Source organism: Erythrolamprus reginae, chromosome 1 (assembly GCF_031021105.1).
Source record: "Erythrolamprus reginae isolate rEryReg1 chromosome 1, rEryReg1.hap1, whole genome shotgun sequence".
Taxonomy (NCBI): domain Eukaryota; kingdom Metazoa; phylum Chordata; class Lepidosauria; order Squamata; family Dipsadidae; genus Erythrolamprus; species Erythrolamprus reginae.
This window is the reverse complement of record NC_091950.1, coordinates 368699138-368771226: the sequence shown is the minus strand read 5'-3', so window position 1 is coordinate 368771226 and position 72089 is coordinate 368699138. Positions and strand designations below refer to the sequence as shown.

Here is a 72089-nt window from a genome sequence, read left to right as displayed (position 1 = left end):
CTCCTTTCCCCGTGGGAGCACCGCACCTCTTGTCTGCCCGGCCTGAGAGGCACGAAACCGGTGCTCATGCCGGGCGGCCCGCCTGGAACGCCAGCAATGCCGCCGGGCTGATTGCCGAGTGGGGGCGGGGTGCAGAAGGAGGCAGAGGCGGCGCCACACCAGCCCCCTCAGGCCACTCCGTCCGGGATGGGGCTCCTCTGGAAGGACGCACGGGGGCTCCAGAGGAGCCCCATCCTGGGCGGAGCGGCCTGAGGGGGCCGGTGCGGCGGTGCCTTCGCCTCCTCCCGCACCCCGCCCCCGCTCGGCAATCGGCCCGGCAGCATTGCTGGCATTCCAGGCGGGCCACCCGGCATGAGCACCGGTTTCGTGCCTCTCAGGCCGGGCAGACAAGAGGTGTGGCGCTCCCATGGGGAAAGGAGAAGGCGGCGGCTCAAGCCCTTCCCTGTGCGCCCCTCCGGAGGAGCCCCTCTGGAGGTTGTCCGGGCGGGTGAAGGTGGCTGGGCTGCTGACAGGGACAGGCGGTGAGCGCTCGGAGGGGGCACAGCCTGGAGCGAGACTTGGCCCCCGCTGCGGCTGTTGCCCATCTGCTTCTCTCTCCCTGCTTCCCCGTGGTGCTTGGCGAATGGAGAGGCGGTCGCCTCGCCTGCCGCCCCGCTCTGCTTCCCTCCCTCCCTCCGCAGCCTTTGTGTTTTTGGCTGGGGGGGGAGCAGGATGACCTTCCTGACTGCATGGCATGCTGCATGCAGGATGACATGCATGGCAAAGGGGCGGGGAAGATCGGGAGGCTCAAGCCTCCTTCGGTGGTGGCGGCCAGTTTCTGATTTTTGGGCTTGCACGCATTAATCGCTTTTCCATTGATTCCTATGGGAAACAATGTTTCGTCATACGGGCTTTTCGACTTACGAGCCTCCTTACCGCACCAATTAAATTCGTAAGTCGAGGTACTACTGTATAAAGCATCTGGTTTGCCTTTAGCTTGCTTTGACCAGTATTTCTTCCTTCTAGCAGTTCTCTGGAAACTATCAAAACATATGGCCTGGTTACAAAACTACCATCTTAAAATTTATTTTATTTTATTTAATTATGGATTTGTCAAACAATTATAGGATGGTTATTTGTACAAATAAAACATTAGATAAGTGATGGTAAAAAGTAATGATAGAAAACAATAGAACAGTAGGACAGGGATAGTAGGCACAATGGTTCACTTATGCACGCCCCTTACAGACCTCTTAGAAAGGGGGAGAGGTCAATTGTAGATAGTCTAAGGTTAAAGGTTTTGGGGTTAGGAGTAGAAACCACAGAGTCACTCCATGTGTTGATTGCGCTATTGCTAAAGTTGTATTTTTTGCAATCTAGTTTGGAGTGGTTGACATTTAGTTTAAATCTATTTCGTGTTTGTGTGTTGTTGCGGTTGAAGGTGAAGTAGTCGCTAACAGGTAGGACATTTTGGTATATGATTTTATGAACTATAGTTAAGTTGGAACGGAGATGATGAATTTGTAAGCTGTCTAATCAAAGAATATCAAGTCTGGAGGTGTAAGGTATTTTGTTGTGAGAAGAGGAGTGAAGGACTCTCCTTGTGAAATATTTCTGGACTCTCAATTGTGTTTATGTCAGGTATGCAATGTGGTTTCCATACAGGTGAGCTGTATTCTCAGATTGGCCTGACAAATGTTTTGTAATCTCTGTTTAGCAGATCAATATTACCAGAGAAGAAGCACCTCCATAAAGTTTTGTTTTTATCACTCCCGAATCAGCTCTGTACACATTTGGTCTCACCCATTGTTCGCATTTGGCAAGTAAGTCCATTTATCACCAGCTCTGGAGTACTGTACTAGAAGCTATTTTGAATCATTATCTTGTAGTGCTGTGGAATTTGTGGGCAAGCTGTTTCCCAATTGGTAGAAACTCTTACCTCCTGGGTCCTAATTTTCAGCTGTCTAGCAGGTCTTCCAAAGGAAAGGATAGCCTGATGGTTTTTCACCTTCATGTTATGAGAACTGCTTAATTTAATCTAATAAATCTAGTCAACTGTAGATTAATGTCAGATGCAAAGGATCAGAACATTAAATTACATCTCAAAAGATTTATTGCTCAAGCCCATAAACAAAAATGTAGCTGACTAAAATTCAGGACTAAATTCATGTCAGATAAGGGTCAATGGAATTCAAGATGGGTTGAATTTGGATCATTTGTGGGAACATAAAGACTGTAAACTGTTGATGCAGTTAACTCCACTCACCAGCTCTGCTTGCTCTTCCCTTACAGATACTTTGTAAAAAAGAAAAGAAAAGAAAAAAAACATGAGGAACATACTATCAAAATGGCGAACATTTCAGAAGCCTTGGGATAGACTATCAAAGATTTTCATAGGATTGCAGCAGACAAAAACAACAGTTTAGATGATGAGACTAATAAAACAACAAATGACAGTATAAATATCTACTACCGGTATTTGCAAAATGGTAACTTTGTTAAGAATATAATTCAGCTTTCTGTTTCTTTCTGATTTTCTTTTTTATAATAAGAGTATAACCTTCCTAAAATAAGAATAATTGTCTCTCAAGTTATATTGTTATGGACTATGTATATTCATGAGAGAATTATATGTATTATCCTTGTAATGAAATTCAGATCTAAACCCTAGCTTCCATGGTCAGTTGCTATCTCAAAAGCAGAGATTGGTCAACATTGACTGAGATTATGTTGAATTGACATGAACACAAGTCACTTCAACTACCAGTCTATCTGGACAAGGTGTGAATCAGCTGAAACTTTATTTAAAAAAAGCTTTGCTTTTCCTGACATCCTTTTGAATCATCCAGTTTAAAATGTTAGATGTCATATGGCCCCATTGACACTTATATAAAGTGCTATTCCCATCTGACCCATGAGATCTAACTTTAATCCTGTAGATATGGGATCCAAACTGGGCTTCAGGCTTAATTCAGAGAAGATAAAGCATATCTCAGTCTGATTAAAATCGATGGAATTTCTGCACAGATTCTTTGGATACCAGCCATCATGTTATAACTATGATGCAACTTTTTTTAAAAAAAAATGTTCGGAGATGGATTTCTTGATTTTGGTGATATGAAGTTGAACTGGAATTTTTTTTCAGTGTTTTTTGTTTGCTTGCTGGCTTCCCTGAAACTCCTTTTCAAAGCAGTGTTAGAAGCCTTCTTGTTTTGCCTAGTGAACTTTGGCTAACTGAGCCACCATTTGCTCTGGCAATGCCAAAAAGACATTCTGATCCAGTTATCCAATCTTTTGCTTGATTGTAGGATAGCTATAAAAATGCCAGTCACCTTTTTGTGACTGGCATTTGGGTCTCCTGGGAGTCAGGTAACTATGTCTCCACCATCTGAGGCCTTTCAAAACTCAATGGACAGCTTGGGGATAAAAACAAAGCCTTTGTTCCAATTGAGTGTCAGCCAATTTACATGGCATGCACACAATAAATATTCTTACATTTGTAGCTCATGTTTTAACCCTTCACAATTAGAACAGCATTTATTTGGTTTTATTTTCACGATAGTATAGCAGGATAGGCTGACATATTTTAAAGAATAAGGAAGATTATCTTGATGGACAATACTCAAGAATCATTACCTAAGAAAAGGGGGATGAAACATTTTTAAGTCCCAAAAAATATTCAGAAGCAGCTTTGGCAGATATTTCCATATTTCATAGTTCTATAGTGCAGAGGGAGGAACGCTCACAATCACATTTGCAAACTTCTGTTATTATAGCCAATACGAGTAAAAGTAGTTCTAGGCTTCCTGTGGAGTTGATTTCTTAGTCTGAACACTTAGTGGAGTTGGCAATGAAATTGTCTGGCAGTCAATCAGTACAAATTCCACGGTACTTTCCTGATGATCACATACAACATGACTCCCTTTCTCTTCCCTCTTTCACATGGCATTTGCCATCAATTATATTCATTTGTGTCCTTTTCATGGCACAGAATTATTTAGGCACTTGCTACAGACCTTCATATAGACAAATAATGTGATACCTCATCTTACAAACCCCTCGTCATACAAACTTTTCGAGACACAAACCCGGGGTTTAAGATTTTTTTGCCTCTTCTTCCAAAATATTTCCACCTTACAAACCCAAGCCACCGCCACTGGGATGCCCCACCTCTGGACTTCTGTTGCCAGCGAAGTGCCCGTTTTTGCGCTGCTGGGATTCCCCTGAGGCTCCCCTCCATAGGAAACACCACCTCCGGACTTCCGTATTTTTGTGATGCTGCAGGGGAATCCCAGCAGCACAAAAACGGGCGATTCGCTGGCAATGGAAGTCCGTAGGTGGGGTTTCCCACCAAGGGAAGCCTCAGCTAAATCGCAGCATCACAAAAACATGGAGGTGGGGTTTTGAGGACTTCCGTGTTTGTGCGATGTGGCAATTTGGCTGAGGCTCCCCTCGCTGGGAAATCCCACCTCCGGACATCCGTTGCCAGCAAAGCACCCGTTTTTGTGCTGCTGGGATTCCCCTGCAGCATTACAAAAACACGGCAGTCTGGAGGTGGGGTTTCCCATGGAGGGGAACCTCAGGAGAATCCCAGCAGCGCAAAAACAGGTGCTTCGGCTGGCAAAAGGGGTGAGTTTTGGGCTTGCATGCATTAATCGCTTTTCCATTGATTCCTATGGGAAACATTGTTTCGTCTTACAAACTTTTCACCTTACAAACCTCGTCCCGGAACCAATTAAGTTCGTAAGATGAGGTATTACTGTACATTAACTCCATGACACACATTTGGTTCAGCAGAGTGGTTTGGGCTATAGGATCACATCCTAAATACTGTTAAGTGACAAAAGATAAGGGGGAAAAGATGAGAGGTGTTTGTTCAGGTTCCTATTGACTCAGTGTTTTAACTTAAGCCACTTCTTTTAAGCAAACAGACCAGGGGTGGGACTGATACTTGAAACAGCACAAAATGCAAGAAAATCTGTTCCATTAATATGCTTTCTACTCAACCCATTTTCTTTCTCATATCATGAATAGCCTATTGACAATAAATGGCTATTGGAACAGTCTAGGAACTGTTTGAGAAACAAAATGATTTATTTTTCATTTTAATTTTAACTTGAACTTCCTGAACTTGTGCATGAATACACACTTACCTTTTCATCATCACATTAAAACTGTTTTTGCAAAATGTGGACAGTTGGGAAAAAGCACACCCTGATTGTGAGTGCATGTAAGGGAGAGAGAGAATAATATACTGCAAAACATTATGAAGAAAACTAGTCTGCTAATATATATATATATATAATTAGAAAAGGTTCATACTGAAGTTACCATTTTAGACAAAGTACACATAGAAATGTATATTGATACAGTCTTTTTTTCTTTTTTAGAAAGTACAAAAATAATAAGAATTTCACATTTTAAAAAAGAGAGAAGCAGGGTAAAAGGAAACTTAGTACATTAATGCAGTGTTTCTCAACAGTGTAACTCGAAGATGTGTGTATTTCAGTTCCCAGATTTCCCCAGCTGGCATGCTGGCTGAGGAATTCAAAGAGTTGAAGTCCACCCATCTTGAAGTTGCCAAGGTTAAGATATACTGTTATTAATCCATCAGTACATTCTGATGCACATTCTGCAGAGAGTGTATCTTTGCTCTTATCACCCCCAAGGTCAGAGACAATACTGCATGGATGGACTACCTAAGAGCAGACTTTATCAATGGTATCTTGCAACTTTGGGGTATCCTCCTAAGTGAGATATGCCTGGCACTGTCTTTACCATCTTTCCAGCTACAGAAAAGATATGGTTATTTTTCTAGGCCTTTAAATAAGGAATTGCTTTTTACACAGCTGTGATATTTTACATTTCTTGATCACATATAGCTTTTGCATATTTATTAGACTTGGAAGGGACCTTGCAGGTCATCTAGTCCAACCCCTTGCTCAAGCAGAAGTCTCTACACCATTTCAAACAAATGGCACTTCACTATCCCTTTGAAAGTGCCAAGTGTCAAGTGTTGGAGTTTTTGCAACCTCTGCAAGGCAAGTTGTTCCACTGGTTGATTGCTCTCTCTGTCAGAAAGTTCCTCCTTATTTTCAGATTAGCTCTCTCTTTAGTTAGCTTCCATCCATTATTCCTTGTCTGGCCTTCTGGTGCTTCGGAAAACAGTCTGACTCCCTATTCTCTGTGGCAGACCCTCAAGTATTGGATCATGTCTCCCCTGATCCTTCTCTTTGCCAGACTGGCCATTTAGACAAAGTACACATAGAAATGTATATTGATACATTTCCTGCAAACGGTCTTTGTATGTTTTAGTTTTCAGTCCCCTTATCATCCTGGTTGCTCTCTTCTGCACTTTCTATTTTATTTATTTATTGATTGATTGATTGATTGATTTTGTCTGGATATACACATAGTAAAATACATGATGGAGGTTATAGAGGAGATACTCATAGTAAAATATATCTAAGAAAGAATAGAAGAGAAGATATAGTAATAGAACATATCAATGAAAGAATAGAAGAAGAGATATAGGAATAGAAGAAAGGTATAGGAGATATAGGAGAGCAATAGGACAGGGGACGGAAGGCACTCTAGTGCACTTGTACTCGCCCCTTACTGACCTCTTAGGAATCTGGATAGGTCAACCGTAGATAATCTAAGGGTAAAGTGTTGGGGGTTTGGGGATGACACTATGGAGTCCGGTAATGAGTTCCACGCTTCGACAACTCGGTTACTGAAGTCATATTTTTTACAGTCAAGTTTAGAGCAGTTAATATAAAGTTTTAACCTGTTGTGTGCTCTTGCGTTGTTGTGGTTGAAGCTGAAGTAGTCGCCGACAGGCAGGACATTGCAGCATATGATCTTGTGGGCAATACTCACATCTTGTTTAATGCATCTTAGTTCTAAGCTTTCTAGGCCCAGGATTGAATTCTTCTCTAGAGTTTCAATGTCTTTTTTGTAGTGTGGTGACTAAAACTGGATGCAGTACACTAGGTGTGGTGTAACCAGTGAAGGGCTACCAATTTTTTTCTACCACACTGTGGGCGTGGCTTATGCAAGATGCCCTGCAATTTCTTTCAACACATTTCATGCAAATTGGGTGCTTTGGGGTAGCGCTCCATTGTCGCTAACCCACTGCACCCCACCCACCCCGTCTGGGCAGCAGGCCACCCCTGAGTGTAACCAAGGCTTTATAGAGTGGTATTAATACCTCCCTAGTCCTAGATTGCATTTCTCTGTTGTGAACTTAATTCTCTGTTGTGAACTTAATTCTCTGTTGTGTTGTTAAATTTTGCATGGGCATTTTAGATAATATTTTAATTACATCTGTTTGTTTGAACTTCTTCATTTTGATTTTTCGATGAAATAGCTTCAGGTTCCTTGTGGGAATTGTCATTTAAATGCTCTAAGTAAATGAAAGGAATTGGTAATTGGAGCAGTGGTGGGTTCCTACTAGTTCGGCCCAGTTCAAACAATCCAATAGTTGCGGGAGCTTCTGCCTACCCAGCAGAATATCATCATAGAGCTTCAGCACAAGCGCAGAAATGTCACACGTGAAGTATGAGCGCATTCATGTGCACTCCCATTCCAGAACTGGCAAAAATAAGTGAAAACTGAAGAAGATGAAAGCAGCAGCTATCTTGAATTTTTATAAAACCCCTCCCCTCCAAATCCCCAATGCCCCTGAGGGTGTAGTGTTCATTTGGGATATTATTATTATTATTATTATTATTATTATTATTATTATTATTATTATTATATTTGTATGCCGCCCTTCTTCGAAAACTCAGGGCAGCAAGCCACTAATAGCAAAGTTAAAATGTTGTTTCTTCTTTTCCCACACTTATATCATAATGTCATCCTTTTAAAAATTTTATCCAATAATTTCAAACTGTTTGTTCTCTTTCCTGTGCTGCTTGCTGGGATTGAGAGGAACTTTTTAAAGATCCATACCAGCTCTCTGAATTTAGCAGATCTCCCATTTAGATTTACCACAATAATGCCCTGGCTCTCCGCCAGCACAGAGCTCTGAGCAGCTGTGCCCTGCCCTTAATCACCATGCTTTCTTTTCCTTGCTTATATCTTCAACATCTGCATCTGTAGCTTGCTTTGTTTAGCTGTTTATTTAGATACAAAAACTGCCTCATCCTAAAAACATGGGTTGGGCAGTCAAAAGAGGTGGGGGTGGTATAAAATCCAAATAAATAAATAAAACAAAGCAAGTTTTGTTCAATGCAATAAAATCACTGGATAATTTTACAATTGATTGGCCATACCAAATGTGTATGTATGTAATATGCAGGATTTTTTGTTAAGTGTATAGAGCAAACCAGAGCATTTTATGGCTTCCGGGCCACATCTGGACCTTTGGCTTTTGCTGTCTGATCCCCATGAGGTCAATTGGAAGTTAGAAAATAAAATGTAAATAAGTGTGCTGCAGGGGGGCAGGAGAAGCAGCCAAGTGTACTTCTTTAGTTGGCTATTTAGAGAAATAGCTCCCCCCTCAACACGTGGTAGATGGTTAAGTTCAGCCTATTGCTTCAACTCTCCACAATAGTCCCAGGATCTCATGTCGCCCCTTAAGAAAATTAATTAATTAATTAATTCAATTTTTATGCTGCCCTTCTCCTTAGATTCAGGGCGGCTTACACCGTTAGCAACAGCATTTTTTAACAGAGCCAGCATATTGCACCCACAACCCGGGTCCTCATTTTACCCACCTCGGAAGGATGGAAGGCTGAGTCAACCTTGAGCCGGTGATGATATTTCAACCGCTGAGCTCCAGATCTAGTCAGATTCAGTGGCCAGCAGTACTTCACTCTACCTGCTGCGCCACCCCGGCTCTATTGCCCATCCCTGGTGTAGAACATGAGATATTAATGATTATTATATGTGCAGCAGATATATAATATGATTCTAAGGGAAATCCTTCTCCAGGAAGGACGCAGGGTTAGCCCTTGAGGTGGGAGTGCTAGTCCCCTGGCTAGTCCCCACCATGTTTTGAGTCATATGCCATTGTTCACCAATACTCTTGAATGTGCACAATCTTCTCACATGATTTCAGAGGCTATAGAGCAGGGGGGAAATGCTCCCGTTTCACTCATGCCCAGTGAAGGACTGCCATCTTTAGAACTACTGGTGCGCCCGCCAAGGCCATCACAAATACGTGCGCATCAGGTGGGTGCAAGATTTGGCTTCTGTACATGTGCAGCAAGCGAAATCTTGTGCAAGGATGTGTGCACATTTGAGATTTCAGTGATTTTTAGCACTGTTTGCTAGCACTGTTTATGTTTGCTTCCACGCTTGCATGGACGCAAAAAAAAATCAGTGAAAATTGCCAAAATCTCACTCGCGCGAGCATCTTCACATGAGACTTTGCTTACTGCACATGCGCAGAAGCCAAATCTCATGTGGGGACATGCATGTGCATGTTGGGGATGCGCAGCTTCATGCTCCGCTGATCGCTCCGGTAGCGGCCCATTACTGTTCATGCCTGTAGGTTGTCAGAGAGTCAATCGCAAAGGCAGCCACCCGGACACCACCATTTGGGTTCTTTTATCCTCTGCGCACGAGCAAAGTGCGACCTATAAAGCCCTTCATGGCACCGGACCAGATTATCTCAGGGACCGCCTTCTGCTGCACAAATCCCAGCGACCAGTTAGGTCCCACAGAGTGGATCTTCTCCGCGTCCCGTCAACTAAAGAATGTCGCTTGGCAGGACCCAGGGGAAGAGCCTTCTCTGTGGTGGCCCCAGCCCTCTGGAACCAACTCCCCCCAAAGATTAGAATTGCCCCCACCCTCCTTGCCTTTCGTAAGCTGCTTAAAACCCACCTCTGCCGTCAGGCATGGGGGAATTGAGACTCTCTTCCCCCTAGGCCTTTACAATTCTATGTATGGTATGTATGTATGTATGTATGTTTGGGGTTTTTTTATATTAATGGGCTTTTAATTATTTCTAACATCAGACTACTATTGTACACTGCTTTATTGTTGCTGTTACCTGCCACGAGTCTCCGGAGAGGGGCGGCATACAAATCCAATCAATCAATCAATCAATCAATCAATCAATCAATAAATAAATAAATAAATAAATAAATAAAGTGTTTTGTGCATGCTCAGATGGTAATAGAACTCAAATGGCGGTGTCTGGGTGGGCGGAGCCTTGTGCTGCCTTCACGATTGGTTCTCCAACAATCTACAGGCAAGAACAAACCGGGAGCATTTCACCCCTGCTATAGAAGCAATGCAAGTATAGGTTGTGCTCTCATATGGCCTGCTGGTTGCATGGTGTCTGCAGCTCCCAAAGATGTGCAAGAACAGGTTTTGCACTGTTTTTGGAGGCTGCAGAGCCCAGGGAAGAATGAAGGTTCACCACTTCAAGAATGAAGGTTCATGCGGCCCAGAACAGCCTTAGGTACACCATAGGGATCTGTCAACAGAAAAAGAACATTACCTGAAGATATGTGGCAGATCCCAGAGGACAGATCACAGCCTGCACAGGGCACCCTTTTAAAGCGTCAACAGTGGTGCTAGGGCTGAAGTCAAGGCTCAGCAAAGGTCCTATTGTTCAGAATAGCTTAAATGTGTGTGTGTGTTTCTCATTAGTTTGCCTCAAAAAGGAGGGCGGGGAAATATTTACTGACCCCTCACATCCTGGACACAAATTGTTTCAACTCCTACCCTCAAAACATCACTACAGAGCACTGCACACCAAGACAACTAGACACAAGAACAGTTTTTTTCCGAACGCCATCACTCTACTAGACAAATAATTCCCTCAACATTGTCAGACTTTCTACTAAATCTGCACTTCTATTCTACTAGTTTTTCTCATCATTCCTTTCACCCATTTCCTCCCATGTTGACTGTATGACTGTAACTTGTTGCTTATATCCTAAGATTTTTATTAATATTGCTTCTTCATTGCTTATTTGACCCCTATGACAATCATTAAGTGTTGTATCACATGATTCTTGACAAATGTATATTTTATTTTATGTACGCTGAGAGCATATGCACCAAGACAAATTCCTTGTGTGTCCAATCACACTTGGACAATAAAAGTTCTATTCTATTCTATTCTCTGTGTTGGGGGAGTGAGAGAAAAAGAGAGAAAAGAAAGAGTGTCAATTTTTTTTTACTTTCAATGTATTAATTTTTTTGACTCACTGAGCCTAAAAAGTTTGCCATAAGGGGTCTAAACATTCTAGGACAGTGGGCTTGCTAACCAGGGTATTCTGGGAGTTGAAGTCCATACATTGTAAAGTTGCTAAGGTTAAGAAAAACTGGTTGTAGACAAAGATGGTTAGCGATGAATCTCTTACTTCCACAATATTCAGCAGAGGAAGTGACTTGCACTATTTCACATATGATCTTAATTTTGAATATTCACATCTATGAGAAAGCTGGAACAGGGGAATGGCACCAGGAGGAACATTAACACTTTACAGATGAAAGTACTCTATCTAAATCTGCTATCTGCCATAGTTTCCTGTGCTTCGAGCATTTTTTTAGACTTTTCATGTGCAAACTTTGTTTTCAATTAAACTGTATGACCAGTTCCAGTTTTGCTTTTTTAACACTCAAATGATGGATTTCCAAGATGATAACTGGGGAGTTTTCCCCAAGCTCCAAAATATACAATTAGCATAATCTGTTAAAAAAATCTGCTTTGCAAAACATTTTTCAATAAAGTTTGGATTATTTTGGGTTAGCGGATTGCTGCTATTTTAAACAGTAATGGAGGAGTTAAACAAAGGGGTCTGATTTAGCCACAGGAGATAGTGCAGAGTGCAATATTGCCATCTACTGCCTCTTTTTAGATGAAACTAGATTTCCAATCCCCCACTTTTAAACAATTAACCTTGTTTCCCTAATTGGGTCCTTATGAGATTTGGGATTGTGGATTGCCACTCTGTTATTTCCCATGCATCTTGATCATACAGAAGGAAGTTATGTGGTTCTCACCCAACACCTCCAAAGAGGGGGGAAAGCCACTCTCACTACAGTTAGACAAGTATGGCTGTTGGTAATCCTTGAGTACTTGTGTTCTCATTGTAGATTGCTAACAGAAAGATGGGTGGGTGGATTCTGGATAGACAGACAGACGCCCTTCTCCCTGTTCAGAGGATAGATGGACCTCTCCTATCGCCATGCTAACTCTCCTGTGTTTCAAAGGGAAAGAAAAAAATGAATTATATATTAACCTATCTTTCAATACAGAATTTTGTTTCAAATGTAATCATTATTCCTCAAATTTTGCAGCCAGTTTTCTTTCTGGAACAGCTTTATTTTAGGAATGTGCTGGAGATGAAACACACAGTTAGCTCCCCTATACTAAATTAAGCTTTAAATTTGATCTGTGTAAATTCCAGGCCAGCTTGGGCTCTGAACTGATTTCTTGAAGAAAATGTTCCAAGCAAGAAAGAATCCAGATTAGAATTTGATGTTATAAAACTGGGGAAAATGTTTTGTGACATACTTTTTTTAAAAAAATTCAAATTTATCTAAAGTGCTTAAATATATTGGAGGTATACTGTGCTTTTCCCCTGAAAACCACCTGAGGATTGTGGCAGATGTAATTTGCTTTCTGCTGAACCCACTGAAACCTTATCTATATTTATTTCATGAGTAACCCTTACTAAGGACAGGCTATTTTCATATCTTCATGGATATTATCTAGTTATTCATGTAATCATTCTTAGTTGCACATGAGACCAAACTGCATGTGAAATTAAATCTATGGATTTATGTCACTGTAATATGGTTTCACATGTTTTCAGAAAGTAGTGATCTGGATTAAAGCAAGGTGTATAGGGAAAGGGTTCATTGGTATTTGATTTGGGAGGTGTAGTTTCATTGGTAGACAGCTTCCTCCCATAGAACATGGTGAAGATATTTTCAAGAGAACCAGAACACATAAGGAAAACATTCAATTTCCCATTTCTAGACCGTAATAAAAACTTACGATTATAATGCTAGTATCATACAATATATACACGACCTACTTTCCCCCTTTAAAATGTCCTTGAAAAGGGGTAATGGTTTTTGAGTAACTTTGGTAAACAGGGAGAATCTTATTGGGGGTGCTTTTTTGAGGTTTCCACTTAATCAGTGGTCACTTATCATGCTATCTCTTCATTGGGATGTTTGGGATCCTGTTCTGTCTGGGTTCCCCCAGACGTCAACACCAACTAAAAAGAGTATCCAGACACACTGGTAAAAAGCAAAGTAATTTTATATCTTTGAAAACAAACACAGATAACAAAAACTGTTCTTACAAACTGGAATGCTATGAAGCTTCACAGAAGAGTCACGACGGCCAGACAATACAACAGGCTTCTTGCTGGCACACACACCGCTGTAGATAATAAAACCCACGCCTCCCCCAAGTTTTCAGCCTTCGAGGCCACAAGCCAGAATCAGAGACGCCAAGGATCGAAGCAAGGTCACAGGACTCCCACAAGATAACTCTCCACAATACAGGAAGGGCGGGCCTGCCTTTTCAACCTTTCTGAGGAGAACCACACCCAAACCCAGCTGTTGCCTATTAGGGATGGAAATACCTGGCTAATTGTCCCCTTCTTTGTGCTGCCCTTCTCTGCCTCATATCTATGATGGCTTGTGCGTTCTCATCTAATGACTCCAGGCTACTCGCTGGGGAGAGCTCCCCCCCGGGGGTCTCAGGCTGTTCTCCCTCCTCCTCGTCCTGACATTCCTCTTCCCCGTCTGCCTGTTCCTCCTCCTCCTCCTGTTCCTCATCCTCCCCCTCTGAGCATGGAGCCGGCAGAGTTCCAGCCGTTCCCTGAGGAGCCTCAGACTGAATCACAACAGATCCTATGCTACAGGTTCAACAAACCCAAGATTCTTCTAAACTTGTTAGGATTTCTTCTGAGTAGATGGTTAGACTGGGAACACTATTAATATATGCATTATTCTCAAGACCGAATAGGGTCTGTGGAATGTTTCCCACCCCACCAGCTTAGCTTCAACAAGTTGTTGTATTACCTCCAAACTGTGACCTATAATCTGGGTCTTACTCAAGAGAATTTCTCCACCAAGCACTAGTTTACACTAAACCCCATGAGGGTTTGGCTCTGCATGGAAAACAAAGGGCGTAGCTTTCTTCAAAGGAAAAAATTAATCCAAACCACTTCACCCAAGAGCTTATTGTTCTTCATCTTCTCATGTTAATCTTGTTGCTCATTTTTCTGGAGCTAACTTGCTTTTTTATCTTCCATGGAAATCAGTTAAAGTAATATAATCTAAAAAGACCATCTAAGTCCCACTTTTCTAACCCTAGCTCAACTTGATGACTTTGGGAAAAACACCTTTACACATAAAGTTTCAATTGTGTATTAATTTCTCTGCATAATGTTTTAGTTTATCCTTTTACATATGATTGCTTTTAAATTGGGTATGGTTTACTGTTGTTTGGGAAACTTATTCTGTGCACTGCCCTAATGGTTTTGAAGGAATAGCAGGAATAAAAATAATAACATTTGATATTGTTCATGTTTGAAAATTAATTATACTAGAATCTATTGCAAGATAACAGGCATTTTACCGAATGCTGTTCTTATATTAAAATATAATTGAATACAGAGCTGCTTTAAGCCATGCGTGAAAACAGGCATTTGGAAAATTATTATTTTACAGTTATACAGTGGTACCTCAAGATACGAACCCCTCGTCTTACGAACAACTCGTGATATGAACCCGGGGTTCAGAAAAAATTTGCCTCTTCTTACGAACGTTTTTCGAGTTACGAACGCCAAACCCGAACTTCCGGATTCGGCGTTCGGAGGCACCTGGGAAGCCGCCCGGCTGTTTTAAAAGGTGACCGCCGGGCTGGGGGGCTTCCCAGCACCCCCCCAACCCCAAACCCAGAAGTTCGGCAAAAGTTCGGGGTTCGGGAGGGTTCTGGGAAGCCCCCCAGCCCGGCTGTCACCTTTAAAATAGCCGCGCGGCTTTCTAGGAGACTCCCGAAGCCGAACGCGGAAGTTCGGGTTTGGCGTTCGGCTGCGGGAGGCTCCTGGAAAGCCGCCCAGCTGTTTTAAAAGGTGACAGCCGGGCTGGGGGGCATCCCAGCACCCCCCCGAACCCCGAACCCGGAAGTTAGGCAAAAGCCCGGCAGTCACCTTTTAAAATAGCCGCGCGGCTTTCTAGGAGCCTCCCGAAGCCGAATGCGGAAGTTCGGGTTTGGCGTTTGGCGGCGGGAGGCTCCTGGAAAGCCGCCCGGCTGTTTTAAAAGGTGACAGCCAGGCTGGGGGGCATCCCAGCACCCCCCCGAACCCCGAACCCGGAAGTTCGGCAAAAGTTCGGGGTTCGGGGGGGTGCTGGGAAGCCCCCCAGCCCGGCGGTCACCTTTTAAAATAGCCGTGCGGCTTTCTAGGAGCCTCCCGAAGCTGAACGCAGAAGTTCGGGTTTGGTGTTCGGCTGCGGGAGGCTCCTGGAAAGCCGCCCGGCTGTTTTAAAAGGTGACAGCCAGGCTGGGGGGCTTCCCAGCACCCCCCCAACCCCGAACCCGGAAGTTCGGCAAAAGTTCGGGGTTCGGGGGGGTGCTGGGAAGCCCCCCAGCCCGGCTGTGAAATGCCTTTCGTAGCAGCTGCTAGAGCCACCGGCATTTCACCTTCCCTCCCAGGCAAAAAGAAGCCGTGGAGAGGGGCACGCCTTCCACCTGGGAAGTCCGGCCCCATCATCCCAGAATGCCGGCCTTTTTGCAAGGGAGGGAAGGTGAAATGCCGGCAGCTCTAGCAGCTGCTACGAGCGGCATTTCACTTTCCCTCCCAGGCAAAAAGATGCTGGGGAGAGGGGCACGCCTTCCACCTGGGAAGTGCGGCCCCATCATCCCAGAATGCCGGCCTTTTTGCAAGGGAGGGAAAGTGAAATGCCGCTCGTAGCAGCTGCTAGAGCCGCCGGCATTTCACCTTCCCTCCCAGGCAAAAAGAAGCCGTGGAGAGGGGCACGCCTTCCGCCTGGGAAGTCCGGCCCCATCATCCCAGAATGCCGGCCTTTTTGCAAGGGAGGGAAAGTGAAATGCCGCTCGTAGCAGCTGCTAGAGCCGCCGGCATTTCACCTTCCCTCCCAGGCAAAAAGAAGCCGCGCTGCTGCTCCAGTCGGCCAGTCCTCTCCTGCCTCCCGCGCCGATGTTCCCCACTGCGTCAGGGGCCGCCAGCCCCGAATCGGATGCACCCTCACCGCTACCGCTGCCGCTGCGCCCACTGCCCACCCCATCCTCGCTGGAGGTCTAGCCGGAGCCAGGTCCGCTCGGCCGCACCTCCTCGCCTGCCGCCCAGCCGCCCAGGATGCTGACCTGCTACCTCGTGGCGCGCCCGCCGCCACCCCGATCTTGCGCCTCCTGCTTCCCCCCCCCAGCCAAAAATACAAAGGCGGTCTGCCGCTCCCGCGGAGCAATGGGAAGCTGAAGACGCCGGCGGTTTCAGCCTCCCTTTGCTCCATGCTGCTCCGCTCTGCCCGTCTTTGTGTTTTTGGCTGGTGGGGGGAGCAGGAGGACCTTCATGACTCCCTCCCCCCAGCACTTCACCCAGGACAACAGGCAGGGCGAAGCAGCGTGGGGCAAAGGGAGGCTCAAGCCTCCTTTGGTGGTGGCGGCCGGCTTCCGGGTTTCTGAGTTTTGGGCTTGCACACATTAATTGCTTTTCCATTGATTCCTATGGGAAACAATGTTTCGTCTTACGAACTTTTCACCTTACAAACCTCCTCCCAGCACCAATTAAGTTCGTATCTTGAGGTATCACTGTAGTTTTATTTTATTTTATTTTTTAAAGGGAGGTTGGAGAAATGAATTGGTCTCCTTAGCATTTGGGGGTGACAGGATATATTTGTGAAAGATACTAGGGGTTTGGGATTCCAGAAAGATTGTGAACACAAACTTAGCCCAGCCTATCTTTTTCTATAACTTGGAAGGAATACTGTATACAGTGTAATTTGTTTTCCACAAACAAAAGACCTCATTGTGTTGAAGAGAACAAGGTTTGGGGTGGTGATGAATAAGATATAATTTGTAAAATACATCCATATCCAGGGTGTAAAAAGGAACAATAGAAAAGTAGGTATATTCAACAAGGTGTATGCATATAGTTGCACATATGTTCAGCACATGATTGGAAGCAAGTTTCTCTCCCTCGCCATCAGCAATTTGCAATCCAGTACATTTCATCCATGTGAAGATCTGTTTGTATTCATTCTAGCAGGACAAAAAAGTGCAATGTAAGCAAATAATAAGAATCCACAATGGTTATGAGCCAAACCTGACTTGAAATATTTTTTTAAGTTAGAGGTTGTTCTTTGTCTCTTGATCATTACTAAAAACATAGAATCATAGGACTGGAAGGGGCCTCAGAGGTCTTCTAGTCTAACCCCCTGCTCAAGAAAGGAGACCTTAAACCATCTTGGTCAAATGTATATACCAGTCTCATTTTTTGGGGGGGAAAGTGAAGAATACTCGAGACAGGCAGGTTCAAAGACGGTTCCTTTATTAAGCTCTTTTTGGAAAGTGACATTCAGCAGGGAACGCGTCTGACTGTCAAAGAGAAAAGCCGCTCTATTTATACTTTCGCGGCTCGCGCCAAAAGGAACTGTCATGCGTCTGAACCAATCAGACGCGACCTCTTGTTATTTACATTTTCTGCCCAGAGACAGCTTTGTACAAGGTTTAAACTATTTACATGGACTCAACACCCCTCCCTCCTTAGTTCAGAATATGTCAATCAGTTAACCATGTGATATAGTCCTCCAATCTGCTTGGTCTACGCAAGGCTCTCTCCGACCTGCGCAGATCAGTTGAGTCCTCGCTTTCAACGGTGGAGGTCGGTTCGCCTGTACCTCCCCAATGCGGCTGGGGCCGAGTTTGAGCTCCGGCCCGCTGGGTTGAGTGGGCAGGCACAACACCGACCTCTGAGGACGAAGATGGCTCGGCGTCGCTGGAGGACCTTTCCTGGCTTGGTAAGTCCATTTGTAATTCCAGTAAATCGGGTTGTGAGTAAGATTCTGATAGGGGGAAAGAGTTTTCATTAGCGGTTTGTCCCTGGGAGGATTCAATGCGTCCTCTTAAGTGATCAATGTGCCGCTTCCATGTGCGGCCATCCTCTAATTGCACATAATACGTTTTGGGAGCAGTTTGCTGCACAATCTTGCCCTTAATCCAGTTTAACCCCCCATCAAAGTTTTTAGCAAAAACATTTTGTCCCAGGTATAAATTCCTTGCAGGAGTTACAGACATATCATCAAGACATTTATTATTACAATATCGTGGGTGTAACCTGTCCAGAGGTGATCTGAGTTTTCTCCCCATTAAGATTTCTGCAGGACTCTTGTGTGTAAGGGAATTGGGTGTGATGTGCTGCATTAATAAGAATTTGTCCAGATGTTGCTGAACTTCTCCAGGGCCTGCTCTGCGCAAGGCCTCCTTGGCCACCCTTACGTACCGTTCCGCCAGACCATTAACCCATGGCGAGTAAGGTGATGTGAGTGCGTGTCTGACCCCCAAGTTACTTAAAAATATTTCAAATTGTCTGGCTGTCAATTGGGGCCCATTGTCTGACACCAAGATGTCAGGACAACCATGAGTAGCAAACAAATGGTATAAAACCTTTATGGTGGCACACGTAGTTATATTACTCATTGGAATTATTTCTACCCACTTTGAGAAAGCATCTACCACAATCAATCGCGTCTGACTGTCAAAGAGAAAAGCCGCTCTATTTATACTTTCGTGCCTCGCGCCAAAAGGAACTGTCATGCGTCTGAACCAATCAGACGCGACCTCTTGTTATTTACATTTTCTGCCCAGAGACAGCTTTGTACAAGGTTTAAAACTATTTACATGGACTCAACAAAAAGCCATGGGACAATTCACAACCCTGGAAGGCCAGCTATTCCTCTGATGAATTGTTCTCACTGTCAGGAAATTTCTCCTTACTTTTGGGTTGAATCTAGGGGTGGCCTGCTGCCCGGGCAGGGCAGGACATGGTGGGGTAGCAAAAATGGAGCTCCTACCCACAGCACCCAATTTGCACTGAAAGATGTTGAAAGAAAATGAAGGGCGTCTTCTTTGGGCAGCTTCTGCATTCTTCCCGAAAGCATTTAAAAACCCCAAAGCCAGCGATTCAGCTACAAACAAAACTGTCTAGGAAAAATATAAGGAGATATGATCTGGAATTAATTCTATGTGATCTGGGTTTCTGCCCCCCCCCCCCTTCTTTCTGAATGGATCGAGTATTCTCTAGAACAGAGGTCTTCATGGCTGGCTGGAGAATTCTGGGAGTTGAAATTTACAAGTCTTAAAGTTGCCAAGTTTGGGGATCCCTACTCTAGAAAATAAAATGAATAATGCATGAAAGCTAATGTTTTGCCAGAAACCTTGATTTTGTTTAGTAGTCTGCAGGAAGGAGGGTTAAGACTGTTATGCGGAATGGAGCATTTTGGGATATTTACTTAGGCTGTGAAAGGTTCTTGGAAAATCCTTGGTCAAGTCACATGATCATCAAACTACTCCCACCTGGTCACATGGCCGGCAAGCCACTCCTACCTGATCACATCACCATCAAGCCACACACACAAAATAAGCCACGCCCACTGTGTGGTAATAAAAATTTTGGTAGCCCTTCACTGGTTGAATCTCTTTTTAAGAAGCTTCCACTTATTACTTCTTGTCCTGCCTTCAGGTTCTTTGGAGAACAATAAGTCAAGCTTCCCTTGTGTGTGACAGCCCCTCAAATACTGGAAGATAGTTGTCATGTCTCTCCTAATTCTTCTCTTCAACAGGCTCCCTCAACTGTTCACCATGATTTAACCTTCAGTCTCCTTATCATCTTTGTTGCACTACTCTGTGCTTGCTAGCGTGTCAGCATATTTTTTGGTATTATGGTGACCAGAACTGCATGCAGTATTCCAAATGTGGCCTCACTATACAGTATACAGTACAGCATAAAAGGGTATTGTCACTTCTTGATGTTCTCCCTTTGAATATTGGAATTTGCATTGGCTTTTTTGACAGCTGCAGCATATTGCTGGCTCAGATAAAAGTGGTGGCCCACTAAGATGCCAGTACCGCCTATTCTGTATCTATGCATTTGGTTTTTCCTGCCTAAGTGCAGGACGTTACTTTTCTCATTACCAAATAGCATGTTGTTGCATAGGGGTAAATGCTCAAATATGTCAAGATCTTTCTGAATCCTAAGTCTATCTTAATTATTCTCCCAGCTTGGTATCATCTGCAAATTTTATTTATTTGTTTTGACAAGTGCATAATGGTGGTATGCAGAGATTATAATAATATTTATATACATTACATTAATAAAAGAGAAATGTTAGGACACGGGACGGAAGGCATTCTGGTGCACTTTTGCACACCCCTTACAGACCTCTTAGGAATTGAGAGAGGTCAACAGTGGATAGTCTAAAGTTTTGGAGCTTAGGTGATGATACTAGAGAGTCTGGAAGTGGGTTCCATGCATCAACTACTCGGTTACTAAAGTCGTATTTCCTGCAGTCGAGTTTAGAGCGGTTTAATTTAAGTTTGTATCCTTTGTGTGCTTGTGTGTTGTGGTTGAAGCTGAAGTAGTCGTTGACAGGAAAGATGTTGTATCAGATGATTTTATGGGCTATGCCTACCTAACACTGGTGACGAGGATGGGATTGGAAGGCAGATAGGCAGAAAAGAACTGACAACCTTGCAATCCAGCCAATGGCAGTAAGTCTTTGACAAATGGCTTTTCTAAAGCACTAACTCAGCTGATATGATGACGCACATCCCGATGACTCATTCAACCCAGCACAGGAGCCCTGGGACACCTACATGACTGACTTCAAATGCTTTGTGGATGCAAACGACCTCCTTGGGCTATCAGACAACCACAAACAAGTGCTCTTCCTGAGCTACTGTGGCACAGACGTATTCATGATGGCCCAGGCATTCACCGAACCAATGCCAGTCCACACGGTCACCTGATTCACCTTACAGACAGTGCTCAAGACCCATTATGTCCCGAAATCCTCAAAATTCATGCTGCAGCATGCCTTCAATCTGCGGAACCAGAAGGAGAGGGATTCAATTAATGAATACTGGGAATAAATAAATAAAAAGGGGAAATGCCAAATTGGAGTGGACAGGGTAGAGATCCTAGGGTACATGATTGACAGCTCTGGGATCCCACAAATTGAAAAATTAAGGCAATACAGGATGCGCCTACTCCTCAGAACCAAGCTGAACTACAAGCATTTATCAGTCTATTTAACTTCTATAGCAGTGATGGCAAACCTATGGCACAGGTGCCACAGGTGGCATGCGGAGCCATATCTGCTGGCATGCAAGCCGTTGCCCTAGCTCAGCTCTAACATGCAGGTGTATGCTGGCCAACTGATTTTTGGCTCGCACAGAGGCTCTGGAAAGGCATTTTTGGTTTCCAGAGAGCCTCCAGGAGGATGGGAGAGAGTGTTTTTACCTTCCCCCCGGTTACAGGAAAGCCTTTGTAGCCTGAGGAGGATGAAACATGAGCCTACTGGGCCCACCAGAAGTTGGGAAACAGGCTGTTTCTGGTCTCCAGAGGGCCTCCTCTGGCAAGCTGTTTTTGCCTTCCCCAGGCATTGAATTATGGGTATGGGCACTTGCACATGTGCGATAGCATGCATGCATGCATGCTCTTTCGGTACCCAAGGAAATAAAGGTTTGCCATCATTGTTCTATAGCCTTTTCCTCAAACAGAAGGCTAGTTCCCTATAAAAGGGCTGACTGTCAGACAGAGCATTGGCTGGGTTGTAAATAGTTGCCAAATAAAGAGCTGTAGTTTTGAAGCCACTTCTGTCTGCCTCTTCAATTCAAGTTCCCTTTCTATTTCCTCATCTAGTACATTTATAAAGGTGTTGAAGAGCACAGGATCCAAGACAGAACCTTCAGGTATCCCACTATGTGCTTCCCACCATGTAGAATAACATTATTTCGCTTAAATCTCCTTTACAAGGTAATGGCAAAAAATATAGTCAATAAAAGCATATATTTTACATTAAAATGATGAGAAAGGGTTTTTTTATCTTGCTTTTTAAACATTTAATTACAGACAAAAGGATTTTATTTTTTAAAATTATTTATTGGTTTTTACAGAAATACAAAAGACTAAAACAAATATTGTTCACACTTGTCATTTACAGATTATAAGCCATTCTATTACATTCCTTAGTAACGTATTTTTATATAATATATATTATTCAAAGGGATAGGATACGTGAGGTAATCAAAATAGATTATTATTAGTTAATTATACTTATAAGTGTATAGATATATCACTGAGTAGCCTTGAAAAATAAATACAGAAGTTAATATGTCAAAAACTATTTCTGCTTATTCATTTGTGTTTATGTTCTCTTACTCATTACCTGAATTGTGTGTATGTGTTTATCTATTTAATCAGTACAACTACATTGTATGCCGCCCCAAGTCTACGGAGAGGGGCGGCATACAAATCTAATAAATGAATGAATGAATGAATGAATGAATAAATAAATAAATAAAAAAAATATTACCCTATTTCTTTCCTCCATCCATTTACAGTGATCCCCCCGATCATTGCGAGGGTTCCGTTCCAGGACGCCACGCAATGACCGGTTTTTGGGCGAAGTAGCGCTGCGGAAGTAAAAACACCATCTGCGCATGTGCAGATGATGTTTTTACTATCGCCGCAGCAGCGAGGAGCCGAAGATTGGGGTTGGGGTCCTGAAGCGAACGGCGTGGGCGGGCGAGCGGCAGCGAGGAGTTTGCGTGGGCGGTGGGGAAACTCCTCGCTGATGCCCGCCGCTCGCCCTCCCGCCAGCAAGAGGGGGAAGACCCAGGGAAGCCGCCCAGAAGCTGATCTGCCCGGTGCCATCTACGCATGCGTGCCCATAGAAAACAGGGCGCGCATGCGCAGATGGTGTTTTTACTTCCGGGTTTAAAAATCGCCATATAGCCATTTCGCAATGATCGGGGTCGCAATACCCGGGGGATCACTGTATACCAATTTTTCCATATCTCATCGAATTCTTTGCTATTTGTACCCTTGATTTCCATGGTCATTTTGTCTATTTCTGCACATCAGACAAAAGGATTTTCAATTAACTTCATTTTGAAGCTGGATTAATTTTTGCTAAATTCTAACTAAATAATGCTAAATACGTACTCATATCCTGTCTTCATATCCATGTTTATACTTGTTTTCTTGTATGTGTTTGACTAAATAAATACATAAATAAAAAAATAAACAAACAAACAAATAAATAAATAAAACAAATATTGTTCAAAAGTATGAAGCTTCCAATTTTGTTCAATTCAATTCATTTTTAAAACATTGGTTCTCGAGGATTTCCCCCCCCCCTTCTCTTTCACACACAAGCATCCAGGCACATACAATCCCTGTGGTCCATCCAATTATTGCTGTGTTTTTTCCCCTCTCTAACCACTGGAACGCAGGCCTATTGTTTTTTGCTCTGAGGAACAAACATTGTAAATGTTTGGCAAGCAGCCTGTATTATTTTTAGAAACTTTGGAACAGTTTTCTCCTTGTTTTGGGGATTGGGGGGGGGGGAGAGAGGGTGAATTTCCTATCCATCCACGTGATCACACCGCCATCTATTGTCCAGATTGTAGAAAGCAGACAATATAAATTCAAATAATTGCCATGTTGAAACACAGTCCCAACATTTATGGCAAAACCAGGATTTTACTCTTCAGAAGCCATACTTGCTTTTAATGAATTATTAATATGCGTATGCATAATAGTGTAAGGAAAATAGATAAATCACTTTCTGCATCAGTGAGAAGGCAGGCCAGCTAATACTGTGAATTCACTCTAGCGTATATTTACTCTATGCATTCAATAGAACGAAGGAGAACTTTCCTCTCACCTTATTTGCGAAATAAACATGTATTTGAAGCCATTTCTGTCTGCCTCTTCAATTCAAGTTCCTTCTGAATTCCTGTAAATTCCCTACAGTCCATTTCTGCTCGGGTATCAACATTGATATCCCTTTCCCCTGGGAAAGAACTGCAGAAAAAAACAATTCGTTCCAACGTGCCTCCCATTGAGGACCTGTATACTGCATGAGTTTGGAACGGTTTTCAGTAAGTTTGTATCTATTGTGTGCTCATGTATTGTTGTGGTCGAAGCTGAAGTAGACATTGGCAGGCTTTTCCATTGACTTTGCTAATCAGAAGATTGCAAAAGGTGATCATATCACCCCAGGACTCTGTGACTGTCCTAAATATGAACAAGTTGTCAAACATCTGATTTTTGGATCATGTACTCTTGGGAATGCTGCAATGGTCGTCAGTGTGAAAAATTGTCACGTCACTTTTTCAGTGTCATTGTAACTTGGAACAGTCACTAAATGAGTGTTGTAAGTCAAGGGCCACCTATGCTAGAAAATATGGATTCAATCGGGAGATGGTGTGAGCATTTTTTTTTTCATTTCCCACCTCTCAATGTAATGAGCAAGTGAAGGAGAAAACAGCAGCAGCTGCCAGTCCTTGTTGTCTTACACGTGTCGATACATATTTCTATAATGTCCAAAGAGTGTTCTGCCGGGTTCTCTGGTAGGAGCCTCTCAAAAATTCAAGGGTACAAATTTCAGACACACACACATTTGAAAATTGAAAACAATGTTCTTTATCCCAAAAGTCAAAATAAACTAAGCACTCTTTTTGTATTGCAAATAGCACTCGTCCGAAAACAACCAGGTAGTCTGTACAATTAATCTTAAGCAGTCATTAAGTACTTAGCTAGCAGCTGTGAAGAAACTTCACACCCATTCTTCTTCCAACGAAGTGACACACACACACACACACACACATGTTGCTCTGCTTTGTTTTCAAAGGCGTGAAAAATCAACAAGCAAAGTCGAGAAACCAGCAACCCAGGATTCCTGACGAACTGCGATCAGATACTCTTCCACAACGGCCAAACCCACATGCTGCTATTTATAGCAGCAGCCCTAATTACTGGAGCCCCACCCAAACACAAGTGGCCGCTCTTATCTCCTGTAATATGTCCTTACTTGGTGTCTTCTATGCATAATTCTGCGCTTGCGTGGATCCAAAACATCTTCATCCGAATCAAAGGAAGATAAGGGAGATTGACTGCCTGGGCTGTGTGCCAAGCCCTCCTCTGCCGAGTCACTCCCACCTTCTTCTACGTCCGAGGAAACTAAACTCTGAACTGACTCTGTCAGCAATAACACAGGCCCGTGACATGTTGAAGTTTCCACTGTATCCACCTCCACATTCCCTGGGGCAGGAGCTGGGCCAGAGCCAATCACAAGAAAGAGTAGGCCAACCTAATATTGATAGCATAGGCACAAATATAGCCAAGTCTACAAATATTTAACTGGTTCTTCATTTCCTAAATTGTACAATACGAACGCAAATGCAGAAAGTGTGTATGGAGAAGGGGTAGGCCATGAAACCCTCCGAGACCAACAAGCTACAGGTCTCCAACCAGGTGGGGTGGGTGCAGGGCAGTGAGGCAGGGAGCTTTCCTTCCTTCCTTCCTTCCTTCCTTCCTTCCTTCCTTCCATTCAATTTGTATGCTGCCCAACTCCCTAAGGCAGCGGTCCCCAAACTACGGCCCGCTGAGGTCTTTTAACCGGCCCGCGGCAGCACACGAGATTTTACCGATCGATATAAGAGAGAGAAAGAGGGAGAAATAGAGAGGGAGAGAGAAATGAAGAGGAGAGATAGAAAGGGAGAGAAAGGGAGAAATAGAGAGGGGGAGAGAGAGAAAGTGTGAAAGATACAAAGAGGGAGAGTTAGAAAGAGAGTGAGTGAGAGAAAGAGAGGAGAGAGAGAGAGAAAGAGAGAGGGGGGACAGAGAGAAATAAAGAAAGAGAAAGAGGGAGAGATAGAGATAGAGAGGGAGAGTGAAAGGAAGAGGGAGAGATGGAAAGAGAGAGAGAGAAAGAGAAAAATGAGAAAATGATGGAGGAAAAGAACGAGGGAGAGGAAAATGAAACAAATGAGAGAAAAGGAAGAGGGAAGAGAGAAGTGGAGAGGAAGGAGGGAGGGAAGGAAGGAAGGAGAAATGGAGTTTGTTGATTGAAGTTTAAATTTACTTGTTAATAAAGAAGTATAAATTACTTTATTACTTAATTATTAATTACTTATTACTTCTTCTTTATTTTAAATATTGTATTTGTTCCCATTTTGTTTTTTACTTTAAATAAGGTATGTGCAGTGTGCATAGGGATTTGTTCATAGGTTTTTTTTATAGTCCAGCCCTCCAACAGCCTGAGGGACAGTGAACTGGCCCCCTGTGTAAAAAGTTTGGGGACCACTGCCCTAAGGACTCTAGGCAGCTGTGAATTCCTAGCACATGGCTTCTGTCTTTCGCCACGTCTTGGGGAAGCTGCAAGCCTGCAACGTGCAGAAACCTGTCCCCCAAAAAATTTTGGAAACTCCCATTCCTCCCCACCCCCCCTCCCCAAAACTTGGTGGAGACGAATGGGAAGCACTTCCCACTGAGGTGCTTTGTTTACCCAGCTGAGCCTGGCCTGAGGAAGCAAGCAAGGCGGAGGTGCAGTCCGAGAGATGGAAGGGCGGAGCGGGACATCACTGGCAGAGAATGCGTTAGGAAGGAGGCCCTACAAAGAAGGGGAAATTGGGAGGCAAGGTGAAAGAGTGAGCATGCACAGTGCTGTTTCTCCTGTCGACTGTTTTCCTCACTCATTTCATTGAACACTTATGAACTGCACATCACATTTCCAGGGTTGGAAGGAGGAGCGAGCGCAGGAGAAGGGAGACCTTTGGGCAATTCTTCATTTTAAACCAGGGGGCTTTTGACAGGACTTGCATATAGGAAGGAGATGGTGACTTTTCCACCCACGTGGGGAGCAGTTCTGATAATGAAAATGTTATTGTTTCCCTAGTATCTGCAATTGTTGGATTTCATTTTTGCCGCTAACTTTCTGCCTGAGAAAAGTGAGAAATGTTTTCAAGGACCATACGTCCTTTGTGACAATACATCCTTTCTACAATAGGTAGCCTTTTATTTCAGAAAACTGCCCTTTAGATTCGTTTTTCAAACTTCTGTCCTTAGGTTCGGTCATTTAATTTTTATCTTAAAAATAGCGCCACTTAATGCAGACTTTCACATCCTGGTGGAAATATAGAAACTGAATTACCTTTTAAACCTAAATTTATATGAACTGAATCTGAGTCTCATTTACTGCAGATGGCCCTCAACTTACAACAATACATTTAGTGACCATTTGAAGTTACAACGGCATTGAAAATAATGCCATGACTTTTTCACAGTTGTGATAGTTGCAGCATATTCATGGTCACATGATCAAAATTCATACCCTTGGCAACTGACTCATTTATGACCGTTGCAATGTCCCGGAGTTATGTGATCCGCTTTTGCGACCTGACAAGTAACATCAATCTGGGAAAGCCAGATTCACTTAACAACTATGCTACTAACTTAACAACAGCAGTGATTTACTTAACAACTGTGGCAAGAAAAGCTCTAAAATGGGACAAAACTCAACTGTCTCACTTAGGAGCAGAAATTTTGGCCTCAGTTGGGGTCATGAGGAATACTTTGAGCTTTGTGCAAAACCAAACATTGCTAAGTATGAGTTCTGTTTGTACTGGAGGGGACTTTTTCTATCTTTAGCTCCTTTAAGCATTGCCCACAAGATTATATGCTGCAACACCCTGCATGTTGATGATTACTTCAGCTTCAACTGCAACAACACAAGAGCACACAACAGATTCAAGCTTAATATTAACCGCACCAAACTTGACTGTAAAAAATATGACTTTAGCAATCGAGTTGTCGAAGCGTGGAACTCACTACCTGACTCCGTAGTATCATCCCCTAATCCCCAACACTTTACCCTTAGACTATCTACGGTTGACCTCACCAGGTTCCTAAGAGGTCGTAAGGGGCGTACATAAGTGCACCAGAGTGCCTACCGTCCCCTGTTCTATAGTCTCTCCTATATCTCCTATATCTTCTCTTCTATCTCTTCTATCCATCATCTATCTATTATATCTTTATTTTACTCCTATATTTCTCTTCTATACTCTCTTTGATACATTCTACTCGTATATATCCTCTATAACAGTGTTTCCCAACTTTGGCCACTTGAAGATATCTGGACTTCAACTGGCTGGGGAATTCTGGGAGTTGAAGTCCAAATATCTTCAAGTGGCCAGGGTTGGGAAACACTGCTCTATAACCTCCATTGTGTATTACTGCGTATTGGACAAAACAAACAAATAAATAAAATAAAATAAAATTGTGCACAGGGGTGGGTTCAGGCAGGAGATGCTGGTCCTGCTGCTACCAGTAACAGCGCATGCAGCTTCAGGTGTCCGGCATGCCCACGTCCCAGCAAGATTTTGCTTCTGCATATGCGCAGGAAGCAATATCTCAGCAGGGGATGCATATGAGAAAGACTTCGGCAATTTATTTTGCCGAATGCACGCGTGCACAGAAGCAAAAAATCACTGAGGGGATTTTCTGTCCCCTCACAAAATTTTGCTTCCTGCACATGTGCAGAATCAAAATCTCACTTGGACATGCGCACATGCACTCTGGACACCTGAAGCTGTGTGTGCAGCTCTCATTTTACTACCGGTGCGCAGTGTGGCCCGTACCAGGAAGGAACCCATACCTTTGCCACGATAGGCTGAAAGAAATGGTGGAAAGACCTTCAAAAATAATTATTTTTTAATAATGATGATGATGATTATAACAACAACAATAATAATATAATAATAATAATTATCATCATCATCATCATTATTATTATTAAAAAATAATTATTAATTTTTTTAAAAAAAAATTGGATGATTATCCATTCAGTATCTGGGTTTTGAAGGTCTTACCACCATTTCTTTCAGCCTATCATGAAAGGGCATTTTCAGCAACAAGAGAGGGAAATAACTAAGGCAGAATATCAGCAAATAGCCTGAGCCTGTAAAGATGAAGTGAGGAAAGTTAAGGCTCACAATGAACAAAGGCTTGTGACAAAAGTTAAAAAAAAAAAAAAAAGCTTCTTCCAACATACAAATCAGCATACAAATCTAATAAATAATAATAATAATAATAACAACAATTATTATTATTATTATTATTATTATTATTATTATTATTATTATTATTATTAGAAACGTAGAAACATAGAAGTCTGACGGCAGAAAAAGACCTCCTGGTCCATCTAGTCTGCCCTTATACTATTTTCTGTATTTTATCTTAGGATGGATATATGTTTATCCCAGGCATGTTTAAATTCAGTTACTGTGGATTTATCTACCACGTCTGCTGGAAGTTTGTTCCAAGGATCTACTACTCTTTCAGTAAAATAATATATTTAAATGTTTCAATCATGTCCCCCCTTTTCCTTCTGTCCTCCAGACTATACAGATTGAGTTCACTAAGTCTTTCCTGATACGTTTTATGCTTAAGACCTTCCACCATTCTTGTAGCCCGTCTTTGGACCCGTTCAATTTTGTCAATATCTTTTTGTAGGTTAGGTCTCCAGAACTGAACACAATATTCCAAATGTGGTCTCACCAGCACTCTATATAGCGGGATCATAATCTCCCTCTTCCTGCTTGTTATACCTCTAGCTATGCAGCCAAGCATCCTACTTGCTTTCCCTACCGCCTGACTGCACTGTTCACCCATTTTGAGACTGTCATTATTATTATTTTATTAGATTTGTATGCCACCCCTCTCCGAAAACTTGGGGCGGCTCACAATTTTCCCTATTGTTAAATGTGTTGTTTGAGGACAATTATGAAAATTTCTTCTTCATGGAGAAAGTAAAATTAAATGGACCCAAAATCTATCAAAAAAGTAACAATTAAGTATTCTTTCTCAGATGTTGACTATAGACACCTTCAGATTGCCTGGGAAGCCCTGGTGTTCTCAAGTGCAGAGTTTGATCAGTGCTATTTTAATTATTTTAACTATTCCTGTAACAATTGTAAAATGAACACACAAGGTCATTTTAATTTTCGATCTAAAATTGGAATCTAGCTATGAAATCCTATGTACTGTAATATCTTTTTTAAAAAAACCACGCAATTTGGTATACTAACTACAATATCAAATCACATGAATATTTCTGCTCCAGAATAATGAATATGAAATACTGAAAACATACTGATCGTTAAATGCAACTATTACATTTATACTAATGAAAAGATTCACTAAGGACAACTTGCAGTTCGATGAGCAGTTTTAAAGTTAGTACCTTTGCGAATTACTACAACTGCCACGACTTGCGTTCGCCTGGTAAAGGCGTAAGAATGAGACCGCGATAGCACGAAGCAAACCAGCTGCGGATTTTAAAATGCGCGGAAAATATCCCAAAAGCGAACGGTCCCAAAAGACTTGTGCTCCAGGTGAGGCTCGAACTCACAACCTCGGCATTGCTCTGCTATGTACTGCTGTATAAGTACCGCGCGCTAACCGATTGCGCCACTGGAGCCCTGACATCAACTCTTCCCGAACGCTTTATCAAGGGCTCAACCGCAGCGGACGCCATTTCAACGCGCGCTTTCATTTTTTTTTTTCGTTTTTGCCCGTTTCATTCTTTTACTATGAATTTCCGGGCCACAAGAAGCCCCGCATTAGAGAGGCAGAAGCAAGGAGTTCTTATTTGTTGGCGGCTAACTGGCTTTCCCTCTCCCCTTCCTCAGCCGTCGCGCTGTTTAGCGGCGACGGCTGTTAGGCGGCCGTGACGCGACCGTGACGCGGCGAGACTCCATTGCAGCGCCAGATGGGGCCTGTAATTGACCACCATCTTCCCGACACAGGAATAGAGCAGGATGCGAAGCGGACTCGAAGCAGCAAAGGCGCGCCGACCGACAGGACTGGCCGGCGAGCCTGAGCAGAGGCTCGAGGGGACTCGCGTCTTTTTTTTCTTTTTTTTTGGGGGGGGGGAGGAGGGGGGCGAGGCCATGGTCGACAAAGGCGAGGGAAAGAAAACTCCGCTGAGGAATGGGGAGGAGTTGGGCTTCCATCTGGGCGGCATGGAATCTCTAGCGGCGCGCTTCGAGTACATACACAAAAATGTTATTTTGGGTCCCACCGAACTCAATTTTACCACAAGTTATGTCGACCGGTTTGAAGAACAGTATTTTTTTAATGAGTATGTTTCTGAACGTTTGAAAAAATAATATCCTAGAATTATGTAAAGTAATAGGTTGAAGTTGTGAACGCCCCAACTCGACATATTCAAGAGGAGATTGGACTGCCACCTGGCTGGGGAGGTGTAGGATTCCTGCTTGGGCAAGGGGTTGGACTTTATGACCTGCAAGATCCCTTTCCATTGTAATAAATAAATTATTATTATTATTTTATTATTATTATTATTATTATTATTATTATTAATTAGATTTGTATGCCGCCCCTCTCCGTACACTAAATATTGCACAAATACTCCCTTTGATACCCCCCCTCACAAACACAAACACAAACAAACCCACACACTCTGACCTGCATCGACTGCCCTCGATCCAACGCATTTGGGGTGGGTGCATTATGAGCGTCCTCGGGTCAGAGTACAGATGAAACTCGAAAAATTAGACCATCGTGTAAAAGTTCATTTTATTTCAGTAATGCAACTTAAAAGGTGAAACGTAATCTATGAGAGAGACTTATTACATGCAAGGCAAGATAGTTCAAGCCGTGATTTGTCATTAATTGTGATGATTATGGGGTACATCTCATTGAAAAGCCCAAATCCACCATCTCAGAAAATTAGAACATTACATGCAATCAATCAATCAATCAAGGATTGTGCACAGAATAATATCGGACCTCTGAAAAGTATAAGTGTGCATATGTTCTCAGTACTTGGTTTGGGCCCCTTTTGCAGCAATTATTGCCTCCATGCGGTGTAACATGCAAGCTATCAGCCTGTGGCACTGCTGAGGTGTAATGAAAGATCAGGATGCTTCAATAGCAGCCTTCAGCTCTTCTGCATTGTTCAGTCTCACATCTCTCATCTTTCTCTTGGCAATGCTCCACAGAGTCTCTATGGGTTTCAGATCAGGTGACTTTGCTGGCCAATCAAGCACAGTAATCCCATTGTCATTGAACCAGGTTTTGGTGCTTTTGGCAGTGTGGGCAGGTGCCAAGTCCTGCTGGAAAATTGAAGTCGTCTGCAGAAGGAAGCATGAAGTGCTCCAAAATCTCCCGGTAGACCTCTGTGTTCACCCTGGACTTACTGAAGCACAGTGGACCAACACCAGCAGATGGCATGGCTCCCCAAATCAACACAACTTTACACTAGACTTCAAGCATCTTGATGTGTGTGGCTCTCCATTCTTCCTCCATACTCTGTGTCCTTGGTTTTCAAATGAGATGCAAAAGTTTCCACAGTCTGGGACATCTCATATATTACATTTCGCCTTTTAAGTTGCATTACTGAAATAAATGAACTTTTGCATGATATTCTAATGTTTCATGTTTCACCTGTACATTGTTGCAGATGTTCAAAGAAGTATGAACAAAGGAAAGAACATTGAACTTTCTCTCATTAGAAATTTGTTAACTTTTGTCTCTTAAGATGCCCAAGAAATTAAAAAGTGCATCTATGGTCCACCCCAGGTGTCCCCTTATTTCTTTTAACAATATAAAACAAAATATAGGCATCTTTGGCAGAGTATTCATAATTCAAACTGTTAACAGGTTATTCATTTTTTTCCAGATACATAATTCAGCTTTTGCAAAAAAAGTTTACTAATAACCTCAACACTTTGTTTTTGAGGAACTGAAGCACTTATGCTGATAATCTCTAAGGCAGTCAGACTCAACTATGCAGTGATGCCATTTACTATCAAATCAAATAGCAAACTGCTTTGTGAATAGCAGTTTTACACTCAAAATTTACTGTATAAACAAAAACACTAAATTCTTAAATCTTGATCTAGAAACAAAGTCCAGCTGACTAGACATTGCTGCTATAAGAACCGTGGAGCAAATAACTGATATCAGATATTGTCAATAATCAAAAGAAATCAAATTAGTTCTAAATCCTATTTTAGAATCATTTTGGTCTTAGATGAATGTGGGACCACTTGGGAGAATCCTATTGACTAAAACTTTTTAAAAACAACATAGAAGGAAAAGGAAATACACTTACATAATACAGCCAAAATTTAAATTAATTTAACCATTTGGGGTCAAGGTTGATTTGATATTTTTTTTTGTATGTGTATTTATTGCTACAGCATTAACATTTTTGGTTTTTTTTAATAGCTCTCCAAGTTTTCCCAAGAGATACAGGCCAAAGATAAGAGTAATTAGTAACACTTTTATATGCATAATGTGCCTGTCATCTTTTCACAGTGAAATGCCATCTAGGTTCCCTGCCTATCTTCATAGAAAGACAATATATAATTTTTCTGTGAGTGGTCCCTTCTATAAACTTGCTTTAAATCTTTCTATAAATCTTTTCTATAAACTTGCTTTACCTATCATATTTGAGTAAGCTTACAACCAAAATGTGCAACTGCAGCATGTTCTGGAACTCAAACCCATCTATTCATTTATTATTATTTCAATTTATGGGCCACCCTTCTGACAGACTCAGGGTGATGTACAAAATTAAAAACAGATGCAAAGTTTCTCTTTAACAATAGAATCAGTCAAAACACAGCATGGAACTCACTTCTGCTATTTGGATTCATTAATTTAATTGTAAGGAGAAGGAATAAGGGAGGGAAGTAACCAAGAGTGATATGAAAAGAATAATGGTAATTATGGTAATCCACTTCTCTATGCTCTACAAGTTATTTCTTCTCCATTTCTAATCAAATATGGCTGTTTGCAATGTCAACCAAAGTGATCTTGAAAACTGAAAGCAAGAGGGTTGCTCAATTGTAATGAAAGCTTTTGGGTATATTTCAGGATGGCAGAGGATCCATCATGAAAAATGAAACTTGGTGATAATCATTATTAGTAGCTCCTAATTTCCTTTTAACTATCCAAGCTGGTGGCAATTACTGTAAATGTTTCCATAATCATGTTCTGTAAAGTCAGCTGTAAGATTTTGTAAAACAAGCTTTTCTTTACAAATCTAAATCTGAGTTAGTATGCTTTTTTAAAAACCAGAAATTACATATTAAACATACATACACACAAGTTTTAAAAGCTATGTTTCCTAGTGATAAAAACTGATTTTAAAAACATTTATCTTGAAATATTATGTTATAGGTAGGCCAGATATTAATAATGTAGTTATATGTGAGAGTGAATAGAGGACACAATAATAATTCACTCTGCCATTGCATTCTCTTTATTAAAATTGAACAAATTTCTGTGAGGAAGATATCTTAGATATACGGTACTTTTTAGTGTGAGTTGATCATTGGCTAAACTGTGGAAAATGCCCTTCAGCTAAGTTATCAGTTAAATAACATTTTGGATCTTAAACTTATCAGCTGAGTAGAGTGCACTGTCATACACCCATCATTCCAGTTATACAGAGACACTCATTTGCAATAGCCTGTAAAACAGTTGTCGGACCTAGGAAATTTTGGAACCAATTCCTTTGCAGTATATTGCTATCAAGTCATGGAGGACACACTTGTGAATGTAAAGAACTGGGTAGAAGAAAACAAAGGTGCTTTTCTGCCTCCAGTATGCAATAAGCTTATGTAAGTGATGGGTACTATTGTTATTTTTATTACTACTACTACTTATTTTTCAAAGATTGTACAAGTCAAGGATAAAGTTGTTTCTGACAAAGCAATTGATGTTTGGTTATGGTCTATTTTGCTAAGATAGAGTAAAGGTTGCTTTATATTTAGAATCTTATCAATAAATAAATGACAACTCTGGATTCCAGCTGGTTCGGACTGGTTCTATAGAACCGGTTGCAGGAATTTCCCCCTGCTTCCGAACCAGCTGGACACGCCCCCAAACCTGCTCTCTCATTACTGCCATCTTGTTTTTCACTTCTGTGCACGCGAAGAAGCTGGGTTTTAACAGTGTGCGTGCACATCTCCACGGTGCATAACGCCCGTGCGGCATGTGTGAAAGCAAATCGGCAGCGAGGTAAACCAGAAGCCACCCCTGCTGGATTCTAATTTAAGCAAAAATCCATAGCAGTTTCTCTCTAGAAGTACTGTTTTAATCCAGAAGCTGTTCACATTTCTCATATCAAAATAGTCTGTAGATTGTATAAGTTGCCTTAATTTATAAGTAAAGTATGCATGCATCTAGACTTACACATTTAGCTATGATGATAATGCAAGAATTATTATTGAGATTCCGGAGCAAAACTGCCCTTACATACTAGTATCCTGACATTGCACATACTTAGGTTTCATGTATTGTTTATACAGTATGTTAGTATCTTCATCACTTCCCATTTGCCAATTCCTAAGTCTGCTTACGTTTATATTTATAGTAATCCTTTAGCGCCAAATCTAAGTTTTTGTAACTGTTTTCCAACTATTTGTTAGAAAAGTTAGAATCTAAAATGAGGTATGGAGAAGATGGTAAAGTGGTATTTGAAAGATACAAAACCAAATAGGAAAAATCTGAAAGCAAAAGCCTTGAGTTACAAGCTTCTCCTGCCTAGAACTCATATGTTGGCTTCTTTTTTTCCTACTGTAGCACAGCTTACATATTTTATTTGTTTTAAACACTATAAAAGAGAACATCCTGTATAAAAATATAATCCATCTACTCATTGACCTATGTTAAATTTATTGTCATATGAAGTTAGCAGTTAAATCAGTTTATTTAATGGGAGAAAAATGGAAATTAAAAGGACAAATTAGTATACATTGTCTAAAGATCTAATCACTCAACGATTCTTCCAAAACAAATGAATATGCAAAACAACTGTTTTGAGGGGAATCACTAAAACAAAGACACACACACACACACACACATATTTTATGTTGCAATATTTTATTCTGATTAGAAGTAGATATCATTTTCTAAAAAGATATAGAGCAGTGATGGTGAACTTTTTTTTTCCTTGGGTGCTGAAAAATCGTGGGTGTGCGCTATCACACATGTGTGAGTGTCCAAACCCATAATTCAATATCTAGGAAAAACGAAAACAGCTTCCCCTAACCCCTGGAGGCCCTCTGGAGATCAGAAGTGGTCTGTTTCCCAACTTCCGGTAGGCCTAGTAGGCCTAGGGCAACGGCTCATGTGCAGCAGATATGGCTCTGCGTGTCACCTATGGCACCTATGCCATAGGTTCACCATCACTGATATAGAGTATTGTACAATATTATTTTGTTGAATTAATGGAATTTTTAACTTATAAAACTTGCCATAATAGCATACAGTTCCTTAACCTTGAGCTGACAGTAACTGCTGTTTGGTTTGGACAACATAGCTCAGTGATTTTCAACCTTTTTTGAGCCGTGGCACATTTTTTTACATTTACAAAATCCTGGGGCACACCACCAACCAAAATGACACTCTAACACAGTACAATTTATATATATAGTTAATAATATAGCTTCTAAATGTATTTATACTCACTTAGAAATCAGGACCATGGGGAGGAGTAGCAGCTTCAACTACTCCCCGCAGCCACACAATGACAAGTGTGCAGCAGCCTGAGCGGGGACCTTCCTGGGTGTGGATGAGAGGGGGCTTGCTATTGGTTCATTGCTAGTGGTCGGGATGAATCCTAGAAGGTGATTGGTCAGTGAGCGTTCCCTGTGCCTCCACTCTTCCCCTTCGCTAATAGCTGGAGGGATTGTGAGGGGAATGTTTATGTTCGGATGGAGGCGGCTGGCGGTGGGCCGGATAAATGGCCTTCACGGGCCATATATGGCACGCAGGCCGTAGTTTGGGGAACTATGTTTAATTTCCAAACGGCACACCTGACCATGTCTCATGGCACACTAGTGTGCTGTGGCACACTGGTTGAAAAACACTGACATGGCTAGCTAGTTAATCAAAAACAGACATATAAGTTTCCCAAGTCCATACAATTATGCCCAAAAGTTAGAAACTTAAAAAACGCATAAACTAGAAGAAGCATAGGAATGTTATAAGCAAGAACCTATATTCTGTATTTCGCATTCTTTTTAAATGAGCCTCCAAAGTAAAATTCAGTCTAGGTTGAATTTTGCTTGTAGATTATATGATTACCTCATTTCCTTTACTTATTTGCTTCTATTTTCTAAATTATGATATGATTTGATTCCACTTGATTTATAGGCTGCCCTTCTTGCGGACTCAGGGCGGCTTACAAGAGTAAAAAAGAGAAGGTAAAAATAGAATACAATTAAAACATTAGAAAACAATAGATTAAAAAAATAAGGTTATAAATAAGGGTAATACCCCATTAATGCTCAATAGATTATCCAAAAGAAACAAAATATGATAGGTAGATCTGAAGATATCTTTCTTCCCAAGAAACTTAAAACCAAATAATTACACATTGCAAACAACACATATTGCAAGTATTGTTTTCTTCAAGTTGTCCATGAAAGTAAATTTCAGGGTGGAATTATTTACTTATCTGTACACTTTTAATTCTTTAATTCTTTTATCCCTTAATTTTTTAGTGTTTTACATGGTTGTTGCTGTCTAAGATTATTAACATTAAAGCAAAATACTTTTACTGTTATGTGCCACTTTTTTCATTATTATGAGAAAGAGAAAGCAATGAAATCGAATAAAGTATTTAAAACATTGATAATTAAAAAATACTGTTCCGCAGGCATCACCAACAGCTCAATATAATGTTTGTTGGTGGACCAAACCAACGGAAAGATTACCATATTGAAGAAGGAGAAGAGGTAATGAAATTATTTGGATTTATCTCTTGGTTGTTCATAATTTTTCAAGCTTAATATTCTTTCTTATAAGATTAGAAAAAACATTTATTTTTCATTATAAAAATATAAATTAAAAAGTTCTGTGGCTAAAATAATTCCAAATATTTCACATCAAAGACACGATAAGCAAGTTCTTTACTCTCAATTTCACAATGGAGATTTTATCTGGATTGGCCTGAAAGATTTGAGATACAAAGGAAATGAGAGAAGTAGACAACTGGAAAATATAATATTCTTTAATCCGTCTCTTCAAGTTAATTGGATACCAAGTTCAAAATGTTCATTTCAGCAGAACCATTCTTCAAATGACTCAGATTTTTTTAAAAAAATCATTTGCAGTTTTGCATGTTTGCTCTTTTGCACGTTACTCTTTTCATTGCTCTTGTAATCCTGTTTCCCCATAATCCTACATGCTGCCAACAGCTTCTCATTTATGATCTCTTGCAGCAGCTCAGTCAAGCAGTTTATAGCTTAACAATTTTTGGGAATTAAAATAATACAATGGTACTCTATCTCAAATGAAGAACTTCCTATCATATGTGCATCCAGCAGGTGACTGATACATTCATCATATGCCTGTACATTAAACACATACCGTATTTTTCAGAGTATAAGATGCACCTTTTTTCTCCCTAAAAGGCTGAAAACTTGAGTGCACCTTATACTCTGAATGTAACTTTTTTTCTAAGCTTTTTTCAGCCCTAACTAGGTATTAACAATCTTCCCAGCTCTTATCTTACAGGCTCCTTCATTGTTACTTTCTGAGAATAATGTTTTCCAAGCCCCAAGTCTTTACAGGCTTTTTTCGTTGCTCTACTTGCTCCGAATAAGTTTCTTTCCAGACCTAACCAAATGCTAACAATATTCCGAGATCTTACCAGCTTGCAAGCTCTTTCCTTGTTACTCTCTCCAGAAAAAGTGTTTTTAAAGCTGTAACCACATGATAAAATAATATGCTGAAGGTGACCAGACTAAGGACGCTAGTCTGGTAGGCAGATCCCCCCCCCTATTTTCCTCCCCAAAAGCTAAGGTGCATCTTATACTCCAAAAAATACAGTATTTATCCAGAAACCTCCCATCGTTAACGATTAAATTAAAATAATGTTATTTTTATTTGTGTCAGACAGATTATTACAGTGGTTAGGCTGCCAAAAGTCTGTAGTAGCATTTGTTATTCATTATTGCACATTCTTACTAATTGAAGCTACTTATTTGAAGCTCAGCAAAACGCTTGCCAAATCAGATTTAGTAACTCAATGTGTTATCTTAACTAGCCAGATGGTTAGTTATTTTTTAAGCCATAAACAAATAAACAGGAACAAGCACATATTATTTCTAAAACATGATTTGCTTGTAATTTTCTGTGTATCCCATAGATGTCAGTATATTTCTTTTTATTCCTTGAATTTTAAAAAACATAAATCAGTGCAATAATGAAATCTAAGACTAAAATTGAATGTTAAATTAAACATTTACAACAAAGACATAACATTATACAGGGATTTAAGAAGCATAAAGGACATAAGCATGTAAGCTAATTAAATTTCATCACAAATAGGTCAATCCTCATGAAATCTTCATAAGCAGAAAAAAATAGATTGGTTAAGTTCAAAGTATGTTTACTTTTTCTAAAGCAGATATGAGAAGGCAACTCTTACAGCACTTCAGTGACGGGTTCTAAATCCCATTGCTACCATGCAGAAGTGTCCGAGGTGGATGGATGGAGCCTCCTGCTACTGCTATTGTTTCATAGAATCATACAGTACCAGTAGCAACCCATCGCTGCAGTACTTCTATATAACAAAATGACCAGGATCCAGATTTTGTACTCAGCCATTTTATTTATTTATTCATTCCCTATTTTTTATTTTTTAGATATTTATCTCACCTTTATTATTCTTTATAACTAACTCAACATAGCAAGCTTACCTAATATTCCTTCCTCTTCCTGTCTTCCCCACAACAACCACTCTGGTATAGATTGAGAGAGAGTGACTGCAACAAAGTCATTCAGCTGGCTTTCTTGCTTAAAATAGAACTAGAACTCACAGTCTCACAGGTTTCCAGGCCAACACCCTAGTATTCTTCTTCCTCATCATATACAGTGATCCCTCGAGTATCGCGAGGGTTCCGTTCCAAGACCCCTCGCGATAATCGATTTTTTGCGATGTAGGGTTGCGGAAGTAAAAACACCATCTGCGCATGCGTGCCCTTTTTTTTTAATGGCCGCACATGCGCAGATGGTGGAGTTTGCGTGGGCGGTGGGCGGCACCCAGGGAAGGTTCCTTCGGCCGCCCAGCAGCTGATCTGCTCCGCAGCGCGGCAGCAGCGAGGAGCCGAAGATGGGTCTTCCCGCCGCCCAGGCAAAGGGGAACCCCCAAGATCGCTTGCCGCTTGCCCGTCACCCACCCGCCCGGCCGCTCGCTTGCCGCTTGCCCGTTCACCCGCCCGCCCGGCTGCTCGCTTGCCGCTTGCCCGTTCGCCCGCCCGCCCGGCTGCTCGCTTGCCGCTTGCCCGTTTGCCCGCCCGCCCGGCTGCTCGCTTGCCGCTTGCCCGTTCGCCCGCCCGCCCGGCTGCTCGCTTGCCGCTCGAGAGCAAGAGGGGGAGAGATAGAGAAAGAGAGAGAAGGAAAGAAAGAGATGAGAGAGGGAGGAAGAGAGTGTGAGAGAGGAAGAAGCAAGATAGAGAAAGAGAGAGAGAAAGAAAGATGAGAAAGGAAAGGAGTGACGTCATCGGGTGGGAAAATCGCGATATAGCGTTTCGCGAAGATTGAGATCGCGAAAATTGAGGGATCACTGTACTACCTTTTTAAACGCCTTTCTACATTTTCAAACTCTTCCATCCAATCCCCCATTTTTAATGGCCTACCAACCCATACAATTCATCTACATGTATAATCTTTCCATTTGATTTGATTTGATTTGATTTGATTTGATTTGATTTGATTTGATTTGATTTGATTTATTTGATTGCCGCCCCTCTCCATAGACTCGGGGTGGCTCACAACAACAATAGAAAACAGTTCATAACAAATCTGATAATTTTAACGATTAAAAAAGAAAACATTAAAATCCCCATTATTAAAGCATACATACACACAGACATAAATTGTATAGGCCCAGGGGAGATTACTCAATTCCACCATGCCTAACAGCAAAGGTGGGTTTTACGAAAGGCAGGGAGAGTGGGGGCAGTTCTAATCTCCGGGGGGAGCTGGTTCCAAAGAGTCGGGGCTGCCACAGAGAAGGCTCTTCCCCTGGGGCCCGCCATACGACATTGTTTAGTCGACAGGACCCAGAGAAGACCAACTCTGTGGGACCAAATCGGTCGCTGGGATTCGTGCAAGTTATTTATAACTTGCTCATTCACTATGTTTTCTCTATCAGACTGTCAAGCTATCCTCGAATCATATAATCTATGTAACATTTGATCTAGCTTAGGGTTTCTTTGGTCAACAATATAGCATCATCTGCATCCAAAAGAACAGGTGTATTTATTTCGCCAACTAATACATTCCTAATATCATAAGCATTCCTGATACATTTATCCATAAATGCATTCAACATCCAAAAGAACTCATCCAACCTAAACAAGAAGAGATAATCATCCTCACATGATTCCTCCTATTTTGATTTAGGAACCAATAGTTCAGATTTTAGTTTTCTTCGGTGATTTTGGTTTAAAATGATAGTCTGGATTACTACACGACTTACCTTTTTCAAATTTCTCCAGGAAACCTGGAACAAAAATGAGTCGCAGATGGCATTCAGTTGTATTCACATATCCATTAATGTTGCATGCATTCATTTTTCCATCCATTCTAGGAAAAATCATAAATATATTATTCATAAAGAAGTGTTTTATTAAGTCCTCCATCTTATGATAAAAGGTCAATATTCAATCATCATTAAAATTAAAGTATAATACAATAAAGTATAAAACAATGGAAAACTAGTAACTATAGCAATAAAAAACACTAAATAACAAATAGTACACCTCAACAAATTTAAGAGGCACCATTTAAAATATCCATGCAAATAGGTTTATACTAGACAATAAAATTTTAAAACACTGCCATCAGACATACCGATATTTAGGTTGTTTATTGGATCACCACCAGATTCTATTTGCTTGCAATCCATAAAATTTTATTCTTCCTTTATAGACCATTTTTCCTCCAGTTATCTCTATGTTAATGTTACATTTTCCTCTAAATTTGTTATCTAATTTGCCATTTTGATTAAATGGGTTTTTTTTTTTACTATAATTAATTTTACCCATTTTAATTTTGAACATTCAGAAAAATGATGGGTGTATTGACAGTGATTTAAAGGTTTGCATTCTCCTGAATTTATGTATGGTATAATTGGATTTGAACTACAATTATTAATTCCCATGGTTTTGTTGCAACAGAAATATAAACAACATAACTAAAGTTCAGTAATAAATTACACTGCGTAGTTCTATGACTTGAAAGGTAATCATCCTGAAAGCAAAATATATGGAGTTATAATGTGCACAGCATTATTATCTGTAATAAAATAAGAGAAAACACTCACTATCAAACATAAAGGAAGTTTAAGCATTGTCCAAGGCTTGCTTCCTTAAATGAAATAAATTTGCACCACAAATTCATCTAGAGTTTGACTCTGACATAAAATGAAAGTTATGCCAGGTCAGTTTTCAGTTTGGAACCTTTTTTTTTTTTTAAAGGACAAATGTATTTACATTGCAAATTTAAAACTCAGTCCAAAAACCTCACCCTGAAGTGTAGACAGGAATTCCAGTCTCATCATCTTCTATTCCTAAATGAAACTGATTATTTTCAAAATAGTTGAGTAAATCAATTTGGTTACTGGCCCTGCCTCCATTCCTGTGCATCAGTGAAGTTGTGTTCCTGACTATACTTCAGCTGGTTATAAATAAATACAATCTCAATAATTTATTTAGTGGAGAAAGAAAACATGGATGCAAATGTTATATTAGACTACTAAAAATGACTGGATGGATGGACGGACGGACGGACGGACGGACAGACATACAAATCTTATATGTTGCATTTTGCATGAAAATAAAAGCTAAAAGAACAGAAGTTTTGTTCTGATTCCATATATTTATAAAATAACATATACATTATCTGATACTTTATTTATCTTATCCCATAGTCCCCAGTATCCCATTGGATCATCCTCATGTTGAAAAAAAAATAGAATTGCACTCTACATGAGTATTCTGAGAGAAGACCATTCTTTCAATTGCTTCCAGAAAGAGCACAATTTTGCATGGACTGTATAAACTGCAGGGCTGCACATTTTGCTAAAGAAGCTTGATAAAACATCCACTGTTAAAAATGATTCCTATGTCACTATATCATAACAAACAAAAGCTCAAAGTGGGCTTATCGTGATATTATACGGAATGCAATATAGAACAACAAGGTGAGCCAGGTTCAAATGTAAATGATATTTCCAGGAGCTATAAAATTTTCTGTAGCCATAAGAACTCCAGAAATGAACTTAGCCTATACAGTACTATATTAAAAACAATGACATGTTTTTAATCTAACCTTTTCTTCTTTCTTATACAGTTGTTTTACCAGCTGCAGGGAGACATGTTACTGAAGATAATAGAAAATGGAAAACACAAGGATATCCACATTAAAGAAGGAGAGGTAAAAATAGTATATTTATCTGTTATGGTATATATTATTTTCAAAATTCATTTAAAAATTTATTTTACAATTTAATAATTACATGAGGCAGTTCAATACACTTTCCATTTCCCACTTTGGTAGCACATCATGCAGAAAAAAACACTAAAAAATGTTAAAGTCTATATTATTGTTGTTATCATTATTGTGACACTACATCATGATATAATTTTAATTATACAGGGTGCATTCCAAAAGTAATGCCATTATTATTTTTAAGTAATTTATTGAACAGATTTGTACAAACACTTAAAATTCTTCAAAGTACTGTCCTTGGGTCTCTACACATTTTTTCCAGCCACTGTGTCATGACCGGTACATGCCCTGGAAGGCATCTTCGGGGACCTCTCGCAAGATCTGGGCCTCGTCAGGACTATAGGGGTAGGTGGGGCAGCGTTGGCACCTGGTGTTTGGCCAGGAACTCGCAGACTCAAAGCGCGTTTTTCATCCATAGAAGGGATCCAATCAACTGTGACAAAGACCTTGGGAGAGGTCCCCGGGTGCTTACCGGTCATGGCATAGTCACTGGAAAAAATGTGTAGAGGCCCAAGGACAATACTTTGAAGAATTTTAAGTGTTTGTGCAAATCTTTTCAATAATAAAAAAATAATTGCATTACTTTTGGAACGCACCCTATATAAGAACTTTTTCATAAGTGCTGTTACAAAGATAACAGAAGAGCTGAAGGTAATAAAGCTAGAATCAATACTTTACCATTCAGAATCATTATATAAATACTGAAGAGATATTTTCAAGGAAAAAATGTTTTCAAGGTTTTCAAGGAAAGATTGGACTAGTACAGTACGTGTCCAGGATGTTATAAGATTTCCTGCCTTGATTAGAAGACCTCCATCCTCTCCTGCAGCTCTATGATTCTATAATTCTGCCTCTGGAGAGCAAAGTCTTTCACGTCAACAATGAGGGAAGAAAAGTAAAATTTAAACCCCTGGTGAAAAAATATATATTTCTAATGTATGTTCTTCAATAGGCAAATCTTTGATTCATTGCCTAGTCTTCAATAGGCAAATATACGTGTGAAATTCATCTCCTATAAGAAAGGTCAGGTTGAATGCTTAGAGATTTGACAGATTTGGGAGAGGTTGGGAGAAGAATGAAATGGCGAACCGCAAACCTAAATAATCAAGAAATAGTAGACAAGCCCATTGGCAACATAACCCATAAAAAGCAATTTAGCATTTCAAATTATTCAAATCTGTCCCAATGAGCTCACTATAAAAGAGATCTCTTTTATAGTTACCAAGTTTCTGTATTTTACTGTTACCAGGTTCCTGTTTCTGCATGTACTCCAGGCTATCTTTAAAGAAATATGTAGTTTTTCTTCTTTGATCTCGCCCAACTGCTTGTAGGTTGATGGGAGGGTTGAGATTTATTGCCATGCCTGATATGTGAACTCTTTAATCAAGTATCCATCATTCTGTACCTGTGGATTTAATTTATTTTTCTTATGCAAATAATTTGGACATGCTGTCATCTGTCCATTATCACAGGTGCTTATAGATTAATCTCATTTTGATTTCTCTGCAGCTTCCTAATTATTGATGTCAGTCTAAAAATGATTCTACGTCCCCAGATTCCCATCCTACCCTTTTTGATTATTTTTTCTGTCCTCCAGTCATGTGGACTTTGCTTCCTCAGTTGCAAAAATAATATTTGTTCATCCAGCCCATCAATTAATTCCCATAATATCCTCAGATGCAATTCTTCTGAATGTATGCATGGAAACATTCCCCCCTCCCCCCTCCCCTATCCCCCCGAGTCTACAGAGAGGGGCGGCATACAAATCTAATAAATAAGGGCAGCGCCGGACTTACCCGGCAGGCAGGCTTTGCTGGAGGGACCGGGAGACACGGTCCCTCATGGCGGCCGCCATTTTGGATCCCGGGCGAAGTCTCGCGATGCGAGACTTCGCTCGGGAGATCAGGGCCTGATTGGCCAAGGCCCTGATTGGTCCGGGCGGGGCCTGCTTGCCCTATATAAGGGCGAGCAGGCCCGGGGCTCTTCCTTTTCGCCCGGACCGAGCTACTGAGCAGACGTGCGATCGTTCTGCTCCGGCGGCCATTTTGTTTGGCGACCTCGTGCGAGGCGCCATTTTGTGGCCTGTGGGGGGTGAAAAGCCTGCTTATTCATCAGCGGAGCCAGCATCGGCTGGGCTCCGCTCCGGTTTGGAGCCTCATTGTTCCTTGTTAAGGGGGAGGGAGGTTCTGCCTCCTGGTGGCCTCGCGGGCTCGCGGGGGTCGCTGGGGGATCGAGGCCTGGGATAAAGGCCTGGTGTTTGGGCCTTGTTGCCCTTGGGGATAGGGGGGAATTGGCTTCCCGGGTGGTTTTTGGGCACCCCTGAGGCCTGCTGTTAGGGCAGGCCTTGTTCAAGAGGTGCAGGGCCCGTTGGGGGAGGGCTTGGTCCCGCCCTATTCCTTCTTGTCAAAAAATAGATTTTAGTGGTATGGCCCCTAAAAAGCGGCCAGCTAAGGCCCTCCCGGCCCAACCTGTGGTGCGGCCTAGGAGGGCTGCCAGGCCGTCTGCCCGGGCTCGGGCGGCGGCAGAGGGGCCCCCGGGGGGGATCCCGGTGGGGGTGGTGGTAGGGTTTATGCCCACAGTCCCTCAACCCGAGGTGTCCCCTTCTCTCTCCTGGGCCAGGGTCCTGGAGCGGCTCGACGAGTTGGAGAGGTGGCGGTCGGGGGCAGGCCCGGAGGGGCTTTCCTCGGCTGCCACCGCAGCTTGGGGCGCAGACCCCGAAGAGGAGTCGGCCCCAGCTGGGCAAGTGGCCCACGAAGTACAGATGGCGGGAACCGGACAGGCGGGCAGCACCGGGCAGACGGGCCATGCTGGACAGATGGCCCAGCCTGGGCAATGGTCATCTTTCCAGGGCCCAACCAGGATGGGCCCACCGTGGATGGCTTCTACCCCTTACGGGGCAGGTGAGGTTGCACCACATGCAGGCACATCTCCGCTACTGCCCATCCAGGGTCCCGGGTTCATCCCGCCAGCTATGGGGGGTGGCAACAGCTTCACGGGGGCTGCTGCAGGCACCTGTGGTCAGGTTTGGTCCCCGCCAGCTCCGCCAGTGGGGGCGCTGGGGGTGCCTGTCCCACCTGGGGCGGGGGTGGGGGGTTGGATTCCTCCTCCACCGGCCATTATGCCACCAGTCCCATTCATGTATCCACCGGGGCTTGGGGTGCTGGGCTCGGGGGCCACCACGGTGTGGGACCCGTTCGCCAGCATCAAGCCTGGGGCCATCCCTTGTGGGTTGCCCGCCACACCGTTAGGGTACCATCTGCACCCGTCAGTTAAGGAGGCAATCTGGCGGGGGGAGTACGTTGATTTGTTCTCCATCTTGAACAGGGAGGTCCCTAAACAGGATAAGGAGGTTGTCCCTGGGGAGAAGGTGAAAAAGACAAAGGTCACGAAATGCTTCAGCTCGTGGCTGTATGCCTTTCTGACCTTTGCGTCGGTGGTCATTCAGAGGCAGCCGGGGAGGGCCGCTGCCTTGCTGAAGTACATCGACCTGATAGCGAGGGCCCATTTTGAGTATGGGGGCACCATATGGAGGCACTACGACAAGGGTTTCCGTATGCGTATTGCCCATGACCCCTACTTGCCTTGGGATATGGTGGTTCCGGACCTGTGGTTCCAGGCCACTCATATGTCAGGGAAGGAGGGCTGTGATAGGACCGATAGCGGTCACTTTATGGAGGAGGAGCCTGCGACGCCCGCGCCGGCCAAGGCCGTGGCGGGTGCCGTTAGTAAAGGGGCCTCTTTAATATGTCACGAGTTCGCTGCAAAGGGGGCGTGTTTTCGCCCCATTTGCAGGTTTCGTCACGCCTGCGGAAGTTGTGGGGGAAACCATTCCGCAGCCGTGTGCCCCCGCCCCAAGAAGGGGATTGAAAAGAAAGGCTCGGGTCCCCCAAAGCCTCCCCCACCTGCTGGGGGAAAAGGGGCCCAGCCCAATTAATTTAGGGGTGCTTGAGGGTTGGTTGGGCGACTACCACCCTCGCTCGAGAGCGGCCGCTCTCTTGCTAGGTTTTTCAGAGGGATTCAGGATCCCTTATCAGGGTGTTAGGAAGGCCTTCATGTCTGACAACCTTAGGTCGGTTGTTGGTCATGAAGACATTGTTAGGGAGAAGATTGGGAAGGAGGTTGCCGAAGGCAGGGTCCTGGGGCCCTTCTCGGAGCCGCCCTTCCCGAATCTTCGTGTGTCTCCCTTAGGTGTGGTCCCCAAAAAGGCGAGTGGTGAATTTAGGTTGATTCACCATTTGTCTTTTCCAAAAGGGGAGTCAGTGAATGATTTCATTCCTGACGAGTTGTGTTCAGTCCGGTATGCCTCCTTTGATGCAGCCGTGACTATGGTTAGGAAGTGTGGGGTGGGAGCCCTTATGGGTAAATGCGACATTAAGTCTGCATTCCGGCTCCTCCCCATACACCCAGACGACTTTGAGCTGTTGGGCTTCCATTTCGAGGGGGGCTATTACGTGGACAGAGCTTTGCCCATGGGGTGCTCTGTCTCGTGCTCTCTTTTCGAGAGTTTTAGCACCTTCTTGGAGTGGGCGCTCAGGAGGCAAAGTGGCCTGGGTACGGTCGTTCACTACCTTGATGATTTCCTGTTGGCGGGGCCTGCGCATTCAGAGCAATGTTTTGCTTTGATGCGGGGCTTCGAAGCCCTTTGTGCTCAATTAGGGGTGCCTCTAGCCTCTGAGAAGACCGAAGGCCCCGCCACCAGGATTACCTTTCTGGGTATTGAATTGGACTCAGAGGAGCAATCTTCCAGATTGCCCCTAGAGAAGTTGGTAAAGATTAAGCGGAAGCTTGATGAGGTCCTGGGCTGCCGGAAGGTGACCCTACGGCAGCTTCAGGAACTGGCAGGCATTCTTAATTTTGCCTGTCGGGTAGTTGTTCCTGGAAGGGCTTTTTCCAGGAGGTTGTATGATGCGATGAAGGGGCTCCGTTTGCCCCATCATCGTACCCGCCTTTGCGCTGGGGTCAGGGCTGACCTCGGCGTGTGGCGGGATTTTTTGGATAGATTTAACGGGTTGTCTTTCTGGAGGCACGAGCTTCTGTTGGAAGCTGAGTTGCAGCTCTGCTCTGACGCCGCGGGGACTTGTGGTTTCGGGGTAGTGTTAGGTGACCAGTGGTGCTGGTCGGCATGGCCTCCGGAATGGAGTGCCTCTTCGTTGGTTAAGGACCTTACGTTCCTGGAGCTCTTCCCCTTGATAGTGGCCTTAGAGCTTTGGGGGGAGCAGTTTAGGGACAAGACTGTGCACTTTTGGTGTGACAACCTAGCGGTTGTCCATGTGGTGAATGCCCTGTCCTCAAAGAGCGACAGGGTCATGCGGCTTGTCCGCCATTTTGTGCACAGGTCCTTGTCTCTAAACGCATTGTTTTTGGCTAAGCATGTCCCCGGGTTAGATAACGGGGTTGCTGATGCCTTGTCCCGTGGTCAGTTGTCCAGGTTTCGGACCCTGGCCCCGTGGGCCCGAGAACTGCCAGAAGCGTTCCCCAGCCACCTCTGGAGTCTGGGAGGGATCCAGAGTGGTGGAGAGGCGAGGCATCCCGGGCAATCTCCTTGTCTGTAGCGCCCGGCACCCTCAGGGCATACCAGCGTGCAGGTAAGGAGTTTGGGGAGTTTAGGCAGGGCAGGGGTTACCAGCTTAGTTGGCCTGTCCCTGTAGAGCATTTGGCCGAGTTTTGCGTCCAAGTTAGGCAGCGTGGCTTGTCAGTTAGGACGATCCGGTCCCGGCTAGCCGGCCTCGCCTTTCTGTCCAAGGCGGGGGGGTTTGCAGATCTTTCGGGTGACTTTCGCATCCGGAAGATGCTGGAGGGCTGGCTTAGGGAGCAAGCGGGGGCCCCAGGTGACACTCGTCAGCCCCTGACGGTGGAGCAGCTGTCATCTATCAACGTGGTTTTTGGCAGTCTGTGTTCCTCATTGTACGAGGCCCGTCTTTTCAGGGCAGCGGCTTGTGTCATGTTCTTTGGGGCCCTTCGGGTCAGCGAGGCCATGGCTTCGTCTCAGGCTGACACTTCGCTCCGGGCCTTCCAGTTCGCTGATCTGGCCTTTAGACAAGGGGGGGTGTCCCTTGTAGTGAGAAGGTCTAAAACGGATCAGCTGCACAGAGGGGTTGCCTTACAACTTAGTGCGGCCACCGACCAGTCGGTGTGTCCGGTGGCCGCCCTACGGCTTTATTGTGGTATGAGGGGGTCAGGTCAGGGGTACCTGTTTAGGCATTGTGACGGTACCCCTCTGACCCGTTTCCAGTTCTGGGCTTTAGTATCTAGGGCGATGGCCCAGGTGGGCATGGATCCCGCCGGTTATGGAACGCATTCGTTCCGTATCGGCGCCGCCAGTAGCACGGCACTTTCTGGTTTCCCGGCCCATCGGATTCGGGAGATCGGCCGCTGGCGGTCAGCGGCATATTTGGGTTATGTTAGGCCCGCTGAGGATCCCAGGCAGGGCTTAGGCTAGGTAACCTCTCTGTGTCTGTGTCCTCTTGCAGGTCCCCAGGCTAACACGAAACCGACGGCGCTGCTGTGTGGCCACAGCATGATTTTCTGGGCCGGCCGCGCGGCAGCCAGGAGCGCCATCGGGACCCACCTGTCCCTGGGGCGGTGGGTCAACGTTACCTGGATGGGCCGGAGAGGTATGCGGTGGGAGGGTCTCCTACCGGCGTTGCTGGGCGGTCAGCATTCTGTGGCTGCGCCCGGCAATCTGGGGGGCGGCTCCTGGAGTCGCGCCCAAAGGGGTCTGGGTGGGCAGCGTCCTGTGGCCGCACCCAGGTGGCTGGTATTGCACTTAGGTGGCAATGACCTGTGCATACTGGGGGGCCTGGCGCTGCTCATCCAGGCACGCGAAGACCTGCGAAGGCTTCGTGAGGTCTGGCCCACCACGCAAGTGGTGTGGTCAGAAATATTACCTAGGCTTGTGTGGAGGGATGCCTCTTCCCTTAGGGCCATTCACCGGGCTAGGCGGCGGGTGAATAGGGCTATGGGTAAAACGGTTAGAGAATTGGGTGGAGTGGTAATACCTCATCCCCTTATATCAATAGATAAGCCATGGCTCTACCGTGATGATGGCGTTCACCTGTCTGACCAGGGGAACGCCATCTTCTTACAGGACCTGCAGCGGTCTCTGCGTGAGCTGGCGCAGCTAGAGGGGGGAGTCGGGGGGCCAAGATAGAGATCTGACCCCCGCTCCTGTGGCAGGTTAGGGGCGGAAAATTGGGTGGTTTAGCAACCGCGCGTTCTCCCTTGGGCATCTTTGGGGATGATTGACAGGTTCTCCGCAAGCTCATGGAGGGAGTTTCTGCCTGAGCAGCTGGGGGGAACCTGTCTTTGGGTCCTACACCTTTAATTCCCCGATTCGGGTTAGCCGGTGGGTCCCCCCTCATGCACAGCATGGCAGAAAAGGTCACAGGTGACGGCCTGGCCCTCACCTGGACCTTGCATCGAGATACGCCCATGAGTTGCCCAGGAATGTTTGCTGGCATACGTCATTTCCGCCCCGGAAGTATTTGTTTGACCCTGCAGGTCCAGTTCCGGGTCATAGTTGTTTATGCTAATTTATGCAAAAGTATTTGAATAAATTATGCAAATTTATGTTAATAAAAATGACCCAATTTTAAATCCAGCTCTGGTGTCCGTGTCGTTACTCCGTCTCTCCAGCAAGGGCAGCGCCGGACTTACCCGGCAGGCAGGCTTTGCTGGAGGGACCGGGAGACACGGTCCCTCATGGCGGCCGCCATTTTGGATCCCGGGCGAAGTCTCGCGATGCGAGACTTCGCTCGGGAGATCAGGGCCTGATTGGCCAAGGCCCTGATTGGTCCGGGCGGGGCCTGCTTGCCCTATATAAGGGCGAGCAGGCCCGGGGCTCTTCCTTTTCGCCCGGACCGAGCTACTGAGCAGACACCCGCCCGCCCTCCACTATTTTACAGTGTGCTTCGGGGTCGCCCTTAGGGGGCCGAATGGGAATTTTTTGCAGTTCTGCCTCTTAGCTGAGCTGTTTTTTCGCCCATTCCACACTGGGGTGATGGATGTGCGGTTAGGGGGTGCTTGCATTAATTAGGTTAATTGGCTTACCTTTGGTCATTTGGGTAGGCAGGTTAGGGGCGGAAAATTGGGTGGTTTAGCAACCGCGCGTTCTCCCTTGGGCATCTTTGGGGATGATTGACAGGTTCTCCGCAAGCTCATGGAGGGAGTTTCTGCCTGAGCAGCTGGGGGGAACCTGTCTTTGGGTCCTACACCTTTAATTCCCCGATTCGGGTTAGCCGGTGGGACCCCCCTCATGCACAGCATGGCAGAAAAGGTCACAGGTGACGGCCTGGCCCTCACCTGGACCTTGCATCGAGATACGCCCATGAGTTGCCCAGGAATGTTTGCTGGCATACGTCATTTCCGCCCCGGAAGTATTTGTTTGACCCTGCAGGTCCAGTTCCGGGTCATAGTTGTTTATGCTAATTTATGCAAAAGTATTTGAATAAATTATGCAAATTTATGTTAATAAAAATGACCCAATTTTAAATCCAGCTCTGGTGTCCGTGTCGTTACTCCGTCTCTCCAGCAAAATGAATGAATAAATAAAATAAATTCTTTTTGTTTGCTATATGCCCTCTCTACAAAGCTGGGCTATCCTTTCATGTATACTTCCATGGTGAACCAACTCTTTCAGTCCCCTACATTTTCCATTTTTATTTTTACATCTTCACTAAATATTTTGAGTTTATTTGTTGGCTTAATTTTCTTTTCATTTTCTTTGCTTATTGGAATTTTTACAATAGTTTAACAAGCATTTTCATTTGAATTAATACTAGGAGTTGGATAGTTTATTAGGCTACTTTACAGGAGCATTTCTAAAGGTACAAGTCTTATCTGAGGTTATAAATTCAGAGATTTAGTCCTCTGAAGGACTAAAATACTGAGACTCCTCAATATTAATTTTGAAGCCTTCCCAAGCAGTGGCATTTTATTAGTCTTTTTGAACTACAATTAATTTCATGCCAATAGCCTGACAACTACATAGTTCAATATGGTCAGAGAAACCCACTAATATCATTTTCAAGGCCTTTGTTCCCTGAAGTATTATTTTCTTTCCCTCCTTCCATGTCCAACAGGATGATAACTGTTTAGTAATCGTAATCTTAATTTTTAATTCTTTGACAATATCATTTGCCCCACTTGGATTAATAAGAAGGAATAAGTTTTCAAACTATTATGTCATGATTGCAAATGATAGATCTGCCAGATATCTTTTAAAAGCATATGGATTAGGTCAGTAGACTGTTTCTCCTGCTCCTCATAAATTGTAAATTGCCACTATCTTACTCTGTCTTCTTCCAAGGAACAGGTATTCAAGGATCTACCCTCATGTTTGCTGTTCAGCAGTTTTTCTATTTGTAGGGTTCTTGGTGCTTTCTGAGACTAGTACTTTTCTTGCAGATGTTTCATTACCAAACTAGGTAACATCATCAGTACTAGAAGAAAGTGGGATTTGCTCTCTGTTTAGATACAAGTGGCTTGCCCTCTCAGTATTGATAGCAGTGTTCTTAGTGGTTCCTTGATCAGGTTCCTTGAGTCTGCAGAGAGGGGCGGCATAAAGATCTAATTAATAATAATAATAATAATAATAATAATTATTATTATTATTATTATTATTACTACTAATAATAATAATACTACTACTACTACTAGTAGTAGTAGTAGTAGTAGTAGTAGTAGTAGTAATACTATTAGATTGTTTGTCTGCATTGGTAGTTCCTGACTGAGGTATTGTTTACTTCTTGGTTGTTCTGCTCATAAGGGTGTGAGGAAGTGTTTGGGGTTTTATGATTTTCTCTTTTGAAGGGTAGATATATATTATTTATCTCAATGTGCCTGTTGGTAGCCAATTTATCAGAGTGCCAGGGCTCTAGAATTGTTTGGCATTTTTGGACTTTGCTTGATCTAGGATGCTCACAAATTCCCAATTGAAAATATGTGCGGTGAAATTAAGGAGTTTTCATCATGCCTTCTGATTGTTGTAGTTGGTATGTTCTAGTTGATGTGCTCTGCCAGACTGCTACCTGTTTGTCCTTCATAGAGACTGTTTTATTTCTTGCACTGTATATTATATCTGACTGATTTAACATTGTCTGTAATATCTGGAGTTTTTTTCTTCTGAGACTTCTGGGGCTTTTAGTTTACTTAGGATGTTTTGTAGAGATTTAGCTGGTATGTATGCTATGGTGATGCCACATAGTTATAATAGTCTGTTGTTGGTTTCTGAGATGTTTTTGATGTATGGCAGTGATATTTTTTCATAGCTTGTGTCAGTTGAATTATGGTAGGTTGAATGATCAGGCACTTTTGGATAAAGTTGTGTGGGTATCTATTTTGTTGGAACACATTGCTTTGTTTCCATTTGCTCCAGGGTGTTTATGGTCATCTAAATAGTGTTGTTACAGAGCATCTCTTGTGGGAGGATGGGTTGTTACTTTGATAATGGAGCACTTGGTAGTGTGGGCAGTTTTTTAATATACAGTACCTGTGTTTCTAATTTGCCATCACTGCCTCCACTGATGAGGATATCTAGTAAAGGGAATGTATTATTGTTTTCTTCTTCCCTTAGGACAAAATAGGATCTCTACTTCCCCAGAAGCTCGAAACCAATATTCTCTGCAATATAATTTCCCGAGTTCTCGCTTGGCAGAATATATTTTATGTCTTTTGTTCTTAATTGTTACTTTTTGACAACTCTTTGTTACTTTGATTATTTTTCTTATGCAGAATTACTGTTAGCTTTTGCCACAGTGCCTTTTTTGCTTGCCCTAATAAATCTTTTACTTTTTCATAAACTGCGCTATGGCCATTCTCTCTTCCAATTCTCAGTTTTTTCTTCAAGCATTGCTACAAGTTTGTAGCTTTTGTAATATATGTCAGGTTATTTTCACGAATGAACATGAACATGTCAAAAGCACTGCAAGTCACAATTATAGACCCTTGTTCTGTTTATCTTCACTCCTGTTTCTTAAGGCACTGTCATTAGAAAGGCATTTGTTTCTTCTTGTTCCTTTCTTAGGCCCTCAGATTAAGCTAATGTCCATTTTCCTCTTAGAAGGAAAATTTGATGGACATTCAACTCTTTTGCTCACTTGCTAAATTTTCTTCTTCATAATTGCCTTATATTCTTCCTACATTCTTTATACAAGGTCTGCTTGCTTGGCAGGAAGCAGCCATTCAGTCCTACACAGTGGGCAATCAACAGCATCAGAACACACTGCTTTGAGCCAGCAATTATTCAAGAGGTGAACTTTTCATTTTGCACAGCTGAGCATATAAGCCTCACAGAAAGCATGATTCCTCTGTCTCATCCTGTTGAGCCTTTTAAGTTAACCATACTAGGAAATAAAAGTCATGATTGCTAATACTTTTTTTTATTATAATGTTACAACTGGTTTTAATGTATTTCCCTTCCCCTTCCCTTTATCTTCACAAGAATTAAGGAGGAGGGTCCTGTCTGCTCTGGATTTCTTTTATCTGACTGTTATCTTGGTAGGGGTTCTTCCTGCTGTTCCTCAAAGTTGTTCTTTCTTCCCATTACATTTCTTCCTATTGCTAAACCCTTTTTCAATCACTCAAGGCATTCAAGGAAAAGTAGAATGAGAGAACAAAGGCCCCAGTGAGATGACAGGGAAGATGCAACCAAACCTCCTGCTGTTCCAACATGTTTCAATTTTTTGTTCTTAGATGTTTCTTTTACCAGCCAGGATTCCACATTCTCCACAAAGGTATGCAAACTCTGTGGGACTGGTCATTGAAAGGAGAAGATTAGAAACAGAAACTGATGGACTGAGGTAAGACATCATGGATAACTAAGGAGAGAAACAGCCTAGGAGAAATTATCTGATGGTAAAAATTAAGAAATCTGAGGAATGGCTTGCCTTCAGAAGTTGTAGATGTTCCATCACTGGAGGTTTTTAAGAAGAGACTGGTTAGTCATTTGTCTATCTGCTGCTTGAGTTTAGATTGGACTAGAAGACTTACAAGTCCATTCCAATATTCTGTTACAAATTTCTGTTCTGTTAATTTTATTTGATATCACATAGCCAGTTTTTCCAACCTTTCATGCTTGTCTGAATTAAATTCAAAGCATCATGCATTCACTTTTTTCATGTTCATGACAAAATGCATTATTCTTAAGAAAAAATTATCCTCTCTTTTTTATATTAAAGATATTGTATATTTATTAAGAAATCTACATGATTTATATATTTTTTTCAGATATTATGTTGGAGAATCAACAGATGTCCTTTTTGAAAGATGGTTTTATTGTGAGGATCTTGGTATACAACTTATTCCAATAATTCAAGAGTAAGTCTTCTTCAGGTTGAGCTTGATTGATGGGACTTTCTGGATGTGGGTTTCTTGGCCATGACAGAAAGAGCTGGACATTATTTTTCTCCCTCCCAGGATGTTTTTCCTGAAATTTCTAGTGTTTAAGTTCTAACCAGGTTCCTCCTTGTACAAACTGTTTGGCATCATTTCTCACATAGCTGAAACTATTTCATTATACAGATTAACGGTTAGGCTTGATTCACAGCATTACTATGTACTGGAACTACCATTATAATAATATTGGCACTTTAAAGTAATTTGCTGTTTCAGGATTATTAGAAGGAGGGGGGATGAAGTTTTATTTCTCAATTATCTTGTCTAATTGTACTTTGTGTGACTTCAGGTAATGCATGTGAACCATTTATTTTGTACCTAATTGTTTATTCAAAGCTATCCTCATTTTAATTCTAAAGCCACACTAATAACATACTTGAACTATATCATCATATAATATCAGTATCAGTTTTTTGAGAGATGTGCCTTAGATGGTCTACATGGCACCATAAATATTATAGAAGGTGGTATCCATAATCTTGGAAGAGTCCTAAATTTTGTCAAAATACAATAAACTTACATGGAGCATCTTGGAAATGAATATGACAAACATCCGTAAAGCTTTAATATAAACTATATCCTGTAATAATTTCATCAATCAAAGAGATTCCATTATTAATTCAATAGTTTCTCTCTATACATTCTGAATTGAGAGATGATGGATTTTAGAATTGTTAACCTTTTTTATTTCAGATTTTTCAGTTCAATGCAGTATCAAACTGGAAAACCCAATCCAGGTGATGTAAAATGACTTTGAAACTAGAATAATTTTTCATCCAGCAAACAATAATAATTTTAAAGCTTAACTAATTTCATTTTTCTTGCATTCTTATCATTTGCTTTCTTTTAATATTCCTCTAAATGGAATAATATTGCAAATGGAAATAATATTGCATGGGAAAAGAGTTGGGAGAGTTTTGTGCATGCGGAAGGTAACCCACCAAGTAGCCACAGTACCCAACTATACCTAAATGAAGTCATCAATGAAAAATACTGCAGCAGGCTTTCTTGTAAAAATATATTTTACTTTCTTCGTATCAAAATGCTCCTCTAAATAAACTATCACCTTTACATTTAACCACTATAATAAACTATTCACAATACTACAGGTATTGTATTATATAACTCTTATTACATCCACCTCTGCAACCACTAAGCACTAATCATTAACTACAAACCACTCAGCACAAAACCACTCTATAACAAACCACTATAACAAGCCATACCCATGCAAGGGTGTTACCCCTATTATATAGGTTACAGCCAATCAGGTTGCAGGACAGTTAACAAACCCATGATTACATACTGATTATTACTTGCATCAGCCTTTCCCATAGTTACAGACCATTGTAATATTACTTCAAGAAATAAACTTATTTCTGACAAAAAGTTGTCTTTTTTCTCAATTCAATAATAAAATATGTGCCAGAGAAAGGAAGAATGATTAATTATTTTCCAAGCTAAACTCAGCAGGCAGATTGAGATCTCCAGTAGTCCCAAGCCACAGTCGTCTTTATGCCTGAGTCCCAAACAGCAGGAGAATCCTCCACACTTTATACATTTGCAAAAATAGTGATTATACCTTCCCTGCAAAATTCTACTTTGATTTCTCTATCTATCACCAGAGAGAATGGGCTTTATTTTTACCCTCTTTCTATACCTTCCCTTTTCAACCAATCTATTTAATGTCAGCTTAAAACAATGGTGGGTTCTGTCCCCTTTAGGTCCTTAAAGATCTGTAAGGTTCGCTTTGGATAGCAATTTTTGGGGAATGCTATAAGGTTGGTTTCATACATTGGGCATGGAATAGCTTGGCTCATGGGTGGGCAGAGGATAAGTTGGGAACTTCTGGTTGACTTCTGAATTATTTGAAATACCTGGCAAAGATTTAATTCTAAAACCAATAATGAGGGGAAAATCAAGAGACATCGTCCCATTGAAGTATGAAGGCTACTACTATAGAATAGTCATAACCTCCTCCACACTCTTCCACTTTTTCTCCATGGCCACTTGTACCTGGTTCCTTCCAGATGTATTTGTACATATTTGGTGACAGCAGTCTTCTTAATGCTTCCCACACTCTGAGGTTTTCATCATTGCATTTTGTTCAAGGACCATCTTAGAGAGAAATATTTGATCTGACTTTTATTGAGCATAATACTCCTCTAAAGGCTTTTGCAGAGTCGCCACTTCACAGCTAGAATTAAGAAAATCCTCAAAATAATAAAATAATAAAAATGAGAGGGTGTACCCAGCAACAGATTATTGATATTTATGAGATATACATTGTGACGTGAATCGTAATTCTTTGTCCTAACTTACACATATAAATTGTTTTCTTGTTTTACTTCCATCAATTTTCGGTCACCAACCTCTTTCATTTAAAATATTGTATAAGAAGTTATCATAGAAAAACAAGTTGCAGCAATTAGGGAGTGTAATTACACCATAATAATAGAAATACACCACTTTGCAATAGGCTGAAAACAAATGCAATATCATTGTTCCCATCCCGCCTCCACCCCACACAGCCAATTATACTGATGAAATTAAAAGCGGATGCTCTTAATGAATATTTGGGACACTTCTCAGATAATCAATATTTTTATGCCTCCTGTTTGGGGCATTGTTGAAAAAGCATCCTAAGGACATATGAAAGCACTCCCATGGCTTTTGAGGAGTAAAAGGTGGGTGGGGACTGGGATTTTATCATTGTTCTTAACAGACTGTTGCAGTTAATTTCACAAAGCATAGATTGAAAATTTCAGAAAAGCATTTAAAACGCATGCTGATCTTTTAGACAGTTTGAATACCAACACAAGATATAGAAGGGTGATAACTAATTCTGTTCTGAGAGAAAGGGATTTCTAAATTATTGCTGAGTAGTATGGGGGAGTATGGGAATGGATTGTGTTATGCAGCATGATAATTTAAAACGTTTGAAAGGGGGAGTTTCCCAATAAAGTGAATAATGGATGAATGGAAAAGTCATCTGTTATAAAAATACAAGGCACAAGCGGGTGAACAGGTTTCTCTAGTCTTGTAATGTCAGGGAAACCGGTTAAAAGCTAAAAGTTAAAAGCTCTGTACAGCTAGTAACATGTAGTTTGACAGCTAGCTGTTTTAAAGGGAGCTGTCAGATGCCTCAACCAATAGCATTTGAGCATTCTCCCGCTCAAATGCTGGATCTGGGTGAAATCATGTATACAGGTTAGTACATAATAAAATCATCTATTGTTTTTTTAAATGCACTTCAGCCCTAAAAGAAAACCAGTTAGTGTATAACAGTATTTAGAGCAACACGTTTTGGGAAATAATATTTAATTTTTCAACACATTCTGTTTCCTAGAGCTGTGCTGTATAATAAGAGTCACACACTCTTGGCTACCATTTGTTGGGAGTCAAGGGGAAGGGAGGGTTTTGCCTTCTCTTTCTCCTCAAGATCCCCATGTACAATTAGTGGGCCACTGTGTGACACAGAATGATGGACTCGATGGGCTTTGGCCTGATTCAGCATGGCTCTTCTTATGTTCTTATAAAAATGATGTAATGTTACAGTTGGAAGGAAATATGAAGGTTGTCTAGACCAGCTCCCTGTCCTGTGCTGGAACCCAGTATTATAGCATCCCCAAAAGAGGGTTACTCAGCCTCTGTTTAAATACTACAGAGCCCACCAAAGACAATTTGCTGTATTGCTGAACAGCTCTTATTGTTAGGAAATTATTTCTGCTGTCAAGTTGAAGTTGAAATCTGCTTCCCTGCAATGTACATTCCTTACATTCTAGAAAAACATCAAATAATTATATTATGTTGTGTATTCAACCCCCTGCTTTGTCAGACATTCAGAACAAGCATAGACCCTCTGGAACCAACTCCCCCCAGAGATCAGAATTACCCCCACCCTCCTCGCCTTTCGTAAGCTCCTTAAAACCCACCTTTGTCGTCAGGCATGGGGGAACTGAGATATTTCCTTCCCCTAGGCCTATACAATTTATGCATGGTATGCTTGTGTGTATGTTTGGTTTTTTAAATAAGGGTTTTTAAAATTATTTTAAATATTAAATTTGTTACATGTTGTTTCATTATTGTTGTTAGCCGCCCCGAGTCTATGGAGAGGGGCGGCATACAAATCTAATAAATAAATAAATAATAAAATAGTTGTTCATATGACTACAAACACACACACACACACACACCACCTGTCATACTGGATACTCTCAAACTACTTTCAATAAGAGTTCCTTGGTGCTCTCTGAGCTGGGGTTGTGGGGGTTTTTTGCAGATACTTAATTACCCTATGACAGTGATGGCAAACCTTTTTTCCTCGGGTGCCGAAAGAGAGCGTGTGCATACTATCAGGCATGCTTGAGTGCCCATAACCATAATTCAGTGTCTCAGGAGGGTGAAAACAGCTCCCCCCCCCAGAGGCCCTCTGAAGGCCGGAAATGGGCTGTTTCCCAACTTCTGATGGGCTCAGTAGGCTTGTGTTTCACCCTCCCCAGGCTCCAAATGCTTCCCTGGAGCCAGATGAGGGGGAAAACACGTTCCCCCATTCCTCTGGCGGCTCTCTGGAAGCCAAAAATGTCCTCCCAGGGCATCTGTGCAAGCCAAAAATCAGCTGGCTGGCACACACATGAACGTTGGAGTTGAGCTAGGGCAATGGCTCGGGTGCCAGCAGATATGTCTGCGTGCCACCTGTGGCATCCATGCCATAGGTTCGCCATCACTGCTCTATGAAGTCTAGCACTGATTATGTTACCTAGTTTGGTTAATGAGGCTAAATCTGCAAGAAAACAACCCAGCTCAGAGCACATCATGAAGGTCCCTTCATTTCAACCCTGAGCTACAAATATTCTACTTTATTAGTGCTACTTTTAGTGTTACACTGTTCTGAGGTTTGACTCATAGGAAATAAAAAAGTGCAGAATGGAACACTGTCTCTTCAATATCTTTGTTCTCTTCTCTCTTTGTTTTTGATTTGTTAATAGATGAAATCGTAAGAGCCATGCCTTTCCCACTGAATGATGTCACAGTCATGGATCCTTTTTCTTTGCAAGATTGGCTGAATGATTGCCGAGAAAATATAGCTCTGGAACAATCCTTGAGGCTTTTTGGAGACAACTTTGAAACAGAGGTTAATAAAAAAATCAGTTTTCAATTTTGAACTAGAAGAATCAAATAGGATTTTCTTATAACTGAAGAAAGTTTATCCTGTTGGCTTCTCTTTTCCTACCTCCTTTTCAGGGGTGGGCTGCTAGTCAGAACACTAAACTGGGCTTGTGAGTGCTAGCAGGGTCAGCGTGATTTTGTTTTTTCTCCTGTGTTTCGGCGAGTATTTTTTGCTTCTGCGCATGCCAAAACATGGGCGCATGGGTGGCTCCGTGTGTGATTTTGCTACCTCCACAGATGCAGAAGCAAAATCGCGCTGGGCCCCACTAGCACTCACGAGCCACGGTGGCGAGCCCAATTTAGCGTTCTGGCTAGCAGTCCACGCCTGCTCCTTTTGCTTCTCTTTCCCTACCTCCTTCTCTCTCTCTCATACACAAGTCTAGATGCATAGTATCTACCCTGTTTCCCCGAAAATAAGTCACCCCCGAAAGTAAGACATAGGAGAGGTTTCATAGAATTGCCTAATATAAGGCATCCCCTGAAAGTAAGACATAGGACACCTTTCGTTTCGCAACATTCCTGAACAGAACATATATAACACTGCTGTCCATAAATTGCATCCCCAAACGCTGCATCAATTAGTTTTAAAACACATCCAATACGCATCCAACATGTGTGTTTGGATGCATTTTTGCTGCAGCAGGATACAGGATACAATTAATTTTAAAAAAATAAGACATCCCCTGAAAGTAAGACGTAGCACATCTTTGGAAGCAAAAATTAATATAAGACGCTGTCTTATTTTCGGGGAAACATGGTACAATTAGTAAATTACCTGTGGATTTTGGTACTCATGGCAAAAATTTGTTTCCCAGAAGAAAAATTTATCTTCCCATCACACTTGACGTTATGTTCATTAAATTATAAATACTAACTCTTATGTGCAATCTAACCTCCAGGCTCACCTACTGACCTTTCTCTTCAATTGGCCTATTGCCAGGTAGATCAGATAGTACACATGGTTCTATCTATCTATCTATCTATCTATCTATCTATCTATCTATCTATCTATCTATCTATTTTATTGGATTTGTATTCTGCCCCTCTCCAAGGATTCGGGCCAGCTATTATCCAGGTGTCAAACTATAAGCCATCCTAACTAGAATTTTAAATTTCCCTCAGAAACTATTCATTAACTAGCACATTGGCAACCCTATGATATATTCCAATTTTCCCAGGATTAGTGCCAGTTAGCACACTGGTCACTGCATTTGAGCTCAGTATTGTTTCTAGTGTTCTTTAAAGGTAGCCCAAGGAAAAGTACATTGTATTAGTCTAAATATGTTGTAATGAAGGCATGTGTTCTTTATTGAGATGCTCTTGTATCTGGTAAAAAGGCTATGTACTGTACTAATCAAAGCTGGGCAAAGAACTCTCTAATCACAACTTATACCTGTGCCAGCAGGAGCTATGTATTAAGAAGGATGCCCAGACTGTAAAATTGCTCCTTTAGAGTATTATTTACCAGAAGCAACACTGTTTCAATAGAACATCTTGATAGGGATAAGCCTTCATCTGTTCTGCCTCATCCAGATTCAAGGCACTGGATAAACATCAATTGCGTCTCCAAGTTGGAAATGTTTACGGATGATATTTTGTTCCTTCTATTAAAACATGTCCAATGTTCAGAGATTGCCTAGACAAGTACCTTTAATTTTCTTGGCAAGATCTTTCAGAAGTAGTTTGCCATTGCCTATTTCTTGGAACTGAAAGAATGTGACTGGCCCAAGGTCATCCAATTAGCTTTGTGCCAACATGGGATTAGAACACATGGCCTTAACCCTTACAAAAGCTCGCTTGCTAGTCTGGATGATACTACACCACAAATATTTTTGTATTATTGTACTTGTTGATAAAACGTAGCTAGGGGTCGAAAGATCAATAAAATAAAGCTTTCAAGTTTTTTTAAAAAAAAACTAGGAGAAAGGAGTTTTACAACCATTGGAGTAAAGTAAAAATAAAATCCATAGATCTGTTTTATGGCTGCAGTTTGGGTTTGAAAAAAATATATATGTAAAATAATTTCACTTTGAGAGAATAGAACATAATCTCTCTTGAGGAAAGATATATCTACAATGGAGTGGTTGCATGGTTTATATCTCCCACACTTAACACATCCTTTAGTACTACATTTGGTACGTTTTCATCTTATTTTCTATTTGTATTAAAAACAGTACTAGATGTGACTTCAGATCCACCAGTGGCAAGTTACAGTATGTTCTTTGTTAGTTCTCCAATGATGTTCCTGGAAATGTTTCATTGTGCCACAGCTACCTGTGCTAAAACCTCCTTGTTGCAGCAAGAGGAGCAGTGTCAATTCACCTTTAAACAAATTTGAAGCAATATTTGGGGATTCCCAAGCTTAAAACTGTCTAAATTGAGATTTACTATTCTGAACAACCTCTCTTAGCTAATAAAGTTCTGAAGATCATTTGGGAATATTTTGCATGAAACCAGGTCTTGTGCCATTAACTGAACTAAGAGAGGTCTGTCACAAGGGTATATAGCATATTTCTTTTTTAATTTTCTACTATATGATGAAAGAAAAATGATATATTTCAGCTATTTAATGAATAAGTGGGATATACTTCCTCACATTTTACACACATACATGTGTGTTTGTGTGTGTGTGTATAACATATTTTTGCTGATAATGAAAAGGAAGGGAGACTAGTATAGATCTATTTCAAGCTATTGTGTTCTCATCAGCTAGCCATACCCTTACCCGGACTACAGGTTCTCCTCCTCTCAGCTTGTACCAGGGAAAAGTTATAAGGTTCCCCCACCCCTGTCGAATCACCCTGGAATACCGAAATATGGGAGGGAGCATACTGCTTCCTTTTTGCCTCTCGACCCCTCCAGGGGCCATATCCAAGGCAGTTAAATTTTTATAGCTGACAAACTATATTCTATATGTGTGACATATTTTTGCTGATAATGAAAAAGAAGGGAGACTAGTATAGATCTATTTCAAGCTATTTTGCTCTCATCAGCTAGCCATTTGACAGGAAAAAAAATATAACTCTTCCCTGGAACAAGCTTAGAGGAAGAGAACTTGTGGTCTAGAGTTTAAAGCTACTACCTTACAGGCAGACTGCCCAGGTTCAAATCCTGGTAAGTGTATGGCTAGCTGATGAGAGCAAAATAGTTTGAAATAGATCCATACTAGTCTCGCATATCCTTGGATATGATCCCTAGAGTGACCAAGAGGCAAAAAGGAAGCCGCATGCTCCCTCTCATATTTGGATGTGTATGTGTGTGTATACATATCTATATATGTAGATTGTTCTGAGTTCGGGTTTTGCCCCGTGTAATATTTTGCATGTCTATGCGACGTTTCGTGAAATCACATTCACCATCTTCAGCCTGATGATGGTGAATGTGATTTCACCGAAACGTCGCATAGACATGCAAAATATTACACGGGGCAAAACCCGAACTCAGAACAATCTACATACATATACCCGTGAAAATCTACGAAAACAAATATCTATATATCTATATATATGCATACATATACATACATACATTCGTAAACTTCTCAAAACCCACCTCTGCCATCAGGCATGGGGGAATTGAAATATCTTCCCCAGGCCTATATAATTTATGTATGGTGTGTTGTGTGCATGTTTTTTAAATTATGGGTGTTTAACTTCGTATTATTAGATTTCTATTGTACATTGTTTCTATCACTGCTGTGAGCCGCCCCGAGTCTACGGAGAGGGGCGGCATACAAATTTAATTAATAAATAAATAAATAAAATAAATACATACATATACATGAAAAGAACATATTTTTTTTATTGTCTCTTAGGTTATAATATTCGGACCAGGAATAACTGAAGAGGGAAGAAAGAATGCAGATATATGGATATGGCAGATGGTATATATGCTTTAATTCTTACTTACTATATACAGGATTGTATTTTTTAAAAAAACTCCAGAACCAACACATGCATGGTTCTTATTGATCTTTCCTTTACACTACAAAGTAATGGAGGATCCCAAACAAAAAAATCACTCTTCATAGTGTCCCTTCTACCACAGTGGTTCATATCTTAGATAAAACCCTATATTCATTTTCCCTTTATCACAGCTTTTGTTTTTCCATTAGGATCTGAGATCTTGGAAGTAATCTGTTCATTGCTGCAATTAACTGTCCTCTTTTTTAAAAAAGTCACTTTGAAACATTCCTGAAAAGTAACTGAAAAATAAGGATGATTGCTCAATTTAAAAAAAAAGGGGGGGGGGGTTTCTGCATCTACCCATCAGAAAACTGAACCGGCATGAAATTTGTTGCAATTTTTACTCATTGCTACCCTGCTTCTGTGGCCTGTCTTGCATAGTTTATCTCCATTTTTGGTCTGAGAAGGGAGATAAGGGGAAAACATTAGCCAGGGGCAGTCATTCCCAACTTGTTCCCTATTGCATCTCTGATAATGATGTTTTAGGGATTTTTTTTTAGGATTGTTTTAAACCAGCTTTCTCCACCCCTCCAAATTTCATCTAAATGCACGGACAGCCGATTTAATTAACGGCTGCCCGAAATTGCACCAGGGCTAGGAAGAACCCGGCACAACATGGTCCCAGCCAGCCGCGATCTTGCTAAGTATTGCGAGATTGTGGCGCTGGTGTTGCGCTTTTTGCACGTAGCCTTCACCGACCAGGGGCATTCTGGGAAAGCCCTATAAAGGTGGCTGCACCCATACATTCCTTCTCTTGTCCCTGGCTCAAGAAGAAGCGGACACCCACCCGCCCTCCCTATTCTACAATGTGCCTGGAAGGGGTCGCCCAATGGGGCCGAATAGGAATTTTTTGCGGTCTCGGCGTTTTAGCAATGATCATTTTTTTGCGTATTCTACACTGTGGAGTGAGGATGGACTGGTTAGGGGGTGTAGCGCATTTAGTAAAAATTTAATAATTGGCTTCCCTTTGGTCACTGGGGTTGGCAGGTTAGGGGCAGAAAAGGGGCATCGTAGCAACTGCGTGTTCTCTTTTAGGGCATCTTTTGGAAGATGATGGGCAATCTCTAGCCAGGAGCTGCAGGTACCCGAGCGGCCAGGGCAATTGGAGGGGGAGTGCCCTTGGGACTCACCTATCCCAATAACCGGAAGGGGATTGGATGGTGAGACCTCCCACACACCAAGGCATGGCCAAGAACCAGGTGAAGGCGCAGTACCTTCACCATGTTCAGCAAGGAGCTACGCCCATAGTTGCTCAGGAAGATTATTCGTGAATTACTTCCACCCCAAATTGTTAGTTACCTCTGCAGGTCCTGGTTATTGGTCAATAATCAGTTAATGTTCATTTAAATTTAATAAAGTGACCCATTCAAACCCAGCTCTTGGTGTCCGTGTTCTTATTCTGCCTCCGGTGCAATTCAGTTCCAGGTTTAAGAACTTTCTAGTACTATCTTATAACTCATGTCTTTCTAATCTTCCTGGTAAAGAGTCACATAACAATGCATCCCAAGCATGGTTTCTAGAATTTGTTCCAACCTCTTAGCTCTGCTTTGGGTCATGTGATCTGAAGGAAGCAGAGGCTTAAGAATAGAATAATGGGCAGCATTCTGCTCATAGTGGAAGCATTGGGGAGATTTTTTTCCCCTCCACATTCCCTGGTGAGGTATGACCTCTTTTTAATGTGAATATTCCGTTGTTGGATTCCCATACCACAGTAGATTTGATCCTATTCTGTTCTGCTTCCAGAGAATTATCCTGCTAACAAATGGAGAAGCAGATGGAAGAATTTTGAACATATTTATATAATTTATTTCTAAAATTCTGTTGTGCTGTAAATAATTAAAATAGCTTTTATTCACAAAAAGTGGAAGCCCCTGAGTTGCATTTGCAGTCCTGGGCTGGCCTTTGAGTTTTCCTGCTCACAGAGTAAAACTAGTATGGGTGTGCTTGTTTGGTTTGTCTACCTGTGGTTAGATACCTCAATGCCTTAATTTTGAATGAGGCCCTTAAATCTAGGAAAGTCATTCTTGTTTGCCTAAAGCAAAAATAATCTCTATAATAGTAAAAGTAATAATAACAATAAATGAATAAGGGAGGGCAATAGCTAATAGAAAACTTAGTAAAATAATGTGAATGGAGGAGTTTTTTTTTAAAAAAAGTTACTTCAAAAAATTCATCATGAATAGTTGTATTTTATTCAAGACAGTAGCAATATTCTGATCTAAAGTACTTGAGTTCCCCTGCTTGATGATCACTTTGGAATCTGGACCAGCAACTTACAAATGGCTGAAACACTCTTTGAAAAACCAAAATGGGAGGAAAAATAGGAAGCCTGAAGGCTGACTGCATTGAGCGTGCAATCAGTTCTTTCCTTTTGAAGGAATGCAATTACCCTGCAAAAAAAAGTAGGAAAAAGAGAAGCTAGCCAGGCACAAACTGTGTCTCTCTGCAGACTAGGCAGGGACCTGACCTGAGCATCTACTGATGATGAGCCTCCCTCCCTTCAGGAACAGCTGTCTTCAGGCCAGACTTCTTTTAGTTCTTGCAGAAGTGAATTAGCTTGACACGGCATCTTTTTCCACACTAATGGTTCCCTCTTAGTAATGACTGCACCATCCCTGTGGGTTTAGAGAAGCATTTTTAAGGTGTTTTTTTTCTTTTAGTCTGAAAAGCTTTTCAAATATCAGATGAGAAATGTAGAAAAGGAAATGGGGAGGCTGTCTGCCATTTTCAGTCAGATTAACCAATCTGTGTATTGCAAACTTAGTTTATTAGTGAGTCACCTAGTTTGATTGTGTCTGATCATTTCTCCTCAGTGCCAGTTAATCCTTTCATATGTTTTTTTCAAATTTAAAAATTATGATTGCATCCTAAAGGAGAAAGGGGAAGTATTTAATGCTATAGATGACTGACAGAAATATATTAACCAATTTACCAGCATGTTTTATCCATATTATTGTAATCAGTAGACATTCGGAAATAAGTGAGAATGTGTCTATGTTGCCAAAGCAACCAGCTTAATTGTTTATCTACAGTTAGCCTACTGTCATTGATGAAGTAGAGCAAAGATGAGTATAAGACAGGCAAGATTTATCTATGCAGATATACTGCTGAATTTTTAAACTGACATTTTAAATTATATCTCCATTTTAAAACTAGAAAGAATTAAAACTCTGCCTCTTTCACCCCCACCATTTTAGGAAGGTGCATCTTTTGTTACTATTGATAGAAAAATCCTGACTTTAAGGGCCGGAGACAGCCTACTTGTCCCAGTGCAAACTAAGTAAGTAAAATATTGTTATCTATCTATTGTTGCCCACATTTTACTAAAGTATTTTTATATTCTCAGGTATGCCTGCATCATTGTCCTCTCCATTTTCTACTAATGTAAGGTTAAAATGAACAGAGTCTTCAGATGCAGACTTACGGGTTCCTAATAGATAAGATTCAATTTCAATGCAATTCAATTTATTAGATTTGTATGCCGCCCCTCTACGAAGACTCTATAGATTCTATAGATTATCACTCTATCCAGTGTAGCAGCAGTTTTGGTAGGAACTTCAACAATCTTCCTAGCTGAAACCTTGTTCTTTAAGGAAGCAAAAAGGACTTAGAGGTGTTTGACCCCCAATAAATGGCAAGTCTCTAATGCTTGACCTGATCTGGTTTACATAATTTCTGGGTAGGTTGGCAGAATTTGTGGCTTTAAATTTGTGGCTTTATAGACATAGATAATCTACAATTCACAGCCTAACCACTTAGCATGACCAGAAGCAAAAGTTGCCAAATGTTAATTTAGCAAAATCTATTGGAATAAATTGGTTAAATCCCACCCCCCTCCCTGAAGCTGTATTTATCTTTCAGAAACAGCTATAATGGTAAAATGATCTCTGAATGTTTTGGTTCCTCTATATGATTGAAGCACTGATTTTTAACAAGCCAACAAGCTTTGGAAAATGTGCCATGAATCAAATTCAATATATATTATTCTTTTGATGAATAATTTCCAATGAAATAATTTGTGTTGGCTTTTTAATTTCTGAAATATCTCTTCTGTGCTATTAATCTAAACTTGATTCATCCAAGGGATTTTTTTTTTGCTTTTAATTATTTAACTGTTAAGCATGCAACAGTACCATTGAAAAAAGTAGGCAGACTATGAGCATTATGTATATTCAGGATACACCAGTCCCAAAGGATGCCTTTTGTTATTTATATCAACCATGAACAATATTTTTTATTTAAGATTACTCTTGAGCAGTCCTGCAAGATTTAGCTATGTCTTTGTATAAGTCAGCAAATCTTAGACCCTTTAACTAATGATGTTCTATCTTCTGATATTGGCAACCACAAGACCTTAACAGAGGAGGCACTTGGTACATGGCAGAAATGGTGAGACTGATTTCTAGCTCAGCATTAAGATAGAGCTTGATAGCGCAGAATCTGATCCCTGACATGCCTCCTTCTGGTTTTATTCTTTGTTTTATACTCTTGAAACCAACCCAAGATGCATACATATGGTCCATTGAATATGCTTTGAAATTGGTAGAGGCAATTCCAGGAATGGAAAATTAACTTTGAGAACTCAGTTAAGTTAAACTGAGTTAAATCTAGCTAAATATTTAATTTAACCAAGCTTCCTGGTGGGATCCATTCATCTTTGGCATGGCAATTTGCTCTAATTGTCTCAATACCATGTTTCCATATCTTTTGGCAACTTTCTGTGTAATTAAAGTAATGATATTTTCCCAGAGCACCCAAATTATTGGGTTTTTATTGCTTCAATTACTTGTAATTAAATTTGGAGGAGAAACAGTTTGAAGCTACACTATAAAATTTGTAGCATCCTCAAAATAATACTAAGCTTCTTATTAACTGATAATAATTCTTGGAATTGTACTGAAAAAAAGTACGTATGATTTTTTAAATGGGTTAGGTGCATCAGTATTTTAGAAGATTCAGATTTTACAATTTTTAGAACTGCCCAGCCTTGTATATCAGATGTGTCTAGATTCTGATTCTCATAATTCCTAAGAGCTAAGCTAAGAGCAAGGGGGGAGCTGGTTGGGAAAGGTAGTATGCTATGACTCATAATTACAATTCTGACAAGTATGCATCATTCTTTACTTTTGTTTGGTGGTGTTTTTTTTTAAAGGTTTCACTGGAAGAGAGATGAAGGATGCATTGCTGTTTCTGTTGTACAGAATCCAGAGAGGAAAAGACCCTTTGTCTGAGTTTGGTATCCATATCCTACTTTCAAGAATTATTAATACAATTCTCTTTAAATGCAAAAAGTGTCAATGTTCTGCTTGCTTTATAACTTTGAAAATATAATGTAAATGTATTTCCTGGAACTGAGTGCAACTTGAATTACTGTGTGTGTTATAAATGCTGCCTAACCTAAAAGGTATTATGCTCGTAAATATGTCAGGACATAACAATGAATAATAGTTTGAAATATAAATAATTTGTAGTTATGAAGATTATATATTATGCACAGGACCAGATGTTTGTTACCAATATCAGCCTCCTTGTATAAACAGGAAAGAGTGCTAGTACTGTATTCCATTTCTAGTCTCCTCTCTGATGTCTAGTTGGTTACTAGATGTAGAGTTTGTTCTGCTCCAGCAAAGTCTTTCTTAGGTTGGCTCAGTCTTCCATCCTTCAGAGGTCAGTAAAATGAGGATCCAGATTTTTAAGACAAGAAAATTTGTTTTGCAGTTCAGAGTCACAGACTTTTAAAAATGTGCCCAGTCCACAGTAAAATTCTTTGCCATTACAAGGGCATAAAGAGAACATGATCATTATTGGTAGTGTTCTCCTTATTTAAACATTAGGACAAAATGGGAAATATAGATCATTCTTTGAAAAACAGAGTGAATAATGAAATGTGCTGTTCTAAATCATTTTCATGGCCACTTTTTTGGGAAGCTATAGATGGAGATTGGATTCATAAAAGTTTAGTTTATCCTGATGATTGCATGTTATCTCCAACATTAGATGGAGCAGATTTGTTCTTTCATAACATTCTGATACACAGTAAATAGATTACTATCAGTGGACAGAATGCCAAGATCTTCCTTGACAGTGCAAGAAATTTTGCATCCATAAGATAAGTTTGGTTGAATGTAAAAAGAGCGAAATAGAGTACAGTTATCTCAATGAGTCTCCAAATAAGTCTTTGTTCGCTAGAGTTGCCTCTGCAAAATGGACAACATACAAGAAAAGGAAGGAAGGAAGGAAGGAAGGAAGGAAGGAAGGAAGGAAGGAAGGAAGGAAGGAAGGAAGGAAGGAAGGACAAAGTAGAGTTAAAACTCCATAACCAACAGCATCTTCTTCCTCTGGGCCAAGGTCAAAAAGAGATATATGTGGGAATATACTTGGAAGAAGCCATTCATCTACAAAGACCTATTCTCAGTTTTGTTGGAACCAGAGCCATGTTTATGAATAGTGTGTAAGAAATATCACAGTTCAGGAACCAAAGTAGCATTTTTCCCTTGCTGTAGGCTGTGGGCTATATTTCATACCAGTTGTTCAAATTGACCCCAGAGGAAAAAGAACTCAAGCCATCATTCCAAGATGTCTCTATTCCCATTTGCCCCTAATAACCTGCATTCTCAGTATTATATTGTAACTCAGAGAGTTGCAGTAGAATTGGGAAATAAATGGATTTGGTAGAAAGTGATAATGATTTGCAAAAGCTAGACAAAGAAGCTGAATGTTAAAAACTAATTGCTCAGGGACATGTAATTGGAAAGAATCAGAAGTGGAGGGAACAGATTAGACATAAATAAATGTAAAGAATTCATGAGAAAAGTTACAGGGTTTTTTAGTAAATAGCATTAACCCTGCAAGGAATTCAGACTTGAGTACCTCTGAAAATGTGGAGAATTCTTTTTCTGAAAAATTTAGAAAAAAGCCGGGTTGTTTATTGGGGCTGGATCCACTACTTGGAGAAGATGCGTATCAGGTAAGACCAACATCTCTTCTCCCTCAAGGTGGA

The 72089-nt window shown here is 41.6% G+C and overlaps 2 protein-coding genes and 1 non-coding gene across 3 annotated transcripts; 2 read left to right on the top strand and 1 right to left on the bottom strand.

Moving 5' to 3' along the window:
• Nucleotides 1–30383: 30383 nt before the first annotated feature.
• On the bottom strand, nt 30384–30477 carry TRNAI-UAU (transfer RNA isoleucine (anticodon UAU)). The gene is made up of 2 exons: nt 30440–30477; nt 30384–30419 (listed from the first exon to the last, which is right to left on the bottom strand). It is a non-coding gene; the product is annotated as a tRNA-Ile (tRNA).
• A 3967-nt stretch (nt 30478–34444) lies between these two features.
• Nucleotides 34445–71313, top strand: HAAO (3-hydroxyanthranilate 3,4-dioxygenase). The gene is made up of 10 exons (XM_070741386.1): nt 34445–34654; nt 37699–37777; nt 43404–43487; nt 55254–55360; nt 55788–55877; nt 56649–56692; nt 60944–61089; nt 64939–65007; nt 68287–68369; nt 70242–71313. Exons 1-10 carry the CDS (start codon nt 34572–34574, stop codon nt 70318–70320), a joined length of 864 nt encoding a protein of 287 aa, XP_070597487.1. The 5' UTR covers nt 34445–34571; the 3' UTR covers nt 70321–71313.
• LOC139161783 (uncharacterized) lies at nt 46151–52057 on the top strand. Its single transcript, XM_070741373.1, has 2 exons — nt 46151–46462; nt 48983–52057. The coding sequence occupies exons 1-2, from the start codon at nt 46324–46326 to the stop codon at nt 49999–50001; spliced, it is 1158 nt and encodes a 385-aa protein (XP_070597474.1). The 5' UTR covers nt 46151–46323; the 3' UTR covers nt 50002–52057.
• Nucleotides 71314–72089: the final 776 nt, after the last annotated feature.

Excerpts from the sequence above, each read along its gene's own strand:
- HAAO (XM_070741386.1), top strand. The coding sequence starts at position 34,572 with ATGGAGGACACACTTGTGAATGTAAAGAACTGGGTAGAAGAAAACAAA. Across the intron at positions 37,778-43,403 it reads ATATTGAAGAAGGAGAAGAG|TTGTTTTACCAGCTGCAGGG; the intron begins GTAATGAAATTA and ends TTTCTTATACAG. Across the intron at positions 68,370-70,241 it reads CTTGTCCCAGTGCAAACTAA|GTTTCACTGGAAGAGAGATG; the intron begins GTAAGTAAAATA and ends TTTTTTTTAAAG.
- LOC139161783 (XM_070741373.1), top strand. The coding sequence starts at position 46,324 with ATGGCGGGAACCGGACAGGCGGGCAGCACCGGGCAGACGGGCCATGCT. Across the intron at positions 46,463-48,982 it reads TTCTACCCCTTACGGGGCAG|TTGTCCAGGTTTCGGACCCT; the intron begins GTGAGGTTGCAC and ends TCCCGTGGTCAG.